Below are 72089 nucleotides of genomic sequence, written 5' to 3'. Positions count from 1 at the left end.
CCAACATAGAAATATAAAAACTAGAACCTAAGAACTTGGCTCTGTCATATCCTCACATGGTCTCTCCTATCATTGCTACGCAGACGACACACAATTCATCTTCTCCTTTCCCCCTTCTGATAACCAGGTGGCGAATCGCATCTATGCATGTCTGGCAGACATATCAGTGTGGATGACGGATCACCACCTCAAGCTGAACCTCGGCAAGATGGAGCTGCTCTTCCTCCCGGGGAAGGACTGCCCATTCCATGATCTCGCCATCACGGTGGACAACTCCATTGTGTCCTCCTCCCAGAGTGCTAAGAGCCTCGGCGTGACCCTGGACAACACCCTGTCGTTTTCCGCTAACATCAAGGCATGACCCAATCCTGTAGGTTCATGCTATACAACATTCGCAGAGTACGACCCTGCCTTACACAGGAAGCGGCGCAGGTCCTAATCCAGGCACTTGTCATCTCCCGTCTGGATTACTGCAACTCCCTGTTGGCGGGGCTCCCTGCCTGTGCCATTAAACCCCTACAACTCATCCAGAATGCCGCAGCCCGTCTGGTGTTCAACCTTCCGAAGTTCTCTCACGTCACCCCGCTCCTCCGCACACTCCACTGGCTTCCAGTTGAAGCTCGCATCTGCTACAAGACCATGGTGATTGCCTACAGAGCTGTGAGGGGAACGGCACCTCCGTACCTTCAGGCTCTGATCAGGCCCTACACCCAAACAAGGGCACTGCGTTCATCCACCTCTGGCCTGCTGGCCCCCCTACCTCTGCGGAAGCACAGTTCCCACTCAGCCCAGTCAAAACTGTTCGCTGCTCTGGCACCCCAATGGTGGAACAAGCTCCCTCACGACGCCAGGACAGCGGAGTCAATCACCACCTTCCGTAGACACCTGAAACCCCACCTCTTTAAGGAATACCTGGGATAGGATAAAGTAATCCTTCTAACCCCCCCCAAAAAAAAAGATATAAATGTACTATTGTAAAGTGGTTGTTCCACTGGATATCTTAAGGTGAATGCACCACTTTGTAAGTCGCTCTGGATAAGAGCGTCTGCTAAATGACGTAAATGTAAGTGTAAACATAGAAATAGAACACATAGAATAACCCCCGTCCCGTCCCGTCCCGTCACGCCCTGACCTACTCTACCATAGAAAATAACAGCTTACCATTGTCAGGACGTGACAGTGTATGTGTATGTGTGTGTGTGTGTATGCGAATGTCTGACCTCATTACTGTAGCGCGTTCCACTGTGACGGTTTGTTTTGACCACTAGATGGTAATCTAGTTTCACTGGCAAAAGTCCACCCTGCGCTGTTGCTCTGTCTCTCACTTGACAGGGAAATAAAGCTTGTCTGACACACACACTATTGTCTAAGGGATGAGAGAGCAAACAGACGAAGGAGAGATGGGGGAGGCAAGAATAAGATGTGGTAGAGAAAAGGAGAGAACAAGCAGAGGGCCTGAGTCCAGTGAGGGAGAAAAAGAGAGATGGAGGGAGAGAGATTGAAGTGTTGGGTAACAGCAGGGAGCAGAAGACGTTCTCAGCAAAAACACACAAACAAACACACACACACACACACACACACACACACACACACACACACACACACACACACACACACACACACACACACACACACACACACACACACACACACACACACACACACACACAGTGAAAGATGGGTCCTCCAGGACTTAGTCATCATGTCAGTTCCTCTGTGGAGACTCAATGATTGACCCCAAAATGGGACATAACCCTCAATTATGCATTTTCTCACTCCTGCTCATGGATTTGTGTAAGGAACGGAATTGTGTAAGGAATATTGTCCAGCTCACGCTTAAGGTTTCCACACAGTTAGTGTACAGTACGTCAATGTGTGCTTGAGAAGAGTCAGATTTTTTTGGAGCAGCGCGTACTTTTCGGTGACATGATACCCTCACCGTTGCATGTGCTCCAAGACCCCTGAATAGCAACATTCACAAGGGGTGATAGCAGAGATGTTCTTGTTTTTGGCTTCCCATTGGTGGTAAAAGTAAAGAAGAACAAGAACAGCCCTTAGCCGTGGTATATTGGCCATATACCACAAACCCCGAGGTGCCTTATTGCTATTATAAACTGGGTGGGTCGAGCCCTGAATGCTGATTGGCTGACAGCCGTGGTATATCAGACCGTATACCACGGGTATAACAAAACATGTATTTTTACTGCTCTAATTACGTTTGTACCCAGTTTCTAATAGCAATAAGGCACCGCGGGGGTTTGTGAAATATGGCCAACATACCATGGCTAAGGCCTGTGTCCAGGCACTCCGCGTTGTGTCGTGCGTAAGAACAGCCCTTAGCCGTGGTACATTGGCCCTATACTACACCTCCTTGGACCTTATAGCTTAAATATACCACGGTTGTCAACCAATCAGTATTCAGGGATCGAACCACCCAGTTTATAATTAAATAATATACCTTGGCAAATATATTCTAATACTTGTCGTTGTAACATTTTTGACGTGCTGCTTGAATGTATTTGCTCACGGAGAAAAAGACCACATAAGATAGGTAGTAGCTGTTTTCAAAAATCAGCCTAGAATCACATAGTTGTCACTTAATAGCATAGCTTTTGGGGGGATTCTAGTAAGGCTACAATACTGTTTGGTTTATTGTTTGAACAGTCGCTAAGATTACATTTGGTTATCAATGCAAAATAGAATTTTGATACATAGCCTAAAGATCAGATCAAGGAACCAAGCATGTTTTAATTCGTCTTCATTGCCTACACACAACAACACTGCCCCCATGGCAGCACAAGGAATTCTCTGTCAGGGGATATGGTGCCCTGGTCAGAAGTAGTGCAGTATATAGGGGAAATGGTGCCCTGGTCAGAAGTAGTGCAGTATATAGGGGATATGGTGCCATTGTACACAGGAAGAAGGGGAGAGTTAATTGTACCGTAGTCAGACCAGGCTGGGAGGGGAAAGGTGAGGAGTATGTAGCTCACAGCAGGTTGGTGGAGGACGGGCTCGTGGTAATGGCTGGAGCGGAACTGGTGGAATGGTATCAAACACATGGTTTTTATGTGTTTGGTGCCATTCCATTTGCGCTGTTCCAGCCATTATTATGAGCCGTTCTCCCCTCAGCAACCACTGATGTAGCTAGATGTACCCAGGCTGGGAGGAGAAAGGTGAGGTGAATTTATTGAACTGCGTTGTTGGTTAAGGGCTTGTAAGTAAGCATTTCACAGTAAAGTCTACAGAGATTTTGATTTCGGCACACGTGATAAATAACATTTTATTTTATTTTATTGATCGTGCACCCGCCACTTACTCAATCCTGCTCGAGCCAGGCTTATAATTGCATGTTTATGTCGCACATAGTCAAACGCCAGACTCTTCATTGAGACAATGCTTAGTAGAACAGGGCTTAGTAGAACAGGACTTAGTAGAACAGGACTTAGTAGAACAGGACTTAGAACAGGGCTTAGTAGAACAGGGCTTAGTAGAACAGGGCTTAGTAGAACAGGGCTTAGTAGAACAGGACTTAGTAGAACAGGACTTAGTAGAACAGGACTTAGTAGAACAAGACTTAGAACAGGGCTTAGTAGAACAGGGCTTAGTAGAACAGGGCTTAGAACAGGGCTTAGAACAGGGCTTAGAACAGGGCTTAGTAGAACAGGACTTAGAACAGGGCTTAGTAGAACAGGGCTTAGTGGAACAGGACTTAGTAGAACAGGGCTTAGTAGAACAGGGCTTAGTAGAACAGGGCTTAGTAGAACAGGACTTAGAACAGGGCTTAGTAGAACAGGGCTTAGTAGAACAGGACTTAGTAGAACAGGGCTTAGTAGAACAGGACTTAGTAGAACAGGACTTAGTAGAACAGGGCTTAGTAGAACAGGACTTAGTAGAACAGGACTTAGTAGAACAGGGCTTAGAACAGGACTTAGTAGAACAGGACTTAGTAGAACAGGACTTAGAACAGGGCTTAGTAGAACAGGGCTTAGTAGAACAGGGCTTAGTAGAACAAGACTTAGTAGAACAGGACTTAGTAGAACAGGACTTAGTAGAACAGGGCTTAGTAGAACAAGACTTAGTAGAACAGGGCTTAGTAGAACAGGAGTTAGTAGAACAGGGCTTAGTAGAACAGGACTTAGTAGAACAGGGCTTAGTAGAACAGGACTTAGTAGAACAGGAGTTAGTAGAACAGGGCTTAGTAGAACAGGACTTAGTAGAACAGGGCTTAGTAGAACAGGAGTCAGTAGAACAGGACTTAGGAGAACAGAACATAGACTGTTATTGGTTAATGCCGTCTTTGGTGTGATTATCAACGCACATACACCATTTATCCCCACTTCTATTGATCCATCAAATAATTGTATTAAGTCATACAGAAGTGTCTAAATGTGTAATGTGATAGGTATTTTAACATTACTATGTTTTTACACCAAAAACACACATATGATTAATAAAATATTTAATCAGTCGTCTTCCTCAACTGAAGGGGATGATGATGCAATCTAATTTCATTGGTCCTCAACTCGTGGCTCAGACTCTTCATTCAGGATAAATGGAGTTAGCCCTGAATTAGCCAGAAATTGACCTGGCTAAAAGGTGAGCCACTTTCGTGTCACTGGTTGTCCCGAGTTGAACTCAGAGTTGACCAAAGTAACCTCACTAACTCCTCAATCCAGATTGGTAGTACAGGGCTCTGATCTCATCAATTACTTTGATGATAACTGGTATTTCTACTGCTCCCTCGTGTGTGTGTACGTGTGTGTGTGTACGTGTGTGTGTGTGTGTGTACGTGTGTGTGTACGTGTGTGTACGTGTGTGTGTGTGTACGTGTGTGTATGTATGCATACGTGTGTGTATGTGTGCATACGTGTGTGTGTGTGTGTGTACGTGTGTGTGTGTGTGTACGTGTGTGTGTGTTACGTGTGTGTATGTGTGTACGTGTGTGTATGTGTGTACGTGTGTATGTGTGTACGTGTGTGTATGTGTGTACGTGTGTATGTGTGTACGTGTGTGTATGTGTGTATGTGTGTGTATGTGTGTACGTGTGTCTGCTGGGAAGGTTTCTTCACAGGATTGAACAGGTTCATTTTGTTCACCTGTATAATATTCAACCTCCTGTTCCTTCTGTTTGAGGTACAGCCGCCCACTGGAGGTGATACAGTCCAGAGGTATGGTTGTTGTGATGGAGGCCTATGAGTTGGAGGAGCATGGGGGAGAGAAGATGGATGCCTGCTTCCTGGGCTGCACCACCTCCTTTTGTTTTGGTTAGATTTTAATAAGCATGGTTTATTGGTTGGGTTTGATGTGTGAAAACTAAAGATTACAAAGCACATTCTGAGACTGAGAACAACAGTTATCTTATGTTTATTTTAACTTTATTTAACGAGGCAAGTCAGTTAAGAACAAATTGTTATTTACAATGACTGCCTACCCCGGCCAAACCCAGACGACGCTGGGCCAATTGTGCGCCGCCCTATGGGACAAATGAATAAATGTCCTTGTTGTCTGGCTCTTCGCTCTGCTTGCTCAATCCAGATCCCCAAAAACGCTCACTTTCCCACCTTGTGACACACACACACACACACACACACACACACACACACACACACACACACACACACACACACACACACACACACACACACACACACACACACACACACACGGATCACTGGATGGGCTGAGCTAAACCAACTCAGCCATTCAGTGGAATTCCATTCACAGAGAGAACATCGCCACATAACTGAAGCTTAACTCTTCTCTATCTCTCACAGCTCTTTCTCCCCATCTCTCTCTCACAGCTCTTTCTCCCCTATCTTTCTCTCACAGCTCTTTCTCCCCTATCTCTCTCTCACTGCTCTTTCTCCCCTCTCTCTCTCACAGCTCTTTCTCCCCTCTCTCTCTCACAGCTCTTTCTCCCCTATCTCTCTCTCACTGCTCTTTCTCCCCTATCTCTCTCTTACCGCCCTTTCTCCCCTATCTCTCTCCCACAGCTCTTTCTCCCCTATCTCTCTCTCACAGCTCTTTCTCCCCTATCTCTCTCTCACCACCCTTTCTCCTCTATCTCTCTCTCACAGCTCATTTTCCCCTATCTCTCTCTCACTGCTCTTTCTCCCCTATCTCTCTTTCACAGCTCATTTTCCCCATCTCTTTCTTACTGCTCTCTCTCCCCATCTCTCTCTCACTGCTCTTTCTCCCTCTCTCTGACTCTCTCCCCCATTCTCCCTTCGCCGCTCTCCTCTCCATTCCCTCTCCTCTGTTTTGCCCCCAACATCGCTTTCCATCAATTTGTATAGTAGACCATCATGCCAAGTTGAGTCAAAAGTTTTTATGAAATCAACAAAGCATGAGAAGACTTTGCCTTTGTTTTGGTTTGTTTGTTTGTCAATTAGAGTGTGCAGGGTGAATATGTGGTCTGTCGTATGGTAATTTGACATTTGCTCAGTACATTGTTTTCACTGAGGAAATGTACTAGTCTGCTGTTAATGATAATGCAGAGGATCTTCTCAAGGTTGCTGTTGATGTATATCCCACGGTAGTTATTGGGGTCAAATTTGTCTCCACTTTTGTAGATTGGGGTGATCAGTCCTTGGTTCCAAATATTGGAGAAGATGCCAGAGCTGAGGATGATTTTAAAGCGTTTAAGTATCGCCAATTAGAATTTGTGGTCTGTATATTTTACCATTTCATTAGGATACCATCAAACCACAGGCCTTTTTGGGTTGGAGGGTTTGTATTTTGTCCTGTAGTTCATTCAATGTGGGTTCTGGTAGTGTTGAGGGTAGTGTTGAGGGCACGGAGCTGCAACTTGTGTTAGAGGGAAATGTTATGCAGCAGAAAAATATTGTTGTAGAAGGTAAGGATGGATCTGAAGAGCCAGTTCCTCAGATTGGTGAGGAGGTGCCCAGTACGAGTGCTGGGATACAGGAGGGGGTTCATGTGGAGCTAATCTTCCAGGTAGTGGAGGAGATGCCCACTATGAGTAATAGGGTTCAGGTGGGGCTAGTCTCCCAGGTAGTGGAGGAAATGTCCACTATGAGTAATGGGGTTCAGGTGGGGCTAGTCTCCCAGGTAGTGGAGGAGATGTCCACTACGAGTAATGGGGTTCAGGTGGGGCTAGTCTCCCAGGTAGTGGAGGAGATGTCCACTACGAGTAATAGGGTTCAGGTGGGGCTAGTCTCCCAGGTAGTGGAGGAGATGTCCACTATGAGTAATGGGGTTCAGGTGGGGCTAGTCTCCCAGTTAGTGGAGGAGATGCCCACTACGAGTAATGGGGTTCAGGTGGGGCTAGTCTCCCAGGTAGTGGAGGAGATGCCCACTACGAGTAATGGGGTTCGGGTGGGGCTAGTCTCCCAGGTAGTGGAGGAGATGCCCACAATGAGTAATGGGGTTCAGGTGGGGCTAGTCTCCCAGGTAGTGGAGGAGATGTCCACTACTAGTAATGGGGTTCAGGTGGGGCTAGTCTCCCAGGTAGTGGAGGAGATGTCCACTACTAGTAATGGGGTTAAGGTGTGGCTAGTCTCCCAGGTAGTGGAGGAGATGTCCACTACTAGTAATGGGGTTCAGGTGTGGCTAGTCTCCCAGGTAGTGGAGGAGATGTCCACTATGAGTAATGGGGTTCAGGTGGGGCTAGTCTCCCAGGTAGTGGAGGAGATGTCCACTATGAGTAATGGGGTTCAGGTGGGGCTAGTCTCCCAGGTAGTGGAGGAGATGTCCATTACTAGTAATGGGGTTCAGGTGGGGCTAGTCTCCCAGGTAGTGGAGGAGATGTCCACTACTAGTAATGGGGTTCAGGTGTGGCTAGTCTCCCAGGTAGTGGAGGAGATGTCCACTACTAGTAATGGGGTTCAGGTGGGGCTAGTCTCCCAGGTAGTGGAGGAGATGTTCACTACTAGTAATGGGGTTCAGGTGGGGCTAGTCTCCCAGGTAGTGGAGGAGATGTCCACTATGAGTAATGGGGTTCAGGTGGGGCTAGTCTCCCAGGTAGTGGAGGAGAAGCCCTCTGTGAGTAATGGGGTTCAGGTGGGGCTAGTCTCCCAGGTTGTGGAGGAGATGTCCACTATGAGTAATGGGGTTCAGGTGGGGCTAGTCTCCCAGGTAGTGGAGGAGATGTCCACTACTAGTAATGGGGTTCAGGTGTGGCTAGTCTCCCAGGTAGTGGAGGAGATGTCCACTACTAGTAATGGGGTTCAGGTGGGGCTAGTCTCCCAGGTAGTGGAGGAGATGTCCACTACTAGTAATGGGGTTCAGGTGGGGCTAGTCTACCAGGTGGTGGAGGAGATGTCCACTACTAGTAATGAGGTTCAGGTGGGGCTAGTCTCCCAGGTAGTGGAGGAGATGTCCACTAATAGTAATGGGGTTCAGGTGGGGCTAGTCTACCAGGTGGTGGAGGAGATGTCCACTACTAGTAATGAGGTTCAGGTGGGGCTAGTCTCCCAGGTAGTGGAGGAGATGTCCACTAATAGTAATGTGGTTCAGGTGGGGCTAGTCTCCCGGGTAGTGGAGGAGATGTCCACTACTCGTAATGGGGTTCATGTGGAGCTAGTCTCCCAGGTAGTGGAGGAGATGTCCACTACTAGTAATGGAGTTCAGGTGGGGCTAGTCTACCAGTTGGTGGAGGAGATGTCCACTACTAGTAATGGGGTTCAGGTGGGGCTAGTCTACCAGGTAGTGGAGGAGATGTCCACTACTAGTAATGAGGTTCAGGTGGGGCTAGTCTACCAGGTAGTGGAGGAGATGTCCACTACTAGTAATGGGGTTCAGGTGGGGCTAGTCTCCCAGGTAGTGGAGGAGATGCCTGGTACGAGTGATGGGCTGCAACTGGGGAGTGATGAAAGGGATGTTAGAAGCGAGTCAGGGGTCTGTGGCCTCAGTTGAGGAGGAGCAGGATATGGATATCTCTTTTGATATGATAGCAGCTGGTGACGACTCAATTTATGATCTAGAGGAGGTAAATAGGTTTCTGGATCAGACTTTTGGGAAATCTGTCAAATTGGCAGATTATTTTGATGTTGATAAGTTTGTGAGGTCAGCTGTGATGTTACAGAAGACGGTGGGGTTAGACCAGATAAGTGAGAAGAAGCGGTTTCGCTTGAGGAAATTTGTTACTGCTGTTGCAGCAGCAAAAGGTGGTGGGAAACGTGGTCAGTGTAAGAGAAAATGTAAACAATGATGATGATCATGCTTCATACATACGGTGTCTTCTTTTTTCTCTTTGGTTTCTCTGTGGTTTCTTCTGCTTTTCATTTCTCTTTTCTATATGGAGGTACTAAGGGTAGGTTCTCTCAATATTAATGGTGGAAGGGACAGGAATAAGAGGGCTTGGGTATTAGAAGTAATAAAACAGAAAAGGCTTAATGTAGTTTTTCTACAGGAGACACATAGTGATGAGGAAAATGAGGTTGACTGGGGTATGTGGTGGGAGGGTGTAACGGCTGTCTGTGGAAAGAGTAGACCAAGGTGCAGCGGAGTTAGTGTTCATCTTGAGTTTTAATAAACGTAAGAACACTATACAACAAAACAAGAAAACCGACAGCCAAACAGTACTGTCAGGTGCAAGACACTAAACAGAAACAATCCCCCACAAAACCCAAAGGAAAAACAGGCTCCTTATGTGTGACTCCCAATCAGCAAGAACGAACTACAGGGAGCCACACACGGCCCAAAACAAAGAAATACAAAAACAAAGAAAAATGAACATAGAACGCCCACCCAATGTAACACCCTGGCCTAACCAAAATGAAGAACAAAAACCCCTCTCTATGGCTAGGGCGTTACAGAGGGGCAGCATATACTCAGTCATGGTACTAATTTCAGTGCTGGGTGGCAATCTTGTTTTCTTCAGGCTTAGGGGTGACTGTGGTATCTACAACAGAGATTGTCAAGGGTCGGGTTTTATTGGTCAAGGCGGATGTTATGTTTTTTTGTTTTTTTTAATGTTTATGCTCCTAATGAGGGTACAGAGCGGTTTGCTGTATTTGATAAAATAAAGGAAACCTTAAGACAGTGTGACCAAGAGGGGTGTATGGTTTTAGGGGGGGACTGGAACTGTACAGTGGATTTTACTGTTGATCACACCGCTGAAGAACCTCACCTGCGGTCAGCCACTTGCCTGTCTGGTCTACTAACTGAGTTTGAGCTTTCTGATGTGTGGAGAGTAAGGAATGCAAAAGTTAGGCAGTACACATGGTTAAAAGTTAATGAAGGTGGTGTCAGTGCAGCAACGTTAGACAGGTTGTATGTATCTGATCACTACTGTAGTAGGGTTGGAAGGTTAGACAGGTTGTATGTATCTGATCACTACTGTAGTAGGGTTGGAAGGTTAGACAGGTTGTATGCATCTGATCACTACTGTAGTAGGGTTGGAAGGTTAGACAGGTTGTATGTATCTGATCTCTACTGTAGTAGGGTTGGAAGGTTAGACAGGTTGTATGTATCTGATCAGTACTGTAGTAGGGTTAGAAGGTTAGACAGGTTGTATGTATCTGAGCACTACTGTAGTAGGGTTGGAAGGTGTGATATTACTCCTGTGGGTTTCTCTGATCACCATATTGTTACTGTTGATATTCACTTGTCCTGTCCACGAAGGTCATCATCTTACTGGTATTTTCAATTGTTTAAATGTTACATGATGTCATGTTTTGTGAAAGGTTTTTGTTGTTTTGGGAAAAATGGAGGGTTACAAAAGGAAATGTTGAGTCCTTGAGACAATGGTGGGAGGTTGGGAAGGCCCAAATACGATTATTTTGTCAACAGACATTTAGAACAGTATACTGCTCTGTCTCGAATTGAAGTCAAAGAGACTATCAAGGCCCTTGAACAGGACATCAAATCTATTGAATTGAAGCTGCTCACTCAGAACGACCCTGGAATAGTCATGAACTTACAGGACAAGAGAAATGAACTGAGATTGTTTCTGCATGAAAGAGTGAAGGGTGCCTTGATTAGGTCTCGTTTCGCTTCCCTCAAGGATATGGATGCTCCCAGCGGTTTCTTTTTTAACCTAGGACAGTCGACACTGCAACGTAAACAGATGGTCTGCCTTCGTCTCCCTGATGGGAAGGTGACCACGGATGACAGTGAAATGCGTCAACATGCCGTGGATTTCGACTCTGCCCTCTATAAGGCAGAGAATTGTGACTCTCTGTGTACTGAACAGTTGCTACACGGCTACCTGAATTGGGACCTGAGCAGAGAGTCGCATTGGACTCTGACATTACACTGCAAGAGCTGTCCACAGCAGTTATGCAGCTCTCAACAGGCCGAGCCCCTGGCATTGATGGTTTACCATCTGAGTTTTATAAGCACTTTTGGGGGTCTATTGGGGAGGATTTTTATGAAGTGGTGTGTGAATGTTTTCATGAGGGTTCTCTTCCTGTATCCTGTCAACGTGTGGTGCTTTCACTGTTGCCAAAAAAGGGGAATTTGGCACTCATAAAAAATTGGAGACCTGTTGCTTTGCTGTGCGCAGAATATAAAATTGTTTCTAAATGTCTCTCAAACAGGTTGAAAGAGTATCTGGGATTGTTGGTCCACAAGGACCAGTCCTACTGTGTACCTGACCGCTCTATTGTTGACAACTTGTTTCTAATAAGAGATGTTTTAGACATTTGTAAACTGTCTGATGTAAGTGTGGGTTTACTTTCTTTGGATCAGGAGAAGGCTTTTGATCGTGTGGACCACCAGTACTTGTTTAAAACAATGAAAGCCTTTGGGTTTGGGGATGTTTTTTTGTTTTGGATGAATTTACTGTATGCTGGGGCCTCGTGTATGGTGAAGGTGGGGGGTGGTTTGAGTCGCCCCATCCCTGTCCAAAGGGGCATCAGGCAGGGATGCCCAATTTCAGGGCAGTTATATAGTCTGGCGATTGAACTAATGCTTTGTTTTTTTAAGAGCAAAGCTTACTGGTTTCTCTGTGCCAGGTGTAATGAAGGGTCCCACGATAGCACTGTCTGCGTATGCAGATGACGTGACAGTTTTAATTACAGGGAGTGAGGATGTTAAGGTTCTCTCAAATGCTCTAAAGGTGTATGAGGGGGCCTCCTCAGCTAGAGTCAATTGGGGAAAGAGTGAAGCGCTGTGGGCAGGTCAGCTTCAGACGTGGTCCGCTCCACAGTTACCAGGGGGGCTTCAGTGGGGCAGAGATGGAATGAAGACTTTGGGTTTTTTTCTAGGCTCTGTGCTCTGGGTTCAGCTAGCCTACGTTCATGCCTGTTAGGCATGGGGTGTACTAAACTGGGTCATCTGATGCGGAACAGGAATGGATCGTTGGAGGAGCGGGGAGAAAGAGCGGGGATCCGATCATCTCGCCTACTGAGGAAGGTCGTCGCTGAGGTCTGTGACTCCTTGCCAGTGCTTCATTTGCAGTATGTGACTGACATTTCCAATTCTGATTGGTGGAAGGAGGGTCTGGATTATGTGTTCCCTGCATTGATTGTTAGTGCTGCAGCGGGGGCATTCGAGGAGGATGTGGGGATGCTGCTTTCCTTCCATACCCTGGAGCTGGGGGAGTTCAAGGAGGTGGGAAAGAAAGCCATGTACAGAATATGTGTAAAGGTGTCCCATGCCTCTTCACTGGAAGGGGTCAAATAGACGAGGTGGGCAGGTGTGCTTGGTCCAGGTGCCTCTTCAAAAGGCTGTTGGCGATCATTATACAAACTGCCTATTGATAAGAGGACAGCTGACCTCCAATGGAGGATAATACATGGAGCCATAGCCACCAACATGCATCTGGTACACCTGGATCCTACTGTTGGGGAAGGGTGTCCATTCTGTGCGGAGTCTGAAACTCTGGCACATCTGTTTTTACAGTGTCCCAGGTTGGTCGGGATGATTGGTTCTCAACGTTGGGAGAGGTTTTCTCTTCCCAACTGTATATATTTGGGCCCAAGTACAGGTTCAGTCAAAAGGGTGTAGTTGAGTTGCTTAATTTTGTGTTAGGGGCAGCAAAATTAGTGATATGGAAGACCCGAAAGTACAGTATTCGGGGACAGGGTCTGTGGATGTGGTTGGAATGCTGGAGGGAATGTTGGTAGCGAGACTGAGGGTTGAGTTTGCCTATTATAAACTGGTCAACAATATTGATCTGTTTATGAGTATATGAGGTATTCAGAGTCTGTTGTGTTTAGTTACTGTGGAGGAGGATTTGGAGTTGTGTTTTTAATTGATGTGTAACTGTGGTTTTGTATGAGTATTTATTGTGTGGTGGGCTCCCAGACCCAATAAAGATTATTTAAAAGTCTCTGTCTCTGTCTCTGTCTCTCTCTCTCTCTCTCTCTCTCTCTCTCTCTCTCTCTCTCTCTCTCTCTCTCTCTCTCTCTCTCTCTCTCTCTCTCAGCCCATCAATCTTTGTTCTATTAATAGATCAAGATGTTAACAGAATTGTGAAACACTGAACTAATCTAGAAACCCAGAAACGCACACACACACACACACACACACACACACACACACACACACACACACACACACACACACACACACACACACACACACACACACACACACACACACACACACACACACACAGACATGCGCACACTGTACACCCCCTCTGCGTGACTCCAGGTCTATTTCACAGATCCTTGGAGAACAAACAATGTTATCCTTTAGCTCATTTACAGGAAAGGACATCCCACTGTAATTGTTAACATCAGTGTCTGGCTATAGTGTGTGTCTGTGCGTGCATGGCAAGGAGTTGTCTGTCATCAAGAGGGTGCTGCAGCACAGAGAGCAGACTGTAGAGACTCCTAGAGAGAAGCTGCAGCCCCTCACCCCCCACACACACACACACACACACACACATACTAACCCTCCCTCACCCACACCCCCAGTGAACAAGGAGGCTCACATGGGGACACCTACTACAGAGAGAAGCACTCTGGCCCCCCCTGACACACACCCCTCAATGTACACAGGCTCTGTGTACCCCAGCCCCACACAGTAAACCCACTACTCTGGTAAAACCCATTGAGGTAGCCATCCTAATTAACTCAAATGGGAAATTCATCCAAGAGGATAGAATTCTTCCCCCACCACAAGGTGGATGCACTCCCTGTCCTGTCCCAGCCTGACTTTGGCACACCAGGCCACATTATTATTCACACCAGCACCAACAACCTGAGAGAGGAGCAGGAGAGAGTAGGCAGCCTGGTCTGAATCAGAGAGGTGCGGAGGGCTGCCATAATCGACATGAACATCTTAGTAGTTAGTAGATAGTGTATTTCTGACTGCTATTCTTTCTTTTTGCAACATGAAATCACTATCAGTTAGCATGTGGAACATTCAGGGCCTAAACTCATCAACCTATCAGTTAGCATGTGGAACATTCAGGGCCTAAACTAATCAACTTATCAGTTAGCATGTTGAACATTCAGGGCCTAAACTCATCAACTTATCAGTTAGCATGTGGAACATTCAGGGCCTAAACTCATCAACTTATCAGTTAGCATGTGGAACATTCAGGGCCTAAACTCATCAACCTATCAGTTAGCATGTGGAACATTCAGGGCCTAAACTCATCAACTTATCAGTTAGCATGTGGAACATTCAGGGCCTAAACTCATCAACCGATCAGTTAGCATGTGGAACATTTAGGGCCTAAACTCATCAACCTATCAGTTAGCATGTGGAACATTCAGGGCCTAAACTCATCAACCTATCAGTTAGCATGTGGAACATTCAGGGCTTAAACTCATCAACCTATCAGTTAGCATGTGGAACATTCAGGGCCTAAACTCATCAACCTATCAGTTAGCATGTGGAACATTCAGGGCCTAAACTCATCAACTTATCAGTTAGCATGTGGAACATTCAGGGCCTAAACTCATCAACCTATCAGTTAGCATGTGGAACATTCAGGGCCTAAGCTCATTAACTTATCAGTTAGCATGTGGAACATTCAGGGCCTAAACTCATCAACTTATCAGTTAGCATGTGGAACATTCAGGGCCTAAACTCATCAACTTATCAGTTAGCATGTGGAACATTCAGGGCCTAAACTCATCAACCTATCAGTTAGCATGTGGAACATTCAGGGCCTAAACTCATCAACTTATCAGTTAGCATGTGGAACATTCAGGGCCTAAACTCATCAACCTATCAGTTAGCATGTGGAACATTCAGGGCCTAAACTCATCAACTTATCAGTTAGCATGTGGAACATTCAGGGTCTAAACTCATCAACCTATCAGTTAGCATGTGGAACATTCAGGGCCTAAGCTCATCAACTTATCAGTTAGCATGTGGAACATTCAGGGCCTAAACTCATCAACTTATCAGTTAGCATGTTGAACATTCAGGGCCTAAACTCATCAACCTTTGGATTGAAATGTTTACCACTGGAGTTTAAACAAAAATCTGAAAGATGTTGACGTCATCATTCTGCAGGAGACATGGTACAAGGCAGACATTGTGTCCCACAGCCCACAGAGAGGTAATTGTGCCGTCGCAGAAACACAGCTCTGTCAAATGAGGCAGAGACTCTGGAGGATTGATAATTTGGTACATATCCGAACTACAAAATCTAATTGATCACTTCAAAATTGGTAAATATCAAATCTGGTTAAAACTGAAAAAAATAACTTGTACTGACAGAAAAAGATGTGTTCCTTTGCGCAGTATATATCCCCCCCTCAGAATCCCCATATTACTCAGAGGAGATCTTCCCCAGCCCTGAGGAAGAGACGTGCCATTTCCAGGCCCAGGGAAATGTGCTCATCTGTGGGGACACAAATGCGCGCACAGGAACACTACCTGATCTAACGACCACACGAGGGGACAGCTTTATTACAGGCCATACTGTTTCTGTCTTCATCTTGACACTAATTGAGGAGTCCATAAACACAAACAACTTCTGGCAAAATTGGACTAGAGGAATTAGCGATACAAAATGGTGACATGTGGACAACCCATTTTAAAACCCTATACAACACTGTTCAAATTGATGCAAACACAGAGCAACGCTAAATTCATGACAAATTGATGCAAACACAGAGCAATGCTAAATTCATGACAAATTGATGCAAACACAGAGCAATGCTAAATTCATGACAAATTGATGCAAACACAGAGCAATGCTAAATTCATGACAAATTGATGCAAACACAGAGCAACGCTAAATTCATGACAACTTGTTGCAAACTGTCACGTCCTGGCCAGTATATAAGGTTAATTGTTTTGTAGTTTGGTCAGGGCGTGGCAGGGGGTATTTGTTTTATGTGGTTCGGGGTGGTGTGTTTGTGTAAAGGGTGTTTGATTTAGTAATTCCGGGTTTTGGTTTATGTTTAGTTAATTCTATGGTTAGTCTAGGTTGTGTGTTTCTATGTTTGGTTGATTGGGGTTGGGACTCTCAGTTGAAGGCAGGTGTTGTCTATCTGCCTTTGATTGAGAGTTCCATATATTAGGGTGTTTTTGCACTGCGTGTTGTGTGCCTGCAAAACTGTTCCTGTCGTGTATATTGTTTTCCAGTGGATGCGTTACTCCTTTTTTTGAATTAAAACATGAGCATCCATATTCCCGCTGCAGTTTGGTCTATTCAACACGGCTCTTTTTGTGACAGAACTACCCACCACCAAAGGACCAAGCAGCAGAGGAAGGAGCAGACGGAGTTCGAGTTGGACTGGCGGGAGAAGTGGACTTGGGAGGAAGTTCTGGACGGGGCCGGACCCTGGCATCAGGCTGGGGATTATCGACGCCCGCAGGGGGAAATTGAGGCAGCCAAGGCAGAGAGGCGGTGGTACGAGGCCAAGTACGCGCTGAAGGAGAAGCACGAGAGGCACCCCCAAGAAAATTTTGGGGGGGGGCACACGGGTAGTTTGGCTAGGCGTAAGAAGAGCCGGAAGCCAGCTACTCGTGGTTATATGGAGGAGCGTATGGGGTGGAGAGCGCTATGTTTCGCTGAGGAGCGCACTATCTCACCCATACGCACGCACAGTCCGGTGCGCGTTATTCCAGCCCCTCGCAGGTGCCGTGCTAGAGCGGGCATCCAGCCTGGTAGGAGGATGCCTGCGCAGCGCATCTGGTCGCCGGTACGCCTCCGAGGACCAGGCTACCCAACTCCCGCTCTACGCACGGCTACCATCAGGCCCCTGCACAGCCCAGTCTGCCCTGTACGAGCACCCCGCTCGTACAGGGCTACTAGTTCCATCCAGCCAAGGCGGGTTGTGCAGGAGGTAAGATCTAGACCGGCTGTGCGCCTCCATAGCCCTGGGTTTCCAGCTCCTGTCTCTCGTGCGGACCCGGAAGTGCGTCAACCCAGTCCGACTCGTCCTGTTCCCGCTCCCCGCACTAGCCTGGAGGTGCGTGTACATAATCTGGTAAGCCCAGTACCAGCACCACGCACCAGGCTACAAGTGCGTCAACCCAGCCTCGCCAGTCAACAGTCATCATCAGAGCTGCCCGCCAGTCAACAGTCATCGTCAGAGCTGCCCGCCAGTCAACAGTCATCGTCAGAGCTGCCCGCCAGTCAACAGTCATCGTCAGAGCTGCCCGCCAGTCAACAGTCATCGTCAGAGCTGCCCGCCAGTCAACAGTCATCGTCAGAGCTGCCCGCCAGTCAACAGTCATCGTCAGAGCTGCCCGCCAGTCAACAGTCATCGTCAGAGCTGCCCGCCAGTCAACAGTCATCGTCAGAGCTGCCCGCCAGTCAACAGTCATCGTCAGAGCTGCCCGCCAGTCAACAGTCATCGTCAGAGCTGCCCGCCAGTCAACAGTCATCGTCAGAGCTGCCCGCCAGTCAACAGTCATCGTCAGAGCTGCCCGCCAGTCAACAGTCGTCAGAGCTGCCCGCCAGTCAACAGTCGCCAGAGAGGTCAGACTGCGCTGAACTGCCGGAGTGGCCAGACTGCGCTGAACTGCCGGAGTGGCCAGACTGCGCTGAACTGCCGGAGTGGCCAGACTGCGCTGAACTGCCGGAGTGGCCAGACTGCGCTGAACTGCCGGAGTGGCCAGACTGCCCTGAACTGCCGGAGTGGCCAGACTGCCCTGAACTGCCGGAGTGGCCAGACTGCCCTGAACTGCCGGAGTGGCCAGACTGCCCTGAACTGCCGGAGTGGCCAGACTGCCCTGAACTGCCGGAGTGGCCAGACTGCCCTGAACTGCCGGAGTGGCCAGACTGCCCTGAACTGCCGGAGTGGCCAGACTGCCCTGAACTGCCGGAGTGGCCAGACTGCCCTGAACTGCCGGAGTGGCCAGACTGCCCTGAACTGCCGGAGTGGCCAGACTGCCCTGAACTGCCCCGAATGCCAGACTGCCCAGACTGTCCCGAATTGCCAGACTGCCCAGACTGTCCCGAATTGCCAGACTGCCCAGACTGTCCCGAATTGCCAGACTGCCCAGACTGTCCCGAATTGCCAGACTGCCCAGACTGTCCCGAATTGCCAGACTGCCCAGACTGTCCCGAATTGCCAGACTGCCCAGACTGTCCCGAATTGCCAGACTGCCCAGACTGTCCCGAATTGCCAGACTGCCCAGACTGTCCCGAATTGCCAGACTGCCCAGACTGTCCCGAATTGCCAGACTGCCCAGACTGTCCCGAATTGCCAGACTGCCCAGACTGTCCCGAATTGCCAGACTGCCCAGACTGTCCCGAATTGCCAGACTGCCCCGACTCTCCCGAATTGCCAGACTGGTCCGACTGCCCCCCGGCGATGCCAGACTGGTCCGACTGCCCCCCGGCGATGCCAGACTGGTCCGACTGCCCCCCGGCGATGCCAGAGTGGCCCGACAGCCTGGAACGGCCGGAGCCAGAGCCACCTCCAGAAATAGGTGGGTTGGGGAGGGGGTGTAGCACAGTGCCGTCGTTGACGGCAGCCACCCTCCCTTCCCTCCCTTTAGAAAAGGGGACTTTTTGTTGGTGTTGCTTGGGGTTATTTTTTGTTAAGGTGCTTCTGGGGTAGCACCTTTAAGGGGGGGGTACTGTCACGTCCTGGCCAGTATATAAGGTTAATTGTTTTGTAGTTTGGTCAGGGCGTGGCAGGGGGTATTTGTTTTATGTGGTTCGGGGTGGTGTGTTTGTGTAAAGGGTGTTTGATTTAGTAATTCCGGGTTTTGGTTTATGTTTAGTTAATTCTATGGTTAGTCTAGGTTGTGTGTTTCTATGTTTGGTTGATTGGGGTTGGGACTCTCAGTTGAAGGCAGGTGTTGTCTATCTGCCTTTGATTGAGAGTTCCATATATTAGGGTGTGTTTGTATGTGTGATTTGTGGGTGATTATTCTGTGTATAGCCTTGTGCCTTACCAGACTGTTTATTTGTCGAGTGTTCGTTTTTTGTGTTTTGTATGTTCATTGTTGAGATTAATTAAAAATCAAGATGAGCATTCACGTACCTGCTGCGTATTGGTCCATTTCCACAGACAACAACTGTGACACAAACACAGAGCAACGCTAAATTCATGACAAATTGATGCAAACAAAGAGCAACACTAAATTCATGAGAAATTGGATGGATTAGAAAAAGCTATAAATGACAATCAAAATCAATTGGACCACCCAATTACTGGCCAGCTCTATAAGAAACTTCAGGCCCTCAAATTTAAAAAAAGCATGCGGACCTGATGGCATCCTAAATGAGGTGCTCAAATTCACTAGCGCAAAATTTCAATTGGCTAAATTAAAACTGTTTAATTTGATCCTGAGTGTAGGTTATTTCCTTGACATCTGGAATCAAGGACTCATAACCCCTATCCTTAAAAACGGAGACAAATTTGACCGTAACAATTACAGAGGCATTTGTGTGAACAGTAACCTGGGGAAGGTTTTCTGAAGTCAGTGCTTAATTTGAGCCGGATCTTACCGGAACAGGATCCGGCACCTCTCCGTTTTGGATGATCTCTCTCCCTCTCTCTGCTCTGATAGACATGAGCCTGCAACTCTCATCTCTCCAGCATTGCACTTAATCATTTATTTCGTTATAGAGCCGCGCGCGAGGGGGTTCTGGAGGAGCTGCAGCACGCCTGATAAATGGAAATAATTTGCCAAAGTTGTAGACTTTCTGCTGTCTGTTCAGAAAGAAATTAAATAATGCGGAATAGTCTACTACACCATGAGAAAGCCTAAAATTCAGCCAAAGAGGATACATATCTTCTTTTTAAAATAGCCTAGCTGTGGAGTGTAGCCCAATAACGAGGCATAGCCTACAGTCGGGAATGCACGGCAAATCTGCCAGTCAACAAACAGCATGCAGACAAAACTGTCCTTTCTCAATATTTCAAATACAATGGCGGGAAAACACAGGTTGGAAAGCAAATGGCTCCTGCTGAAAAGAGAAGACTAATCTCTGCTGTAGGCTACCAACATATTAGATCAACTTCCAAATATTGTTTTACAAAGTAAAACAAGAGAGAGAGATGGGTTTTTGGCACGAGCGCATCGCCAACACCAGCGATGCGGGTGAGTCAGTGAAGCTGGAAAGCATTTTTAGGACTATAATTTCCTCTTCATATTGTAGCCTACAGTGTGTCTCCACACACCTGGGCCTAGACTATTGATGGATTTAAGACAAGGTCGTTTTTATTGATATCAGATTCTCAGTATGTCAGTGTCAAAGTAGCCTGCCGTTTCGATCATTTGTGGGGTATTATGGTGCTTTCAAGACAAATGGGAACTCACAAAAAACAAGGTGAAATCATGACGTCAGTGATCTTCAGGTCAGAAATTCGGAGCTCTAGAAAGAGGCCAGAGTTCCCCACTTGAAATTCCAAGTTGAATTACCTTTCTAAACAAATGTATAGAGTACTGCACACACTACAATTACTTAGGTTTTAAAATAAGAGCAAATGGACACCTAAATGATGCAGTGAATGAACTGAGAGAGAAAGCACGCAGGGCATTCTACACCATTAAAAAACAAATTAAAATTAAAATACCTATTCAAATTTGGCTAAAACTATTTGAATGTGTCATTGAACCAATTGTACTTAATGGCAGCGAGGTGTGGGATCCACTTTCAAAACAAGATTTTACTCAATGGGACAAACACCCCATTGAAACCCTGCATGCAGAGTTCTGTAAGATTCTCCTACATGTCCAGAGGAAAACTACAAACAATGCATGCAGGGCAGAATTAGGCCAATATCCACTAATAATACAAACTAAAAAAAGGCCAATTAAGTTTTGGAAACATCTAAAATACAGTGACCCCCTCTCATATCATTACCAAGCCCTGCAATGCCAAGAGCTGAGCAAAGAAAAGAGTCCCCTCATCCAGCTGGTCCTGGTGCTGAGTTCACAAACCTGTTCTACTAACACACTGAAGCCTCAGGACCAGAACATCCAATCAATCAGAATAAACCCAATTACAACACAATCAAAACAAAACTACATTACCTATTGGGAAACACAAACACAAAGCAAAATGCAGTGCAACCTGCCCCTAAATCGACAGTACATCATGGCAAACTGTTTGACCACGGTTACTGATCAAAACCTTAGAAAAACCTTGACAAAAAAAACCTAGCTCCTTAGAGGAAAGGCTGTGCAACCACTGCACCACAGCAGAACCCGAGACAGAGCTGCATTTCCTGACAAAATATAAAAATATAAAACAATTAGAGAATGTCCTTTCCCCAAATGTCAAATACCTTTCTGAAGAGAATAGGCTACATGTCCTGTTGGGGGAGGATGTAGAGAGCTGTGGGTTGGCAGCGCACTACATTGCTGCCTGCCATAAAACAAGAGACAGTGTCTGACAGATCAACCAACCTGCACATGGCCTCTATACCATTGTTATTATCCATTGTATGATTATTTTTACTCTTGATTATTGTTGCTAATCATCATCCCGATGACAATCTTGATTATTATTATTTTAATTATGTTCATTTTGAAAATTAATCACTTAATCTCCAAAGTACTCTTTGGCAATATGTACATTGTTACGTGATGCCAATAAAGCAAATTGAATTTAATTGAATTGAAATTAATTGAGAGAGAGAGAGGGAAAGATAGACAGAGACAGAGGGAGAGAGAGACAAATCAAATCAAAATCAAATGTATTTATAAAGCCCTTTTTACATCAGCAGATGTCATAAAGTGCTTATACAGAAACCCAGCCTAAAACCCCAAACATCAAGCAATGCAGATGTAGAAGCATGGTGGCTAGGAAAAACTCCCTAGAAAGGCAGGAACCTAGGAAGAAACCTAGAAAGGAACCAGGCTCTGAGGGATGACCAGTCCTCTTCTAGCTGTGCCGGGTGGAGATTATAAGAGTAGATCGTCTTCAAGATGTTCAAAAGTTCATGATTGACCAGCAGGGTCAAATAAGAGAGAGTTGGAGAGAGAGAGAGAGAGAGAGAGAGAGAGCGAGAGAGAGTCAAAAACAGCCAATCCAGGACAAGGTAGCACGTCCGGTGAACAGGTCAGGGTTCCATAGTGACAGGCAGAACAGTTGAAACTGGAGCAGCAGCACGACCAGGTGGACTGGGGACAGCAAGGAGTCATCAGGCCAGGTAGTCCTGAGGCATGGTCCTAGGGCTCAGGTCCCCCGGAGAGGAGAGAGAGAGATAGAGAAACAGAGGGAGCATTCTTAAATTCACACAGGACACCAGGTAAGACAGGAGAATTACACCAGATATAACAGATGACCCTAGCCCCCCGGCACAGACTATGCAGCATAGAGGCTGGAGGCTGAGACAGGGGAGGTCGGGGACACTGTGGCCCTGTCCGACGATACCCCTATATAATGGTAGTGGTAGTAATGATGATGGTAGTGGTAGTAATGATGATGGTAGTGGTAGTACTGATGATGGTATTGGTAGTAATGATGATGGTAGTGGTAGTAATGATGATGGTAGTGGTAGTAGTAGTAGTAATGATGATGGTAGGGGTAGTAATGATGATGGTAGTGGTAGTAATGATGATGGTAGTAGTAGTAATGATGATGGTAGTAGTAGTAATGAGGATGGTAGTGGTAGTAATGATGATGGTAGTAGTAGTAATGATGATGGTATTGGTAGTACTGATGATGGTAGTGGTAGTAATGATGATGGTAGTGGTAGTAATGATGATGGTAGTAGTAGTAATGATGATGGTAGTAGTAGTAATGAGGATGGTAGTGGTAGTAATGATGATGGTAGTGGTAGTAATGATGATGGTAGTGGTAGTAATGATGATGGTAGTGGTAGTAATGATGATGATAGTGGTAGTACTGATGATGGTAGTAGTACTGATGATGATGGTAGTAGTAGTAATGAGGATGGTAGTGGTAGTAATGATGATGGTAGTGGTAGTAATGATGATGGTAGTGGTAGTAATGATGATGGTAGTGGTAGTACTGATGATGGTAGTGGTAGTAATGATGATGGTAGTGGTAGTAATGATGATGGTAGTAGTAGTAATGATGATGGTAGTAGTAGTAATGAGGATGGTAGTGGTAGTAATGATGATGGTAGTGGTAGTAATGATGATGGTAGTGGTAGTAATGAGGATGGTAGTGGTAGTAATGATGATGGTAGTGGTAGTAATGATGATGGTAGTAGTAGTAATGATGATGGTAGTGGAAGTAATGATGATGGTAGTGGTAGTAATGATGATGGTAGTGGTAGTAATGATGATGGTAGTGGTAGTAATGATGATGGTAGTGGTAGTAATGATGATGGTAGTGGTAGTAATGATGATGGTAGTGGTAGTAATGATGATGGTATTGGTAGTAATGATGATGGTAGTGGTAGTAATGATGATGGTAGTGGTAGTAATGATGATGGTAGTGGTAGTAATGAGGATGGTAGTGGTAGTAATGATGTAATGGTGAGGATGACAGTTAGTTAGTTATAAGTTAGTTATCGTTTCATTTTCCATGTTTAGTCTTTTATATTTATTATATTTTTACTATTGACTGTTACCATTTTATTGTTGTTGTTATTTTTATTTTTTTATTATGTATTTGTATTATTATTTACTACAGTTTTATATTATCATTATTCATTATTTTATTACAATGTTTTTCATGCCAATAAAGCAGCTTGGATTTGAATTTGAATTTGAGAGAGAGAGATCGAGAGAAAGAGGGGGGAGAGAGAGAGAAAGAGAGAAAGAGGGCGAGAAAGAGAGAGATCGAGAGAAAGAGGGGGAGAGAGAGAGAGAGAGAGAAAGAGAGAAAGAGGGAGAGAGAGAGAGAAAGAGGGGGAGAGAGAGAGAAAGAGAGAAAAAGAGAGGGGGAGAGAGAGAGATCGAGAGAAAGAGAGGGAGAGAGAGAGAGATCGAGAGAAAGAGAGGGAGAGAGAGAGAGATTGAGAGAAAGAGGGGGAGAGAGAGAGAGAAAGAGAGAAAGAGAGAGGGAGAGAGAGAGAGAGAGAGAGAGAGAGAGAGAGAGAGAGAGAGAGAGAGAGAGAGGGGGGGAGAGAGAGAAAAAGAGAGAAAGAGGGGGAGAGAGATCGAGAGAAAGAGAGAGAGAGCAAGAAAGAAAGAAAGAAAGAAAGAAAGAAAGAAAGAAAGAAAGAAAGAAAGAAAGAAAGAAAGAGGGGGATGGAGAGAGATCAAGGTGTATTACAGTATACTTCATGACTGGAACTCCCTGGATCTTTCATTAATGTACCTGCCTGGGAAAACCATGATGAGCTTCTCTTCCCTGTGTCTCTGCATGCATGTGTTTCTGTGTGTTTGTGTCTCTGCATGCATGTGTTTCTGTGTGTGTGTGTGTGTGTTTCTGTGTGTGTGTGTGTGTGTGTGTGTGTGTGTGTGTGTGTGTGTGTGTGTGTGTGTGTGTGTGTGTGTGTGTGTGTGTGTGTGTGTGTGTGACTATGTGTTTGTGCATGCATGCTTATGTGTGTGTGTGCCTGTGTGCATGCTTGTCTGTGTGTGTGTATGTGTATGTATCTCTTTGTCGTGATGTGTGTTTCATCATATATTTATGTTATGTTATGATATGTTATTTATAAAAATTCAAAAAACATTAGTCTCAGCCCCCCAGGAGGTCTTTTGCCTTTTGGTAGGGCGTCATTGTAAATAAGAATTTGTTCTTAACTGACTTGCCTAGATAAATAAAGGTTAAATATATATATATTTTTTAAATAACAAAAATATGTGTTCATGTGAGTGTGCATGTATGTGTATGTGTGTTATCACTCTCCTTGTCTGTTGGGGTGTTTAATAAGTAATTTAATAAGGGATGTTTAATAAGTAATTTAATAAGGGATGTTTAATAAGTAATTTAACAAGGGATGTTTAATAAGTAATTTAATAAGGGATGTTTAATAAGTAATTTAACAAGGGATGTTTAATAAGTAATTTAATAAGTAATTTAATAAGGGATGTTTAATAAGTAATTTAACAAGGGATGTTTAATAAGTAATTTAATAAGGGATGTTTAATAAGTAATTTAATAAGGGATGTTTAATAAGTAATTTAATAAGGGATGTTTAATAAGTAATTTAATAAGGGATGTTTAATAAGGCCTTCTCAGAGAGAGATTGATTACTTGGTTCTGAAGATAAAAAATCTGCTTATCACACTCAACTTCTCTGCTCTCTTTTTCTCCCTCTCTCTCTCTCTCTCTCTCTCTCTCTCTCTCTCTCTCTCTGTGTGTCTCTCTCTCTCTCTGTCTCTCTCTCTCCTCTCTCTCTCTAGCTCTCTCTCTCTCAATTCAATTTATTTCAAAGGGCTTTATTGGCATGGGAAACATATGTTTACATTGCCAAAGCAAGTGAACTGGATGATAAACAAAAGTGAAATGAACAATAAAAAATGTACAGTAAACATTACACTCTCAAAAATTCCAAAAGAATAGGGACATTTCAAATGTCATATTATGGCTATATACGGTGTTGTAATAATGTGCAAATAGTTAAAGTACAAACAGGAAAATAAATAAACATAAATATGGGTTGTATTTACGATGGTGTTTGTTCTTCACTGGTTGCCCTTTTCTTGTGGCAACAGGTCACAAATCTTGCTGTTGTGATGGCACACTGTGGTATTTCACCAGTAGATATGGGAGTTTATCAAAATTGGATTTGTTTTCAAATTCTTTGTGGGTCTGTGTAATCTGAGGGAAATATGTGTCTCTAATATGGTCATACATTTGGCAGGAGGTTAGGAAGTAAAGCTCAGTTTCCACCTCATTTTGTGGGCAGTGTGCATATAGCCTGTCTTTTCTTAAGAGCCATGTCTGCCTACGGCGGCCTCTCTCAATAGCAAGGCTATGCTCACTGAGTCTGTACATAGTCAAAGCTTTCCTTAATTTTGGGTCAGTCACAGTGGTCAGATATTCTGCCACAGTGTACTCTCCTTATCTCTCTCTCTCTCTCTCTCTCTCTCTCTCTCTCTCTCTCTCTCTCTCTCCCCCCCTCTGTCATGCCTACTCCCGTTCCCTCTCTCCGGTGCTCGACGTCACTGGTCTACTAACCACCAGTCCTGGCAACCCATCGTTATGCACACCTGGACTTCATCAATACCTTGATTACTTCCCCTTTATTTAGCCCTCAGTAGACTCAGTCTTCAGGCAGTATTGGTTTTGTTCACGGTCTGAACGCTTCTCCTATTTTGTTTATCTGCTTATTCTCACTATTAAACTCACCTTCTGCACCTGCTTCCTGTCTCCTACTGTAAACATTACACTGTCTCTCTGCCTCTTAGATGAAACACTTAGGTCTCAGTTTGTTTTACAGAATGGATGACTGTTCTATAGTTAGCTGTCTCCTGTCTATTTCTATCCTCATTTGTGGCACCTGCAGATGGCAGCTCTGTGTTTTCTCTCATTTACCCATCTCATTTACCCATCTCATGCTCTCCACCTCTCCTGTCCTCTGCTCTGTCACCCCGGGCAGCAGCAGCATCTCAGGGGAATAGGAACAGGGGTTTCCTAAATGGGGTGAGATCAGATTCCCCATCTGTGTGTGCCTGTGTGTGCCTGTGTGTGCGTGTGTGCGTGTGTGTGTGTGTGTGTGTGTGTGTGTGTGTGTGTGTGTGTGTGTGTGTGTGTGTGTGTGTGTGTGTGTGTGTGTGTGTGTGTGTGTGTGTGTGTGTGTGTGTGTGTGTGTGTGTTATCACTCTCCTTGTCTGTTGGGATGTTTAATAAGTACACACAGATTCCCCATGTTTCGGGGGCGCTCCAGAATTAGAAGCATGACATAATTCGCTTGAGTTCACCAGAGCGAGCATCTGAGGAGAGAGGGTGAAGAGTATGAAGGGGTAGAGAGGATGACAAATAAATGGGGATGAAGGGAGAGATTTCTTCATTCCATTATTTTATTTTAGGTTGTGTGTATTGTTGTGAATTGTTAAACACTACTGCACTGTTGGAGCTAGGAACACAAGCACTTCACTACACCCACAATAACATCTACTAAATATGTGTATGTGAACAATAAAATGTGATTTGATGTTATATATGTATGTTATATAAGGTTTTGAAGTTATTGACACACTGATGGTTCAGTTGGGGAAACTGAAGTTTTCCAACATGGCATCAGACTACATTTAGATTGACATTAAACTGGTATAAAACTGGAATGATAATAACGATATGACCATACACACTGAGTGTAGAAAACATCAGGAACACCTTCCTAATATTGAGTTGCACCCCCTTTTGCCCTCAGAACAGCCTCAATTCATCAGGACATGGACTCTACAAAGTGTTGAAAGCGTTCCACAGGGATGCTGGCCCATGTTGACTCCAATGCTTCCCACAGTTGTGTCAAGTTGGCTGAATGTCCTTTGGGTGGTGGACCATTCTTGATACACACGGGAAACTGTTGAGTGTGAAAAACCCAGCAGCGTTGCAGTTCTTGACACACTCAAACCAGTGCGCCTGACACCTACTACCATACCCCGTTCAAAGGCACTTAAATATTTTGTGAATGGCACACACACAATCCATGTCTCAATTGTCTCAAGGCTTAAAAATCCTTCTTTAACCTGTCTCCTCCCCTTCATCTACACTGATTGATGTGGACTTAACAAGTGACATCAATAAGTGATCATAGCTTTCACCTGGATTCACCTGGTCAGTCTATGTCATGGAAAGAGCAGGTGTTCCTAATGTTTTGTAACCTAGTGTAGTTTATTTCTACCTGGAAACTCAACTTAATGGAAACACCAATTTTTTTCTTAGTATGGACAGCGAGAGAGAGAGAGAGAGAGAGCGAGAGGGTGATAGAGAGAGAAAGATAGACTGATAGAGAGAGGGATAGCAAGAGAGAAGGATTGCAAGAGAGGGATCGCGAGAGAGAGAGAGGGTGATAGAGAAAGACAGGCTGATAGAGAGAGGGATGGAGAGAGGGATAGCGAGAGAGAGAGAAAGAGATAGCAAGAGAGAGGGAGAGGGAGAGAGAGAGAGAGAGAGAGAGAGAGAGAGAGAGAGCAAGAACAATAGAGCAATGGAGGAGAGTAACCGTTACATGCGTGCTAACTATGTTCTGTTGGTTGTTCCCATCATCCAGCCAGGCTGGTCTGCTCAGGTTCTAGTCACGCAACACAGCGACTATGTTTGTCCAAGGCATAGCATAAGTGCATTCACGTTCACGGCCCACAGAGTCAGGACACACACAGACAGAGCACCCCACCGCCCCATTAGTTATGTAACAGAAGGGCAGAGGGATTACCTCTTCGCCTATCTCTGACCCCCTTGTGAAAACCACCTGGTCTATTTATAGTCCAGGCGTAATAATCGTGATTGTTGGACTGACTGATGGATGTGATGGGAGCCTCCTGAGCTAACAATGACATTCAGAGACCTGTTAGCCGCTCACCCCTGACCTATGACCTCTAAGCGAACAAACAAAGAGGACGGAGAGGATAGCACCGCAGCAGTGTCATGTACAGAACATGTTTCTTTCTTCAATAGTACCAAACAACCAATAATCACTCAACGTTACCGAATCCTAAAGCACTATTATACAAGGGTGTGTGATAAATTGTGGTTTTATCACTGGTGTCCTATGGTCATAGGTACAGGACGTTAAAATAATCACTAAACATGATCAGATAACTAGTAATCACTCAGCACGATCAGCTACCCACCAATCAGCATGATCAGATAACTAGTAACCACTCAGCACGATCAGCTACCCACCAATCAGCATGATCAGATAACTAGTAATCACTCAGCACGATCAGCTACCCACCAATCAGCATGATCAGGGACATGTGTCAGGTATTTCTGTGGCACAGGTGTCTTAACTACATGCATGTTCAGGAACTCTGAGCTAATTCTCCACAGGCACCTGGCAGGGCACCTCCTGTTAGCTCTAATAGGGGGGGAGCGCTAACCCTCAGTAAGTAAAAATAAGTAAGTAGCCAGGGTCCCCCCACCTACCTCTAACCCAAACATTACTGTATTTTTGCTTTTTTTTTAACAGATCATTTCCTGCAATTCAACACATTTTGCCATGGGGCAGAGAGAAAAGTGCAGTTTAATCATGCTATTCTACATATTCTGTCATGAAGCTGAGAGAAAAATGTGCTGTTTTATAGCTCACCTCATGCTATTCTTCAGATTTTGCCTTTGGTTGTTTAGCAATAAAACCGAGGTGTGAAAAACTCTGAGGCAGAACAGACAGGGTTGGCTTAGACTGTTGACAACGTGTAAACTAGATTTAGTCTCCAATGTTTATTGAAAACATAAATACATTTGCACAATGAGCACTTGTTGTGTCTTAAATACATTGTTACAGTTGTTGGTTGGCTAGCTAGTGAATTTTTGCCATAATAGCGTAGACATGACATCAGTCAAAACACCTCAAAACAAGACATGGTATCAATAACAATATACAATGAGCTGAAAGGAGCCACCTACGATTTCCCACAAGGCAGCTTCTTGTCATTGTTGCTAGCTACAGTAGCTGACCTCCGGCCACATTGATTCGCATGTGTAATTTTCGAAACCTTGAGGCTGAGAGAAAATGTTGCTGTTACAAGCTAATTTCCTGCAATTCTACATATTTTGCCATGGCTTATGACATATTCATATGCTATCTGGGTTGATCGGGGGCCCCGGGGCAATCATAAATCTCACCCCGTAAGTAGCCTTGCACGAGCCTTGGTTTGTGAGAGCCGGAACAGAGAGCCTGTTTCTGTAACATGAGACTTGATGTACAAGTACACCCTCTGGACAGGAAGCTAGTCTGTCACAGGGACAGGAAGCTAGTCTATCACAGGGACAGGACATTAGTCTATCACAGAGACAGGAAGCTAGTCTATCACAGGGACAGGAAGCTAGTCTATCACAGGGACAGGACATTTAGTCTATCACAGAGACAGGAAGCTAGTCTATCACAGGGACAGGAAGCTAGTTTATCACAGGGACAGGAAGCTAGTCTATCACAGGGACAGGAAGCTAGTTTATCCTGCCCCAGCCCTAACCTTGACCATTAGGTGACCCTGGTACAGCGATTAGCAGCAGTTTCTACAAACTCCCTAAATAAGGTTTTCCAGGCCGTTGTGGAAATGCCAGGTTTTCTGCACTGAAGAGGTCAGAGAGAGAGGACTCTGAGGTGGAACCTTACTGGGCATGTACAGTTGAGAGACTGACTCTGAGGTGGAACCTTACTGTGCATGTACAGTTGAGAGATTGACTCTGAGGTGGAACCTTACTGGGCATGTACAGTTGAGAAACTGACTCTGAGGTGGAACCTTACTGGGCATGTACAGTTGAGAGACTGACTCTGAGGTGGAACCTTACTGGGCATGTGCAGGATATTGACCCTGACTCTGAGGTGGAACCTTACTGGGCACGTGCAGAATATTGACCCTGACTCTGAGGTGGAACCTTACTGGGCACGTGCAGAATATTGACCCTGACTCTGAGGTGGAACCTTACTGGGCACGTGCAAATGAGTGGCCCTTGAGTGGTAACGTCCACAACCGAGAGAGACACCCATCAGATCCACTGGGTGAAACTCACACTGGACTTTTATTTCAGCCAGATATTGGTTATGGTCTGATTTCCAACCCTTCTACCCACTAGTCCATGCTTACACCAATAAAATGCGTTTGATTCTTTGAGGAAGTGAATGATTACACAGTTCGGGGAGAAGGGAGAGAATCAGAAATGGCCTTTAGTTTCACCGTTTTTATTCTTTATTTAAGCATGGCCATCAAGTGACTACCACTAAATTCCCCTTTGGCACAATGCAGATAGACTTGACTTGATCATGGAGCAACAAAGATGACCCATACAAACTTTAATAACATTACTGATTCTCTGGACCAAAGCATTTCCAAATCTGTGAGTAATGCATTGACAAGCTATTGCTGAATGTTCCTACCACACATGCCCATAGGACCAAAATAACAGACATAATTTACAGACTTTAGGCTATTTTGACACAATTAACTGAATGATTGGGGCTATTTTTAAAACCCATGCACTGTCCATGCCAACAGACTGGAGACTAATGAGAGAAAACACACATACATCTAAATTAACTGTTCTCTTCCTGCGCTGCTGTAAATTGACCATGTCCAGACTTTGTCCTTTTCAGCCCAATCCTCTCTCACATCTAGCCCAAACCAATTAGTGAAGGTCTAAAACTGAGATTCCTGTCCCAACCCAAACACACTGCTCTGTTGCCAGAGGAAACACAAATCCTCAGACTCATTTAGCTAATCACCAGCAACCCACCTCTGAGACCACCCTGAAACACAGTAGGACCAAGTCTCTTAAAACTGATCTCAGGTTTTGTACCCCCCACCCCCTACTGATTAAGGTTAGCATCCAGAGAGGGTAAGGTAAATAATGGTAATGTTTATACCCTGAAACCCACAGTTAGCAGCAGGTGCTAGCTTAACATAGCCAGGGAAATGTTTCATTATGCAAACCCTGCACGATCAAACCATAGCTCCTGATTAGCAATGCTGGCTATCTTTAGCCTCGCTAAACATGCATGTGTCTGGTATTTTTGCAATGAGTCATCAGGTGGAAATATCAAGTGTTGTTCTATTGTCTGGTATTTATGACATCACTCACACCACAGGACTGACAGAACTGGAAGGGTTGACTGTGGGCCAACTTATAGCTCCTGTAGAGAACGTGGTTCTCTGAACTACATCTGTAAGATGAGTAGGCTATAGGCCCTCACTAAAGACAAAGACTTGAAGAGTTGTGTTAGATCTCAGACTAATGACCAGGCTTTAGTGATGAGCCTAATAATGATAGTGAGTTGAAATTCAATTTATTTATTTGATTTAACCTTTATTTTGACACTTAGGTCTCTTTTACAAATACGCTCATATATGGGAACTCCTTCAAGACTGTTTGGAAAGCATTCCTCATGAAGCTGGTTGACAGAATGCCAAGAGCATGCAAATGTAAAAAAATATATATATATAACCTTTGTTTAACTAGGCAAGTCAGTTAAGAACAAATTCTTATTTACAATGACGGCCTAGGAACAGTGGGTTAACTGCCTTGTTCAGGGGCAGAACGACAGATTTATAGCATGTCAGCTCAGGGATTCGATCTAGCATTCTTTCGGTTACTGGCCCAATGCTCTAACCACTAGGCTACCTGCTGCCCCAAAAGGGTGGCTACTTCAAAGAATCTCAAATATAAAACATATTTTGATTTGTTTAACACTTTTTTGGTTACAGCATGATTCCATTATTTCCATATTTCATAGTTTCATAGTCACAAATCACACAGAAAAACTGTTACATTCCTCCACAAATAAGTCCCCAATCAATACCTTAAATTACCAGAATGTCACCAGAACATCAAGATGAAATCTATTTAGAATTCTGTTCCAGCAATGTGGTGCATTAAAACTAATAGCAGATTTACCTAGATTGGTGGAGACCCTAGGAAACTCAAGAGTTAACCAGTCCTGTGAACGGATTAGGAAACTCAGGTGTCTATACTTCATCAGCAAAATTAGATAAGATGGAAGGTTTTAAAGTAGGGAGGGCCTTGTAAACAAAAAGGGAGTAATGTATAGATCTACGGTCTTTAGCGAAGTCCAGCCAACCTTTTGATACAGGATGCAGTGATGAGTATCAACACTGTCACCCTGTAACGGATTGGCAGTCGTGGTGAAGGAATGAGGCACAGGAAGCAGCGAGCACAGGGTAGTGGCGTATTTGATGTACACTCACTCATCAAACAAAATACTCCCAAACACAGGGGAGAAAATACACACGGCGTAAAATAGCGCCGACACGAACATGAGCTGTCACAATAGAAATAATCCCGCACAACACGGAAGCGGACCAGCTAACATAAATAGCCCCGCTAATTAACCAAACTAAACACAGGTGCACAAAACCAAAAAGAAGGGAAAACCAAAAAGGGAATCAGTGGTAGCTATAGGCCGGTGACGACGACCGCCGAGCGCCACCCGAGCAGGAGGGGGCGCCACCGTCGGTGGGAATCGTGACAGTACCCCCCTCCTGACGCGCGGCTCCCGCAGCGCGCCGACACCGGCCTCGAGGACGACCCGGAGGGCGTGGCGCAGGGCGATCCGGACGGAGGCGATGGAAATCCTTCAACATGGATGGGTCCAAGACGTCCTCCGCCGGCACCCAGCACCTCTCCTCCGGGCCGTACCCCTCCCAGTCCACGAGGTACTGCATGCCCCTCGCCCGGCGTCTCGAGTCCAGAATGGCCCGTCTGCTGTACGCCGGGGACCCCCCGATGTCCAGAGTGGGTGGAGGGACCTCCGGCACCTCACCTTCCTGCAGGGGACCAGCTACCACCGGCCTGAGGAGAGACACATGAAACCAGGGGTTAATACGGTAATAGGAAGGGAGTTGTAACCGATAACACACCTCGTTTATCCTCCTCAGGACTTTAAAGGGCCCCACACACTGCGGCCCCAGCTTCCGGCAGGGCACGCGGAGGGGCAGGTTCCGGGTCGAGAGCCAGACCCTGTCTCCCGGTATGAACACGGGTGCCTCACTGCGGTGGCGGTCAGCACTCCTCTTCTGCCGTCCACTGGCCTCCTTCAGGGAGTCCTGGACGGCTCTCCAGGTCTCCTTGGAGTGCTGTACCCAGTTCTACACCGCAGGAGCCTCGGTCTGGCTCCGGTGCCATGGTGCCAGGACCGGCTGGTAACCCAAAACACACTGAAAGGGTGACATGTTAGTAGAGGAGTGGCGAAGTGAGTTCTGGGCTAACTCAGCCCAGGGAATGTACCTCGCCCACTCCCCTGGCCGGTCCTGGCAATACAATCTCAGAAACCTGCCCACCTCCTGGTTCACCCTCTCCGCCTGCCCATTGCTCTCGGGGTGAAAACCGGAGGTCAAACTGACCGAGACCCCCAGCCGCTCCATAAACGCCCTCCAGACCCTGGATGTGAACTGGGAACCTCGATCAGAGACAATGTCCTCCGGCACCCCGTAGTGCCAGAGGACACCCGCGGAATGCCCAGCTTAATGGCAAGTCCACAATACATAAAGTTCCCAGCTGCGCCTGAATCGACTAGCGCCCTATGCTGGGAAGAGGGAAAAAATTTAGAAAACAAAACAGGTAAGAACACGTGGCCAACAGGGGGTTCTGGGTGAATCTGGTGCTGACTCACCTGGGGTGACCGAGAAGTGTTCTGCCTGCCCTCTCGACTCCCAGACTGGCTCCTCCAGCACCGGTCGGCCGTGTGTCCTCTCCGACCACAGCTGGTGCAGGAGGAGCCAGCTCCTCCGGTGCCCCTTGGCACGGTCCCCCTACCTCCATAGGGGTAGGGGCGGGGGTGCATGGAGGTGGAACGGGCAGGACCCTCTCCGAACGCCCGCGGGCAGCCAGCAGATTGTCCAAACAAATGGACATGTCGATGAGCTCGTACAGGGATAGAGCGGCATCTCGACAGGCCAGCTCCCTGCGGACGTCCGCCCGGAGACTGCATCTATAGTGGTCTATGAGGGCCCTGTCGTTCCACCCCGCCCCAGCAGCCAAGGTCCTGAACTCCAACGCGAAGTCCTGAGCGCTCCTCGTCTCCTGTCTGAGGTGGAACAGCCGTTCACCCACCGCTCTTCCTTCCGGAGGGTGGTCGAACACGGCCCGAAAGCGGCGGGTGAACTCTGGATAATGGTCCCTCGCCGAGTCTGGGCCATTCCAGACCGCATTAGCCCACTCCAGAGCTCGGCCCGTCAGGCAGGAAACGAGGGCACTCACGCTCTCCTCTCCTGAGGGAGCAGGTCTGACGGTGGCCAGGTACAGCTCGAGCTGGAGCAGAAATCCCTGGCACCCAGCTGCCGCCCCATCATACTCCCTCGGGAGCGCCAGACGAAGCGCGCCTGAGCCAGACGTAGTGGGAGGAGGAGGTGGCTGCATTGGAGGAGCCGGAGGTGGAGAGAGGAGACCACTTCTCTCCCATTGGTCCATCCTCTCCATCATCTGGTCCATCGCGGATCCTATGCGGTGGAGGACCGTAGTGTGGTGGAGGACGCGTTCCTCCATCGAGGGGACAGGGGTGGCCGCTGCTCCTGCTGATTCCATGCCTTTTCGTGGTGCGGGATTCTGTAACGGATTGGCAGTCGTGGTGAAGGAATGAGGCACAGGAAGCAGCGAGCACAGGGTAGTGGCGTATTTAATGTACACTCACTCATCAAACAAAATACTCCCAAACACAGGGGAGAAAATACACACGGCGTAAAATAGCGCCGACACGAACATGAGCCGTCACAATAGAAATAATCCCGCACAAAAAATAAATAGCCCCGCTAATATAACCAAACTAAACACAGGTGCACAAAACCAAAAAGAAGGGAAAACCAAAAAGGGAATCAGTGGTAGCTATAGGCCGGTGACGACGACCGCCGAGCGCCACCCGAGCAGGAGGGGGCGCCACCGTCGGTGGGAATCGTGACACACCCATAACAAAAGGAAGGGCACCGTGGTAGATGGCATCCAAAGGGTTAAGAGTAGTAGCAGCTGCACTTTGATAAATAATATCACCATAATTAAGAACAGATACAAAGGTTGACTGAATAATCTGCTTCCTACTGCTTAGAGAAAGACACCATCTCTTTCTGTAAAAAAAGCTAACTTTTAATCTTAGCTTCTTAACCAGCTGCGCTTTGGCAAGGTGGATGGGGTTATATCCTGCCTGGTTGGCCCTGTCCGGGGGTATCGTCGGACGAGGCCACAGTGGCCACAGTGTCCCCCGAACCCTCAGCCTCCAGTATCGCAACTGGCTCAAATAGCCGACCAATCAACCTGTTACCAACCCTTAGTAAAGTGGTGTTTGAGCAGATACAATGCTATTTTACAGTAAACAAATTGACAACAGACTTTCAGCACGCTTATAGGGAAGGGCATTCAACAAGCATAGCACTTACTTATCGATCATTATCATGATCTGCTGCTGGAAAAGCGTATGTGTTGTGGCTTTACATCCCCTGCTATATTGTGGATAAAGAGTTACTTGTCTAATAGAACACAGAGGGTGTTCTTTAACGGAAGCCTCTCCAATATAATCCTGGTAGAATCAAGAATTCCCCAGGGCAGCTGTCTAGGCCCCTTACTTTTTTTCAGTCTTGTCTAACGATATGGCACTGGCTTTGAGTAAAGCCAGTGTGTCTATGTATGCGGATGACTCAACACTAAACACGTCAGCTACTACAGCGACTGAATGACTGCAACATTTAACAAAGAGCTGCAGTTAGTTTCAGAATGGGTGGCAAGGAAAAAGTTAGTCCTAAATATTTCAAAAACTAAAAGCATTGTATTTGGGAGAAATCATTCACTAAACCCTAAAACTCAACTAAATTTTTGAATAAATAATGTGTAAATTGAGCAAGTTCAGGTAACTAAACTGCTTGGAGTAACCCTGGATTGTAAACTGTCATGGTCAAAACATATTGATACAACAGTAGCTAAGATGGGGAGAACAGAGAAGTCCGTCCATAATAAAGCGCAGCTCTACCTTCTTAACAACACTATCAACAAGGCAGGTCCTACAGGCCCTAGTTTTGTCACACCTAGACTCTTGTTCAGTCGTGTAGTCAGGTGCCACAAAGAGGGACTTAGGAAAATTGCAATTGGCTCAGAACAGGGCAGCACGGCTGGCCCTTGGATGCACACAGAGAGCTAACATTAATAACATGCATGTCAATCTCTCCTGGCTCAAAGTGGAGGAGAGATTGACTTCATCACTAGTTGTATTTATGAGAGGTATTGACATGTTGAAAGCACCGAGCTGTCTCTTTGAACTACTAGCACACAGCTCAGACACCCATGCATACCCCACAAGACATTCCACCAGAGGTCTCTTCACAGTCCCCATGTCCAGAACAAACTATCGATCAAATGTATTTATAAAGCCCTTTTTACATCAGAGGCACACAGTATTACATAGCGCCATGACTACGTGGAACTCTATTCCACATCAGGTAACTGATGCAACCAGTAGAATCAGATTTTAAAAAACAGATTAAAAAAAAACACCTGCTGGAAGAGCGGAGACTGTGAAGCAACGCAAACATAAGCACAGACACATGCATACACACACATGAAAACATATGCACTACACACATGGATTTTGTGTTGTAGATATGTGGTAGTGGAGTAGGGGCCTGAGGACACATTTAGCGTGTTGTGAAACTGTTATGAATGTATTGTAATGTTTTTAAAATGGTATAACTGCCTTAATTTTGCCGGACCCCAGGAAGAGTAGCTGCTAATGGTGATCCATAATAAATACAAATAGTCTATGTGCCGGGGGGCTACGGTCAGTCTGTTATATCTGGTGTAATTCTCCTGTCTTATCTGGTGTCTTGTGTGAATTTAAGCATGCTCCCTTTAATTCTCTCTCTCTCTCCCTCTCTCCCTCCTCTCCCGGAGGACCTGAGCACTATGACCATGCCTCAGGACTACCTGGCCTGATGACTCCTGGCTGTCCCCAGTCCACCATGTCGTGCTGCTGCTCCAGTTTCAACTGTTCTGCCTGCGGCTATGGTACCCTGACCTGTTCACCGGACATGCTACCTTGTCCTGGACCTGCTGTTTTCGACTCTCTCTCTCCCTCATTCTCTCTCTCTCTCTCTGTACCACACCTGCTGTCTCGACCTCTGAATGCTCGCCTATGAAAAGGCAACTGACATTTACTCCTGAGGTACTGACCTGTTACACCCTCTACAACCACTGTGATTATTATTTGATCTTGCTAGTCATCTATGAACGTTTGAACATCTTGAAGAACAATCTGGCCTTAATGGCCATGTACTCTTATAATTTCCACCCGGCATAGCTAGAAGAGAACTGGCCACCCCTCAGAGCCTGGTACCTCTCTAGGTTTCTTCCTATGTTCCTGCCTTTCTAGGGAGTTTTTCCTAGCCACCATGCTTCTACAGCTGCATTGCTTGCTGTTTGGGGTTTTAGGCTGGTTCTGTATAGCACTTTGTGACATCTGCTGATGTAAAAAGGGCTTTATAAATGCATTTGATTTGATTTGAATTTGATTTGATCTATATGTTTTTTAAACATCAAATCCATACCAATCCAAATGCCTAAGTATTTATGTGCGGGAACACGTTTGATTTGAGAACTTATGAGTGAACATGTAATTCATCTGAAACATTCTTAAGAGTTTAAAAACAACAGGTATTTTGTTTTTCCCATATTAAAGCACACGTTTTATGTCAACAAAGGATTCCTGCATAGCTATAAAATCTGACTGTAGTTTTGACGCAGCCAAATCAAATCAAATTGTATTTGTCACATGCGCTGAATACAACAGGTGTAGACCTTTACAGTGAAATACTTACATACAAGCCCTTAACCAACGATGCAGTTTTAACAGGAGGGGCAATAGCACACATAATAGTATCATCCAAATATACTGAACAAAAATATAACGCAACATGTAAAGTGTAAAGTCTCATGTTTCATGATCTGAAATAAAAGATCCCAGAAATGTTCCATTCGCATAAAAAGCTTATTTCTCAACAAATTTGTTTACATCCTTGTTAGTGAGCATTTCTCCTTTGCCAAAATAATCCATCCATCTGATAGGAGTGGCATATCAAGAAGCTGATTAAACAGCATGATCATTACACAGGTGCACCTTGTGCTGGGGACAATAAAAGGCCACTCTAAAATGTGCAGTTTTGTAACACAACACAATGCCACAGATGTCTCGGTTTTGAGGGAGCGTGCAGTTGGCATGCTGACAGCAGGATTGTCTACCAGAACTGTTGCCAAATAATTGTATGTTCATTTCTCTACCATAAGCCACCTCCAATGTCGTTTTAGAGAATTTGTCAGTACGTCCAACCGGCCTCACAACCGCAGACCATGTGTAACCACGCCAGACCAGGGCCTCCACATCTGGGTTCTTCACTTGCGGGATGGTCTGAGACGAGCCACCTGGACAGCTGATTAAACTGTGGGTTTGCACAACCAAAGAATTTCTGCACAAACTGTGGCTCAGGGAAGCTCATCTGCGTGCTCGTCGTCCTCATAAGGGTCTTTACCTGACTGCAGTTCGGCGTCGTAACCGACTTCAGCGGGCAAATACTAATCTTCAACGGCCACTGGCACACTGGAGAAGTGTGCTCTTTACGGGTGAATCCCAGTTTCACCTGTACCTGGCAGAGGGCAGACAGCATGTATGGCGTCGTGTGGGCGATCGGTTGGCTGATGCCAATGTTGTGAACAGAGTGCCCCATGGTGGCGGGGTGATTATGGTATGGGCAGTCATAAGCTACAGACAACGAACACAACTGCATTTTATCGATGGCAATTTGAATGCCATGATGAGATCCTGAGGCCCGTTGTCGTGCCATTCATCTGCCGACATCACCTCATGTTCCAGCATGATAATGAACGGCCCCATGTCGCAAGGATCTGTACACAATTCCTGGAAGCAGAAAATGGCCCATTTCTTCCATGGCCTGCATACTCACCAGACATGTCACCCATTGATCATATTTGGGATGCTCTGGATCGACGTGTACAACAGCGTTTTCCAGTTCCCGCCAATGTCCATCAACTTTCACAGCCATTGAAGATTAGTGGGACAACATTCCACAGGCCACAAACAACAGTCTGATCAACTCTACATTAAGGAGATGTATCGTGCTGCATGAGGCAAATGGTGGTCACACCAGATACTGACTGGTTTTCTGATCCACGCCCCTACCAGATGCATATCTGTATTCCCAGTCATTTGAAATCCATAGATTAGGGCTTAATGAATTCATTTCAATTGACTGATTTTCCTCTATACTACCATGCTGTTGGTGTACAACAGAACTTTTCTGAATTTTCTGGAAGCTATTTGCTCCCACTATCAACCCAGAGAGCCCCTGCCCTCCTCCCTCCCATCTACGCCTCTCTTTATCTCTCCTCCTCTCCCCTCTCTTCTCCTACCTCTCCCCATCTCTCCTCCTCTCCATCCCCCCTCCTCCCATATTTCTCCCCCTTTCTCGTCTCATCCCTTTACCTCTCCCCCTCTCCTCTCCTCCCTTACTTCTCCCAATTTCTCCTCTCCTCCCCTACCTCTCTACCCCTCTCCACTCCTACCTCTCCCCTCTCCTCTCCTCCCCTACCTCTCCCCCTTTCTCCTCTCCTCCCCTACCTCTCCCCTCTCCTCACCTCCCCTACCTCTCCCCCTTTCTCCTCTCCTCCCCACCTCTCCTCTCCTCCCTTACCTCTCCCCCTTTCTCCTCTCCTCCCCTACCTCTCCCCTCTCCTCTCCTCCCCTACCTCTCCCCCTTTCTCCTCTCCTCCCCACCTCTCCCCTCTCCTCTCCTCCCCTACCTCTCCTCCTTTCTCCTCTCCTCCCCTACCTCTCCCCTCCTCTCCTCCCCTACCTCTCCCCCTTTCTCCTCTCCTCTCCCACCTCTCTCCTCTCCTCTCCTCTCCTCTACTCCCCTACCTCTCCCCCTTTCTCCTCTCCTCTCCCACCTCTCTCCTCTCCTCCCCTCTCCTCTCCTCTACTCCCCTACCTCTCCTCCTTTCTCCTCTCCTCCCCACCTCTCCCCTGCTCTCCTCCCCTACCTCTCCCCCTTTCTCCTCTCCTCTCCCACCTCTCTCCTCTCCTCTCCTCTCCTCTACTCCCCTACCTCTCCCCCTTTCTCCTCTCTTCCCCACCTCTCCCCCTTCTCCTCTCCTCTCCCACCTCTCCCCCTTCTCCTCTCCTCTCCTCTCCTCTCCTCTCCTCTCCTCTCCTCTCCTCTCCTCCCCACCTCTCCCCTCTCCTCTCCTCCCCTCCCTCTCCCCCTTTCTCCTCTCCTCTCCCACCTCTCTTTCCTCTCCTCTCCTCTCCTCTCCTCTCCTTTCCTTTCCTCTCCTCTCCCCCTTTCTCCTCTCCTCCCCTACCTCTCCCCCTTTCTCCTCTCCTCTCCTCTCCTCTCCTCTCCTTTCCTCTCCTCTCCTCTCCCCCTTTCTCCTCTCCTCCCCTACCTCTCCCCCTTTCTCCTCTCCTCTCCTCTCCCCCTTTCTCCTCTCCTCCCCTACCTCTTTTGATCTCTCCTCTCTCTGCTCTATTTACTCTGTCAGGGGCCTCTCAGTGAGAAAGTAAAATGGGTGAGTCAAACAGAAAGAGAGAGAAATAATTAAAGATAGATAGATAGATAGATAGATAGATAGATAGATAGATAGATAGATAGATAGATAGATAGATAGATAGATAGATAGATAGATAGATAGATAGATAGATAGATAGATAGATAGATAGATAGAAAAAGAGAGAGTGAGGGAGAGCAAGACAGAGAGAGTGAGTGAGTGAGAGCAATACAGAGAGAAAGAGCAAAAGAAAGAGAGACAGAGAGAGAGAGAGAGAGAGAGAGAGAGGTCTTGGCTCTGGTGCCATGTGGAAACGTCCGCCCTGCATGCACCTGCGTGTGAACACCAACAGAGGCAAAGGAAAGGAAGAAGAGAAAACGGGAAAAGGAGAGAAAACATTCCACTAATCACAGAGAGAACGTCTTGTGAGGAGCGGAGAGCAGAGGGCATCGGCTAGACAATAAGTAAGTGACGGTCTTTAACGTTTACTGGACCGGTGTGTGTAGGTGCGCCAATGGACCGCTATGTGCGTTTAGGTGCGCGCATGTACTGTAGGCTACGTGTGCTTACTTGTGTGAGAGGATACAGACAGGGTGATGATTCCCCTTTATTCAATATCTTATATCTCTTATAGAGGGAGGGCCGGCAGCTGCCCGGTGTAGACTGTATATAGACTATTGTATGAAAGTGCTGAACAATTTATTATACTATTGTTCATTCTGATACGGATTCCCCTTCAGAGGACAGGACTGCCTGCTGCTTCTCTGTGGTGAGACAAGGTTAGACCATGATTTCATGAAAAGTAGCCACTGCACAAAATTGCTGTTTCGTATATGTTTTGATTTTGTTATTTTTTTGGTGTGTTTTGTTAGGTTCTGTTATTGTGGTGGGTTGTGAGTTCCCTACTCTACTTAGACAGCGGGTCTACCATTTATACACACATAGGCCTACTTTAGATAGGCTAAAACTGATTCGGTACTTTTTATCTGCCCGAAAACAGCATTTTTTATCATGCAGCACAGCGCTATTGCGTGCGTATAAAGGACAGGTGAGCGTTCTGCGCGCGGGCATTACATATCCTGTCCCTCGACCAGTGCAAACACGCTTATTAAGTCGCTTTTTCTGCACATTTACAATATTATTTAAAGAATAATATGCATTTATTGTAGGCCCATGTGGTTGAGACTGAATCGCCTGGACATGTTCAGTAGCCTACCCACTGGGCACAGACTTCAGTTCAACATCTAGTTTTTGTTTATTTTTGGTTGAGTTGTCAACTGACTTGATTTCAACATGAATTCAACAAAAAGTGTCATCATGTCATTAGATTTAGGTTAAAAGTTGGGTGAAAAAATTGCCTTACCTTGATAACTTTTTGCAAATCCAATCAGTTTTCCACGTTAATTCAACGTCATCGCATTGCTTTTTTTGTCAACACGACATGGAATCAACGTTGATTCAACCAGTTCAAGCATTTCCTGTTTACAAATACATGTTTAGGCCTTGTACTTTGGGTGATGATGGAGTTGGGGCAAAACAGTTGTAAACTCATGAGTCATTTAAAAAGGCCTTTTCCTCAATACATTTTTTATTAGATTTACATTTACGTCATTTAGCAGACTCTCTTATCCAGAGCGACTTACAAATTGGTGGATTCACCTTATGATATCCAGTGGAACAACCACTCACAATAGTACATCTATATTTTTTTTGGGGGGGGGGGGGTTAGAAGGATTACTTTATCCTATCGAGGTGGGGTTTCAGGTGTCTCCGGAAGGTGGTGATTGACTCCGCTGTCCTGGCGTTGTGAGGGAGCTTGTTCCACCATTGGGGTGCCAGAGCAGCGAACAGTTTTGACTGGGCTGAGCGGGAACTGTGCTTCCGCAGAGGTAGGGGGGCCAGCAGGCCAGAGGTGGATGAACGCAGTGCCCTTGTTTGGGTGTAGGGACTGATCAGAGCCCGAAGGTACGGAGGTGCCGTTCCCCTCACAGCTCCGTATTCAAGCACCATGGTCGTACTCTGCGAATGTTGTAGAGCATGAACCTACAGGATCGGGTCACCGCCTTGATGTTAGCGGAGAATGACAGGGTGTTGTCCAGGGTCACGCCAAGGCTCTTAGCACTCTGGGAGGAGGACACAATGGAGTTGTCAACCGTGATGGCGAGATCATGGAACGGGCAGTCCTTCCCCGGGAGGAAGAGCAGCTCCGTCTTGCCGAGGTTCAGCTTGAGGGGGTGATCCGTCATCCACACTGGTATGTCTGCCAGACATGCAGAGATGCGATTCGCCACCTGGTAATTAGAAGGGGGAAAGGAGAAGATTAATTGTGTGTCGTCTGCGTAGCAATGATAGGAGAGACCATGTGAGGATATGACAGAGCCAAGTGACTTGGTGTATAGCGAGAATAGGAGAGGGCCTAGAACTGAGCCCTGGGGGACACCAGTGGTGAGAGCACGTGGTGCGGAGCAGGATTCTCGCCACGCCACCTGGTAGGAGCGACCTGTCAGGTAGGACGCAATCCAAGAGTGAGCCGCGCCGGAGATGCCCAACTCGGAGAGGGTGGAGAGGAGGATCTGATGGTTCACAGTATCAAAGGCAGCAGATAGGTCTAGAAGGATGAGAGCAGAGGAGAGAGAGTTAGCTTTAGCATTGCGGAAAGCCTCCGTGACACAGAGAAGAGCAGTCTCAGTTGAATGACCAGTCTTGAAACCTGACTGATTTGGATCAAGAAGGTCATTCTGAGAGAGATAGCAAGAGAGCTGGCCAAGGACGGCACGCTCAAGAGTTTTGGAGAGAAAAGAAAGAAGAGATACTGGTCTGTAGTTGTTGACATCGGAGGGATCGAGTGTAGGTTTTTTGAGAAGGGGTGCAACTCTCGCTCTCTTGAAGACGGAAGGGACGTAGCCAGCGGTCAAGGATGAGTTGATGAGCGAGGTGAGGTAAGGGAGAAGGTCTCCGGAAATGGTCTGGAGAAGAGAGGAGGGGATAGGGTCAAGCGGGCAGGTTGTAGGGCTGCCGGCCGTCACAAGTCGCAAGATTTCAGCTGGATTTCATCTTTATAAACTCCCATCTGGGTGAAATAGTGTTCCATCACAGCATCAAGATTTGTGACATGTTGCCAAAAAAGGGCAACCAGTGAAGAACAAACACCATTGTTAATACAACTTATATTTATGTTTATTTATTTTCCATTTTGTACTTTAACTAATTGCACATCATTACAACACTGTATATATATATATATATATATATATATATATATATATATATATATATATATATATATAATTGGTCACGGGAGGGTTGTGTGGTTTTCTATTGGTCACAGGGGAGGGTTGTGTGGTTTTCTATTGGTCACAGGGGAGGGTTGTGTGGTTTTCTATTGGTCACAGGGGAGGGTTGTGTGGTTTTCCATTGGTCACAGGGGAGGGTTGTGTGGTTTTTATTGGTCACAGGCCTGTGGTATACTATACCACAGGTCTGTATAGTCTACCAGTCTAACTAACTTTTACTATACCACAGGTCAGTATAGTCTACCAGTCTAACTAACTTTTACTATACCACAGGTCAGTATAGTCTACCAGTCTAACTAACTTTTACTATACCACAGGTCAATATAGTCTACCAGTCTAACTTTTACTATACCACAGGTCAATATAGTCTACCAATCTAACTTTTACTATACCACAGGTCTGTATAGTCTACCAGTCGAACTTTTACTATACCACAGGTCAGTATAGTCTACCAGTCTAACTTTTACTATACCACAGGTCAGTATAGTCTACCAGTCTAACTGACTTTTACTATACCACAGGTCAGTATAGTCTACCAGTCTAACTAACTTTTACTATACCACAGGCCAGTATAGTCTACCAGTCTAACCTTTACTATACCACAGGTCAGTATAGTCTACCAGTCTAACTTTTACTATACCACAGGTCAGTACAGTCTACCAGTCTAGCTAACTTTTACTATACCACAGGTCTGTATAGTCTACCAGTCTAACTAACTTTTACTATACCACAGGTCAGTATAGTCTACCAGTCTAACTAACTTTTACTATACCACAGGTCAGTATAGTCTACCAGTCTAACTTTTACTATACCACCGGTCAGTCTAGTCTACCAGTCTAACTAACTTTTACTATACCACAGGTCAGTATAGTCTACCAGTCTAACTTTTACTATACCACAGGTCAGTATAGTCTACCAGTCTAACTAACTTTTACTATACCACAGGTCAGTATAGTCTACCAGTCTAACTTTTACTATACCACAGGTCAGTATAGTCTACCAGTCTAACTAACTTTTACTATACCACAGGTCAGTATAGTCTACCAGTCTAACTAACTTTTACTATACCACAGGTCAATATAGTCTACTAGTCTAACTTTTACTATACCACAGGTCAATATAGTCTACCAGTCTAACTTTTACTATACCACAGGTCAGTATAGTCTACCAGTCTAACTTTTACTATACCACAGGTCAGTATAGTCTACCAGTCTAACTAACTTTTACTATACCACAGGTCAGTATAGTCTACCAGTCTAACTTTTACTATACCACAGGTCAGTATAGTCTACCAGTCTAACTTTTACTATACCACAGGTCAGTATAGTCTACCAGTCTAACTAACTTTTACTATACCACAGGTCAGTATAGTCTACCAGTCTAACTAACTTTTACTATACCACAGGTCAGTATAGTCTACCAGTCTAACTTTTACTATACCACAGGTCTGTATAGTCTACCAGTCTAACTTTTACTATACCACAGGTCAGTATAGTCTACCAGTCTAACTAACTTTTACTATACCACAGGTCAATATAGTCTACCAGTCTAACTTTTACTATACCTCAGGTCAATATAGTCTACCAGTCTAACTTTTACTATACCACAGGTCAGTACAGTCTACCAGTCTAACTAACTTTCACTATACCACAGGTCAGTATAGTCTACCAGTCTAACTTTTACTATGCCACAGGTCAGTATAGTCTACCAGTCTAACTTTTACTATGCCACAGGTCAGTATAGTCTAACAGTCTAACTTTTACTATATCACAGGTCAGTATAGTCTACCAGTCTAACTAACTTTTACTATATCACAGGTCAGTATAGTCTACCAGTCTAACTAACTTTTACTATACCACAGGTCAGTATAGTCTACCAGTCTAAGTAACTTTTACTATACCACAGGTCAGTACAGTCTACCAGTCTAACTAACTTTTACTATACCAGAGGTCAGTATAGTCTACCAGTCTAACTTTTACTATACCACAGGTCTGTATAGTCTACCAGTCTAACTTTTACTATACCACAGGTCAGTATAGTCTACCAGTATAACTTTTACTATACCACAGGTCAGTATAGTCTACCAGTCTAACTTTTACTATACCACAGGTCTGTATAGTCCACCAGTCTAACTTTTACTATACCACAGGTCAGTATAGTCTACCAGTCTAACTAACTTTTACTATACCACAGGTCAGTATTATCTACCAGTCTAACTAACTTTTACTATACCACAGGTCTGTACAGTCTACCAGTCTAACTAACTTTTACTATGCCACAGGTCAGTAGAGTCTACCAGTCTAACTAACTTTTACTATACCACAGGTCAGTACAGTCTACCAGTCTAACTAACTTTTACTATACCACAGGTCAGTACAGTCTACCAGTCTAACTAACTTTTACTATACCACAGGTCTGTATAGTCTACCAGTCTAACTAACTTTTACTATACCACTGGTCAGTATAGTCTACCAGTCTAACTAACTTTTACTATACCACAGGTCAGTATAGTCTACCAGTCTAACTAACTTTTACTATACCACAGGTCAATATAGTCTACCAGTCTAACTAACTTTTACTATACCACAGGTCAATATAGTCTACCAGTCTAACTTTTACTATACCACAGGTCTGTATAGTCTACCAGTCTAACTAACTTTTACTATACCACAGGTCAGTATAGTCTACCAGTCTAACTAACTTTTACTATGCCACAGATCAGTAGAGTCTGCCAGTCTAACGGTCTATCCTTCCCTCTATCCACCATTCATAGTGACAATAGTGGTAGGTGGATCGTTTGTCCAGATCTGCAAGAGGCTAACCAGCAATCATACCACATATAAACACATTCAAAGTAGCATCAATGTTCAATATGAATCGACAAGTACAAAGAGGAATAGCTGATAGGCAGCGGGTTGGCCCCTCTAGGTCCCTCTAGGCCCCCTAGGCCCCTCTTGGCCCCTCTAGGCCCCTCTAGGTCCCTCTTGGCCCCTTTAGGCCCAGCAGTTCTATTTATATTTTGTTTTACTGCATGCACACACAGGACGTCCCCCTGATTCAACGTAATTTGTGCCACTGGCCAGTGATTAACACATATAAATCATGCTTCTGATAAAAACTGTAAAATGGTGCAGTTCACAAATTTTGGGGATTTTAGAAATAAGTTTAGTAACTCTAGAAAGTTCTGCGATTCCCCCTTTTTATTAACAGCGGCCATCAAAACTGCTTTCAAATGTGTGTTTTTCTGCAGCTGCGTTAAGAATGTTGTACAATGACTGGGTATGCATGTTTCTCTCCCTGTGCAGCACTCTCAAATTGAAAGCACATAGAGAGGAATATTATTTTATCGCATAGAATGCGACAAGCTGACCAATTGAATAAGTCAACTTTTCTACTATGGGGTTGTCTGAGTTTGCTGTTGATTAGTCATGTTGTTGGCTGAGGAAATGTAAATGTGGACAACAATTTTTCATTAGCTAATTCCAAATTTGCGTAACCAAACGTACCGGTTCTCAGTTCCACTTGGGTTCTCATTTGGATCATAAGCGCCAGTACCTGGCCCAATTTAAATCAAATAAAAAATCAAATCAAATTTATTTATAAAGCCCTTCTTACATCAGCTGATATCTCAAAGTGCTGTACAGAAACCCAGCCTAAAACCCCAAACAACAAGCAATGCAGGTGTAGAAGCACGGTGGCTAGGAAAAACTCCCTAGAAAGGCCAGGACCTAGGAAGAAACCTAGAGAGGAACCAGGCTATGAGGGGTGGCCAGTCCTCTTCTGTCTGTGCCGGGTGGAGATTATAACAGAACATGGCCAAGATGTTCAAATGTTCATAGATGACCAGCAGGGTCAAATAATAATAATTAACCCCTGTGTGTAAGGTATGGATGTTTGGACAGTCAATGTAAATAATCTCTAAGGTACAGGTCTGAGCAGGTAGACAGCTAGGGTTAGCAGCTCAGCAGTCTGTTGGCCTGGTGGTAGAAGCTGTCTCAGAGCATGTTGGTCCGAGACCCGATGCTCCGGGAACCCCGTCTGCCAGATGGTAACAGAGTGAACAGTCCGTGGCTCGGGTGACTGGAGTCTTTGACGATCTTCCGGTGTAAATGACCTGGAGGGCAGGGAGCTCACCCCGAGTGATGTATTGTCCCGTCCGCACCACCCTCTGCAGAGCCTTGCAGTTGAGGGCGGTGCAGTTGCCAAACCAGGCGTTGATGCAGCCAGACAGGATTCTCTCAATGGTGCATCTATAGAAGTTCTTAATGACCGTGCCAAATTTCTTCAGTCGACTGAGTTTGAAGTGGCACTGTTGCGCCTTCTTCACCACAGTGCTGGTGTGATGGGTCCATGTCAGGTCCTCTGTGATGTGCACACCGAGGAACTTTTGACCCTCTCCACTACAGCCCAGTCGATGCAGATGGGGGCGTGCTCCGCCCCCTGTTTCCTGTGTGTGATATACGTTGCCGCAGCAGTTTAAGAGCCCGGCCATGTCTCACACAACATTATTTATTGGTACATTTCTCAAATTAAGGCTAATAGCACTCACTTACTTACTAACCACACACACACACACACACACACACACACACACACACACACACACACACACACACACACACACACACACACACACACACACACACACACACACATATACACATATGGGTGAAAGCTGCAGAATAGTAGATGTATGTGATTCACATTGCCACAACAGTTTAGGAGCCCGGCTGCTCGACGGCCGTGTCTCACACAACAGTATTTATTGGTACATTTCCTAAACAAACAGCCAATGTGTTTTCATTCTGCAGAAGAGCACGTGTCAGACCTATACAACACAGAAGCATAGAGAAAACACACACAAGAATTACTCACCAGCCACAGCACAGCATGGACACACATGGGCTCCGTCTAATTTCTACTTCCCTTTAAGGCATGGTTTTGAAGATGTCATATCAATGAAACTTCATTTAAAGTATGATCTATCTGAGTTTGTTGACAGGAAATGAAAGAAGATACTTTAAAATACACTATCAATCAACTAATAATCTCTTCTCCCCGTCCCCCAAATAGTGGCAGCACCTGACCTAGTGGACCCCAAATCCGCCACTCACAGCAGCAAGCCCCGCCGCTCCTTCTCCGCCAAGTCAATCACACTGAGCCCTACAGAGGAGTGTAAGGCCATCGCCACGGTGATGAAGTGGAAGACAGTGTCGGCCATTTTCCTCCTGGTAGTTCTCTACCTGGTTGTCGGAGCTGCCGTCTTCAAGGCCCTAGAACAACCCCATGAGAGGTATTTATCATTCTCTCTCTCTCTCTCGCTCTCTCTCTCCATCTCTCTCCCTCTTTCTCGTATATATCGCTCCTTCTCCCTGCACACAATCGCTCTCTCTCTCTCTCTCTCTCTCCATCCCTCCTTTATCTCTTTGTAACCCTGTCTTCCTCCTTTCTCTCTCTCTCTCTCTCTCTCACTCTCTCTCTCTATCCCTCCTTTATCTCTTTGTAACCCTGTCTTCCTCCTCTCTCTCTCTCCAGTGCTCAGCGCCTGGCCATCCTGACTCAGAAACTAGACTTCCTCTCTACACACTCCTGTGTAAACCACAGCCAACTGGAGGAACTGGTCAAGGTACCATTGTTACTGCTTGTGTGTGTGTCCGTGTGTGTGTCCGTGTGTGTGTGTGTGTGTGTGTGTGTGTGTGTGTGTGTGTGTGTGTGTGTGTGTGTGTGTGTGTGTGTGTGTGTGTGTGTGTTTATCATGTTAATTGCCAGAGTGACTCACTGAGAATGTCTCTCTGCTGCCGTTGGTGCTGATTTGCGTGGTGAATTCCAAAATGTTAACGTTTTAACACACACTGATGTAACAGTGTGGCTTCAGGAAATAAATAAGTTGATTAAAAAGGACTAAAAACCACTCTGGGTCTTGGAGTGACCTCACTGACCGTGGTAACAGATGTACTGTACATGGTGGCAGGCTGAATTGGTCAGGGAATGAGCCTACTCCCTGGTCATCCCATTAATGAGACTGGGGCACACAGGGTCGAACAGCTGCACTACCAATCTATTCAATGTTATAATGAGATAGGAACTACCAGTGTGCCACAAGGATGAGTCAGAGTTCCTCTTAGACAGAGGCGAGGTTGTTCTCAGCTTTAACTCTTCTCACAGTCTGACAGAGGTGACATAAAGCAACCAGCAGTCATTTGGTCCTCCCTTCTCTGCTTATGTCCAGTAGAGCCATTAGACCATCACAACACACAGGTTTTACTGTTTTCTTCTGCTGTTGAAAACCTCTTGTCTAGATATTGGTCTACTCGTTAAAGAACAGGCAAGAACCAGGACAAAATACTGAAGTCGTGTGTGTGTGTGTGTGTGTGTGTGTGTGTGTGTGTGTGTGTGTGTGTGTGTGTGTGTGTGTGTGTGTGTGTGTGTGTGTGTGTGTGTGTGTATGGCCATGTCCGAAATCTGTCTTTCCAAGTACTTATTACAAGTACATAGTGTGTACTAATCGTACTACAGATATTTAGAACATACTGTTTAATAAAAATTTATAAAGCGAAGCAAGTACCGAAGGGAAACCCGAGTATGGTGGCCTCGGCTGATCACATCAGCAGATATTGCACCATTTGGATACACACTCTACTTCCATGCGGCCTATTTAAGTTGACCGGTTCTACACATGCTTCCTCGATGCCGGATGTAATGCGCACGCATACGCTGGTGTCTCTTGCTGCCATTTCTGTTGCTGCTGTAACTAGCTGTTACTGGCTATGCTTGAGTGTTTCTGATGTCCCACCACTTCTCCAGCCCCCAGCTGTCTGGGTTCTGTTTCTGATGTGTTTGTTTCCCGCCCTTTGTTCATTTTGGTATGGTGCGTCTCTCAGGTGATTATCATACACACATGGGTCTGATAAGAGGATTCTCTTCCTCATTAGCATGTAGCAAATTCGACTGAAATGAGTATCTGGGCATTTAAAGTGTTGGCATGTGGACTAATATGTTGTTGAATTGTGTTCTTACACTGGTACAGTCATGCCCTATGAGAGATGTATGACTGCGCATGTGCGAAAATAAATAAAGTGCATTTTCCCCCGTTCTGGTTGAAACACCAATGATGAACATGTGTGTTTATTCCTCCGTTAAGTAAACCGGTATTCCTGTCCTGAAGATGTCAGCACCAACAGGTTATGGGCCCAGGAGGGAACATGGAAGCCGATGGAATAGATTATATTTCGACGGAGATGAAAAAAACTACGAGTTATGGGAGACAAAGTTTTTGGGGCACTTGCGTTTGCTTGGGCTAAAGGCCGCCATATTGAGCGTGGATGAAGATGAAGAAGACGGAGAGAAAAATGAAGAAGCCTACGCCGAATTGATACAGGTTTTGGATGATAAAAGTCTTTCCCTGATAATGAGAGAAGCAGCAGATGATGGGAGAAAAGCGTTAAAGATATTGAGGGAACATTATGCAGGTAAAGGGAAGCCACGTGTGATTAGCCTCTACACTGAACTAACTTCTCTTCAGAAAGCCGCTGACGAAAGTGTTACGGACTATATCATTCGTGCTGAGACGGCTATTACAGCACTGAGAAATGCTGAAGAGACTTTAAGTGATGGGCTGTTGATTGCAATGATTCTGAAAGGTTTGCCCGAATCATTTAAGCCGTTTGCCATCCACATTACGCAGAGTGACGAGCCGACAACTTTTGGCAAGTTCAAAACCAAGTTGAGGAGCTATGAAAGCACCGAGAAGTTTAGCGCCATTTCCACTGACGACAACGTGATGAAGGCAAGTAACATTAAAGTTAGCTGGCCAAGAGGGAGAGATAAAGGGACCGAGATAACCTGCTTCAACTGTGGCCAGAAAGGGCACAAGGCCCGGGAATGTACCGTTACTGGAGAGCGCAAAGAACGGAGACAGTGGTGTAGTTTTTGCAAGAGATCCACTCATACTGACGCAAATTGCAGACGAAAAAGAAGAGACAATGTGAAACAAGCAACAGATGCTGAAAGCCACACATTTGCATTCAGAATAAGTGACTGTCAGGTTAGTGGACTGAAACAGAAAGGGCTGATGGTTGATACGGGAGCAACGTCACATATAGTCACGGACATCGGGAAGTTTAAGGAGTTTGACGAGACTTTCAAACCGGAAAAACATTCCGTGGAGCTGGCTGACGGAACAAGAACGAATGGTGTCGCGGAGAGGAGAGGTGCAGCGGAGGTTTACCTGAGAGACAACACGGGTCGTCGGGTAAAAACAACGCTGACGAAGGCGCTGTACGTGCCGTCGTTTCCACAGGACATTTTCTCTGTTAAAGCAGCGACAGCCAACGGAGCTTCAGTCAACTTTCGACAGGGGTGTAACAAGCTCATCCACAAGAACGGTACCACTTTTGACATCAAGGAGTACGATAGACTTTACTATCTTAACACTGTAAGTGATGAAAATGATGATGGATGTCATGGGTGCTATGATATTCACACATGGCACAAAATTCTTGGGTTACATGTTTGGAATATAAACTGACATTTGTGAGATGAATAACTGTAAGCTAAATGTGTTGATAAAGTTAGGTTGAATACGACTTGTACAGTATAAGAGCAAGTGGGGGTGTTGGCATGTGGACTAATATGTTGTTGAATTGTGTTCTTACACTGGTACAGTCATGCCCTATGAGAGATGTATGACTGCGCATGTGCGAAAATAAATAAAGTGCATTTTCCCCCGTTCTGGTTGAAACACCAATGATGAACATGTGTGTTTATTCCTCCGTTAAGTAAACCGGTATTCCTGTCCTGAAGATGTCAGCACCAACATAAAGCATATTAGAATTTTGAAATTGTACATACTACGAAACATACAGTTGACGTTTGAAGTTTACATACACCTTAGCCAAATACATTTAAACTCAGTTTTTCACAATTCCTGACATTTAATCCTAGTAAAAATCAGTTAGGATTACCAGTTTATTTTAAGAATGTGAAATGTCAGAATAATAGTAGAGAAAATGATATATTTCAGCTTTTATTTCTTTCATCACATTCCCAGTGGGTCAGAAGTTTAAATACACTCAATTAGTATTTGGTAGCATTGCCTTTAAATTGTTTAACTTGGGTCAAACATTTCAGGTAGCTTTCCACAAGCTTCCCACAATAAGTTGGGTGAATTTTGGCCCATTCCTCCTGACAGAGCTGGTGTAATTGAGTATGGTTTGTAGGCCTCCTTGCTCACACACGCTTTTTCAGTTTTGCCCACAAGTTTTCTATAGGATTGAGGTCAGGACTTTGTGATGGCCACTCCAATACCTTGTCTTTAATGTCCTTAAGCCATTTTGCCACAACTTTGGAAGTATGCTTGGGGTCATTGTCCATTTGGAAGATCCATTTGTGACCAAGCTTTAACTTCCTGACTGATGTCTTGAGATGTTGCTTCAATATATCCACATAATTTTCCGTCCCTATGATGCCATCTATTTTATGAAGTGCACCAGTCTCTCCTGCAGCAAAGCACCCCCACAACATGATGCTGCCACCCCCGTGCTTCATGGTTGGGATGGTGTTCTTCGGCTTGCAAGCCTCCCCCTTTTTCCTCCAAACATAACGATGGTCATTATGGCCAAACAGTTCTATTTTTGTTTCATTAGACCAGAGGACATTTTCTCCAAAAAGTACAATCTTTGTCCCCATGTGCAGTTGAAAACCGTAGTCTGGCTTTTTTATGGTGGTTATGGAGCAGTGGCTTCTTCCTTGCTGAGCGGCCTTTCAGGTTATGCCAATATAGAACTCATTTTACTCTGGATATAGATACTTTTGTAACTGTTTTGTCCAGCATCTTCACAAGGTCCTTTGCTGTTGTTCTGGGATTGATTTGCAGTTTTTGCAGTTTTTGCACCAAAGTAAGTTCATCTCTAGGAGACAGAACACGTCTCCTTCCTGAGCGGTTTGACGGCTGGGTGGTCCCATGTTGTTTATACTTGCATACTATTGTTTGTACAGATGAACGTGGTACCTTCAGGCATTTGGACATTACTCCCAAGGATGAGCCAGACTTGTGGAGGTCTACCATTTTTTTCTGAGGTCTTGTCTGATTTCTTTTGATTTTCCCATGATGTCAAGCAAAGAGGCACTGAGTTTGAAGGTAGGCCTTGAAATACATCCACGGGTACACCTCCAATTGACTCAAATGATGTCAATTTTCCAATCAGAAGCTTCTAAAGCCCTTTTCCAAGCTCTGTATAGTGTATGTAAACTTCTGACCCACTGGAATTGTGATACAGTGAATTATAAGTGAAATAATCTGTCTGTAAACAATTGTTGGAAAAATTACTTGTGCCATGCACAAAGTAGATGTCCTAACCAACTTGCCAAAACTATAGTTTGTTAACAAGAAATTTGTGGAGTGGATGAAAAACGAGTTTTAATGACTCCAACCTAAGTGTATGTAAACTTCTGACTTCAACTGTATTTCTGTGTACCCAGTCAACCTACTATTTAGAACTAAGTACAGGTATTCAGACATGGTCTATGTGTGTGTTTCATCCACAGCAAGTGGTGTCAGCGATCCGTTCAGGGGTGAACCCAGCCGGGACTCTGACCAATCACAGCAGCCTCTGGGACCTAAGCTCCTCCTTCTTCTTCGCTGGAACCGTCATCACTACCATCGGTAAGGGTGTGTGTGTGTGTGTGTGTGTGTGTGTGTGTGTGTGTGTGTGTGTGTGTGTGTGTGTGTGTGTGTGTTGTGCGTGTGCTCGTGTGCGTGTGTCCAACATCTCATTTACCCTCTCAGTGCAGTCGTCATTACAACGTTCTTCTGTAAATCAATCTTCATGATTCTATCCTTCCTATTATCTCTCTGTTCTCCCTTCACTCCCCAAGGACCTGGGATTTAGTTGCACTTCAAAAGCCTGGGTGGGGCCTCTAACAAGAGGTGGAGGGATGGAGGGAGAGAGAGGTAGGGAGAGGTGGAGAGCTGCTTAAAGTTTAGGACTAATTGGTTGGTGACCCACCCTAAGGACACAGGGAAGAAAGCAAAGGAAAGAGATAGACAAAAGAGAAAGCGGGTGAATAGTGTAAACCTAGCACATAGACCGCTGTAGCTAATGAATATTATTATTGCCTTGTCTTCCTCCTAATAAAGGGAAATTACATTCACTTGTTCCCAAAGGAAGCAATGCTGCAATAGAATGAGTGATTTCATTTCCAGACAGAATTACTGCATTAGGGTTGAAGAAAACATTTAAGTGACAAAGAACTAAACAATCAAATAACTAGTAGAATAACAAGGAAGTAGAACATAGATACAATATTTCAGCTGCACAGTCTTTTAAAGATGCCTCATTTCTTCTGTCTCTCCAGGATTTGGGAACATTTCCCCCCATACGGAGGGAGGGCGTATCTTCTGTATCATCTATGCCATTTTGGGGATCCCTCTGTTTGGCTTCCTGCTGGCTGGAGTAGGAGACCAACTGGGAACCATCTTTGGGAAGGCCACCGCCAGGGTTGAGAAGATGTTTGTGGTGAGTCCATGTAGAGGATGTGTATGTGTGTGTGTGTGTGTGTGTGTGTGTGTGTGTGTGTGTGTGTGTGTATGGCCAATCTTAATTACTTCTCTATCCCAGGAGAGTAGAGGCCTGTCTATCAGTCGTATCCCAGATGGAGGTTTTGAAAGGACTATCCATTACTTCATTACAGTTAGCAACAGCAGTGTCAAACATATGGCCCACCAGGCTTCCAATCCAGTCTGCGGGTGGTTTGAGCAAAAAAATATATATCACAACAACAACAAAAAATGTATCATAATTCTTATTATTATATATATACAGTACCAGTCAAACGTTTGGACACACCTATTCATTCAAGGGTTTTTCTTTATTTTTACTATTTTCTACATTGTAGAATAATATTGAAGACATCAAAAGTATGAAATAACACATCTGGAATCATGTAGTAACCAAACTAGTGTTAAACAAATCAAAATATATTGTATATTTTAAAATTCTTCAAAGTAGCCACCCTTTGCCTTGATGACAGCTTTGCACACTCTTGGCATTCTCTCAACCGGCTTCATGAGGTAGTCACCTGGAATGCATTTCAATTTGTGGAATTTCTTTCCTTCTTAATGCGTTAGAGCCAATCAGTTGTGTTGTGACAAGATAGGGGTGGTATACAGGAGATAGCCCTATTTGGTAAAAGACCAAGTCAATATTATGACAACAACAGCTCAAATAAGCAAAGAGAAACGACAGTCTATCATTACGTTAAGACATGAATGTCAGTCAATCCGGAGAATTTCAAGAACTTTGAAAGTTTCTTCAAGTGCAGTCGCAAAAACTATCAAGCGCTATGATGAAACTGGCTCTCATGAGGACCGCCACAGGAAAGGAAGACCCAGAGTTACCTCTGCTGCAGAGGATAAGTTTATTAGAGTTACCAGCCTCTGAAATTGCAGCCCAAATAAATGCTTCACAGAGATCAAGTAACAGACACATCTCAACATCAATTGTTCAGAGGAGATTGTGTGAATTAGGCCTGCATGGTCGAATTGCTGCAAAGAAACCACTACTAAAGTACACCAATAAGAAGAAGAGACTTGCTTGGGCCAAGAAACACGAACAATGGACATTAGACCAGTGGAAATCTGGCCTTTGGTCTGATGAGTCCAAATTTGAGATTTTTGGTTGCAACCGACGTGTCTTTGTGAGACGCTGAGTAGGTGAGACGCTGTGTGGTTCCCACCATGAAGCATGGAGGAGGTGGTGTGATGGTGTGGGGGTGCTTTACTGGTGACACTGTCAGTGATTTATTTAGAATTCAAGGCACACTTAACCAGCATGGCTTCCACAGCATTCTGCAGCGATACGTCATCCCATCTGGTTGGCGCTTAGTAGGACTATCATTTGTTTTTCAACAGGACAATGACCCAACACACCTCCAGACTGTGTAAGTACTATTTGACCAAGAAGGAGAGTGATGGAGTGCTGCATCAGATGACCTGGCCTCCACAATCACCCGACCTCAATCCAATTGAGATGGTTTGGGATGAGCTGGATAGCAGAGTTAAGGAAAAGCAGCCAACAAGTGCTCAGCATATTTAGGAACTCCTTCAAGACTATTAGAAAAACATTCCAGGTGAAGCTGGTTGAGAGAATGCCAAGGGTGTGCAAAGCTGTCATCAAGGCAAAATGTGGCTACTTTGAAGAAACTCAAATTTGTTTAAAAATGTGTTTATAAATTTGCTTAAAAACCAAAGCCTATGCAACATGAACCTATTAAAAACAGTACTGAAGCAATGAGGTTTGTTCAGTACGGTATAATACATTATTAGTGTATATTGAATTTGCTTGAATTGCCCTGCCAATGCATTGTTGTTTGGACCATTAAAAAAAAATTCTAATATTTTTTGGGGGAGGTATGTTATGTGATCACAACGGTTGTTGTATTACTTGTGAGGCTCAGCTGAGTGAGCATACATTTAAATCATTTACTGGGCTGATGGTGTCTGCATCTGATGGTCAGTCTCAGCTGACACTGACCAAAAAGGGACACTGTCTTCCAACTGATAGCGACACTCAAGTCGCACTGTATTAATTCATGCCTCATGCACAAATTCATGTTGTTACTCCTATGAACAGAGAAAGTCAAATATTCCTGGATATTAAAAAAGACCCAAGCAGCTAATAATAACAACACAAGCCTATAGATACACTTTCCTATCATTCATTAATGCTGCAGTGTTGGTTGTAGCGCTGAGTGGAAGTAGGGAGAATGTGCATTTTAATAGCCTATTAAAGTGTTGAATACAAAGTGTTGACAGTGCTGAGTAAGAACTTAAACTCACTCATAAAAACAGCAGCTCTTTGCTGTATTCGTTGACAGTCTCTCTCTAGTCGGGGTTTTAAACCTTTAGAAATCTCACGATTAGAAATCTCACAGCTACGATACTGCAGACACAGTCATCTGAGCCATCTGATTGGCCAGCGGCAGGCCTATAGTGCACTTGATTTGCTCTCCGGGCCCGCCGGGAAGGCACAGTTTGTACCTCCAGACTTAGCCTTTATCGTTGTTTTTTATACAGAAATGTTTGGCGATCGACTAAAAATACCTTTCACGATCAACCGACTGGTTGGTGACCACTGGTCTAAATTAATTGTTTACGAGGTTTAATGTTTGATTTGTTACATTAAATAATTCAGTAATGACTGGAAAAAATTATGTAAATCATTCATTCTTATCAGCAGTAAGAAACGACTAGCCATTGGCTGCTAACAGCGGAGCACTGCTAGCTAACTGGCAAACACAAAAACAGTCAACAACTTAGGGAGTAGAAACCCCCAGAAATTGTCTGATCGCCATCTAGTGGCGAAAGTAAGAATTGACGAAAATGTATAGTCAAGGAGGAGAATAATTATTCTTTCAAGGATTTTTTTTATTTTATGGAGGCAGCATACTAAAACAAAGGGAACATGACACAGTGTGTAAATGATAACACATTAGTACAGGAAATGAAAGCTAGAAAGAAAATTCCAAAATGACAGACAATTTTCAAATGCGGCCCGTGGGGCAAAATGAGTTTGACACCACAGCACTTTAGTATTGCCAGGAATAACTGGAAGAGGGGTGTTTCCAGCCAGAATATTGTAGCCCCTATCTGCCAATCATACCATCCCTCGTGGCCACCTCCTAATCATCCCCAGACTCCAGTTGGCTAACTCTGCAACTCTTCCTAAGGTCATTGCTGTACATGAGAAATGTGGTGTCAACTTAGCTGGAATAATGGTTAGATAAGATTAATAATCTATCTCCCTCCCTCCCCCCTCTCTCTGTAGCAGTGGGATGTTAGTCAGACCAAGATTCGTGTCATCTCCACCGTTCTCTTCATCCTGTTCGGCTGTCTGCTCTTCGTGGCGCTGCCGGCGGCCATCTTTAAACACATTGAGGGCTGGAGTGCCCTGGAGTCCCTCTACTTTGTAGTCATCACCTTGACAACCATTGGTTTCGGGGACTTTGTCGCAGGTAAATGTTTACGAAGGTAATAATTCGATACAGGCCAAGTCCTAACTTTAAATGCGTATGCTTAAGTACACGTTCGTACGCTCACACGAACACACTTTTTCATTTAACCTTTATTTATACAGGTTTGTCTCATTAAGAGGAAAATCTCTTTTAAAGACTAGTTAAAGGTCGCAGCAGTCGCATGAAGTGAGTTAGAGTATAGAAGAGATGATTGAATCCTAGAGTGAGGTGCAGCTATCAGTCTCGGTCACACGTTAACCAATCACTCAGGGAAAGTGAACAGAACATACAGATCTGCTATTTTCATTTGATCACAACAGCAGGAATGCAAATTGTAGTGTACTCAAAGCTGTGACGAAAAATGTATCAACCCCTACAAAAAATGTCCATGAAATATAATCCACATAATAATTCACATTTCCTGTTGCTGCAGGATTATTTTCCTGCTGTGAGAAGCAGGGTCAAATTAAGATAGGGCACTATCATATAGAATGTACTGCTCAGAACTAGAACAAGGAGCTGGTCATCCGGAGAGATAGAGAGAGAAAATAAGGGGTCAGGTTACAATACCTAATGTGTGTGTGTGTTTCTGTGTGTGTTTCTGTGTGTGCGTATATGTGTGTGTGTACGTGTTTGTGTGTGCGTGCATGTGTGTGTGTGTGTGTGTGTGTGTGTGTGTGTGTGTGTGTGTGTGTGTGTGTGTGTGTGTGTGTGTGTGTGTGTGTGCGTTCGTGTGTGTGTGTGCGTTCGTGTGTGTGTGTGTCCTCTCCAGGTGGTTCAGAGATAGAGTATCTGGACTACTACAAGCCTGTGGTGTGGTTCTGGATCCTGGTGGGACTGGCGTACTTCGCTGCTGTTCTCAGCATGATAGGAGACTGGCTCAGAGTCATCTCTAAGAAGACCAAAGAAGAGGTACGTATCTCACTCTCTTTCTTTCTCTCTCTCTCTCTGACACACACACACACACACACACACACACACACACACACACACACACACACACACACACACACACACACACACACAGACACACACACAGACACACACACACACACACAGAGAATAGCATAGAATTCACATTACATACATACTACAAACTTCTGCCCCCTGGGTAACCATTATTCCTTCTAATCAACTATCTATAGTATATCTTCTGATTGCTGTGAGCCTTTCCAGGGACACTCTCCACACAACAACCCAACATATGGGGAGGAGGAAGAGAGAGAGAGAGAAAGAAGAGAGAGACCGATATATATATAGAGAGAGGGGAAGAGAGAGAGAGAGAGAGGGGAGGAGGAAGAGAGAGAGAGAGAAAGAAGAGATATATAGAGAGAGGAAGAGAGAGAGGGGAGGAGGAAGAGAGAGACAGATATATAGAGAGAGGGAAGAAGAGAGAGGGAGAGAGAGGAAGAGAGAGGGGAGGAGGAATAGAGAGAGAGAGAGAGACAGGGGGAAGAGAGAGGGGGGGAGGAGGAGGAAGAGAGAGAAAGAGAGAAAGACAGAGTGAGAGACAGAAGAGAGAGAGACAAAGAGAGAGAGAGGGGGTAGAGAAAAGGGGAGGAGGGCGAGAGAGAGCGACAGAGAGAGACAGAAGAGAGAGAGAGAGAAAGACAGAGAGCGAGAGAGAAACACAGAGAGAGAGAGACAGAGTGAGAGAGAATGTAAGTGTATCAAGTTAATAAGTGTCACTTTCTCCTCTCTTGTCTCACTCTACAATCTAATGGGCTCTGGTCTTATTATCTCATTAAGAACCAGAGAGGCACCAGTAATGCAACACAACAGTGATAGAGTAGACCATACAGTATACTGTGATAGTTACCACCCAAACTCAAACAGTGACTGTACAATAGATTAGAATAACAGACCTTCTACACTTAAACAGCTCTCTGAGTGAACACCACCCAAACCACCGCTCCCACACCTCCTCTCCTGTTTTTATCTCTTTCCCCCATTCCTCCTATTCCTCTCCTGTTTATATCTCTTTCCCCCCAGTCCTCCTATTCCTCTCCTGTTTATATCTCTTTCCCCCCAGTCCTCCTATTCCTCTCCTGTTTATATCTCTTTCCCCCCAGTCCTCCTATTCCTCTCCTGTTTATATCTCTTTCCCCCATTCCTCCTATTCCTCTCCTGTTTATATCTCTTTCCCCCAGTCCTCCTATTCCTCTCCTGTTTATATCTGTGTCTTCCAGTCCTCCTATTCCTCTCCTGTTTATATCTCTTTCCCCCATTCATCTCCTGTTTATATCTCTTCCCCCCATTCCTCCTACTCCTCTCCTGTTTATATCTCTTTCCCCCAGTCCTCCTATTCCTCTCCTGTTTATATCTCTTTCCCCCAGTCCTCCTATTCCTCTCCTGTTTATATCTCTTTCCCCCAGTCCTCCTATTCCTCTCCTGTTTATATCTCTTTCCCCCATTCCTCCTCATCTCCTTTATCTCTTCCCCCCATTCCTCCTACTCCTCTCCTGTTTATATCTCTTTCCCCCAGTCCTCCTATTCCTCTCCTGTTTATATCTCTTTCCCCCAGTCCTCCTATTCCTCTCCTGTTTATATCTGTGTCTTCCATTCCTCCTACTCCTCTCCTGTTTATATCTCTTTCCCCCTATTCCTCCCATCCCCCTCTCTTCCTTACATGTGAAGAACTGTATTTAAACTGCAAGGCAGAGCAAGCCCCTGCGCCAGCTCAGCAAAGAGGAACTACACTAGAGATCTGATTAGGCCAATCACATTTACATCTTATCCTGAAACGTTCTTTGAGCCTTGCAGCCCTGTCTGCAGCTTGCTAGTCCAGCGATCCCTCATCTCTCTTTTTCAAGTCTTGTTCGCCCTGAGTATATTATACAATATACGGTATATACTGTATATCAATATATCAATCAATCAATACTTTATCAATAACTCTCCTCTATGTTTGACAACAACTAAACCAAAGAAGATATTACACGTTTTGATAATGGTGTGTGTGTGTGTGTGTGTGTGTGTGTGTGTGTGTGTGCAGCGTGACATGTCCAACATGCAGTCAACATTTACCCCATGCAGTCAGTACAGTTGTGTGTGATTCCAGCGCAGCTTTAATAGAACATGCATGTACAGTAATTGAGGTCAAATCAAATTTAAATAAGATTTTTATTTGTCACATGCTAACAGTGAAATGCTTACTTGTGGGCCTTCCCAACAATGCAGAGAGAAAACTTGAGAAATAATAGAGGACCTCACAAGTGGTTCAGTGGTCTAAGGCACTGTATTGCAGTGCTAGAGGCGTCACTACAGACCCGGGTTCAATCCCGAGCTGTATCACGATAGGCCGTGATCGGGAGTCCCATAGGGTGGCGCACAATTGGCCCAGTGTTAGGGGAGGGTTTGGCCGGGGGGGCTTTACTTTGCTCATAGTGCTCTAGCAACTCCTTGTGGTGGGCAGGGCGGCTGCAGGCTGACCTCGACTCCTTGTGGCGGGCCGGGCGCCTGCAGGCTGACCTCGACTCCTTGTGGCGGGCCGGGCGCCTGCAGGCTGATCTCGACTCCTTGTGGCGGGCGCCTGCAGGCTGACCTCGACTCCTTGTGGCGGGTCGGGCGCCTGCAGGCTGACCTCGACTCCTTGTGGCGGGCTGGGCGCCTGCAGGCTGATCTCGACTCCTTGTGGCGGGCGCCTGCAGGCTGACCTCGACTCCTTGTGGTGGGCCGGGCGCCTGCAGGCTGACCTCGACTCCTTGTGGCGGGCGCCTGCAGGCTGACCTCGACTCCTTGTGGCGGGCTGGGCGCCTGCAGGCTGATCTCGACTCCTTGTGGCGGGCTGGGCGCCTGCAGGCTGATCTCGACTCCTTGTGGCGGGCGCCTGCAGGCTGACCTCGACTCCTTGTGGTGGGCCGGGCGCCTGCAGGCTGACCTCGACTCCTTGTGGTGGGCCGGGCGGCTGCAGGCTGATCTCGACTCCTTGTGGCTGACCTCAACTCCTTCTGGCGGGCGCCTGCAGGCTGATCTCGACTCCTTGTGGCTGACCTCGACTCCTTCTGGCGGGCGCCTGCAGGCTGACCTCGACTCCTTGTGATGGGCCGGGCGCCTGCAGGCTGACCTTGACTCCTTGTGATGGGCCGGGCGCCTGCAGGCTGACCTCGACTCCTTGTGATGGGCCGGGCGCCTGCAGGCTGACCTCGGTCGTCAGGTGAATGGTGTTTTCCTCCGACACATTGGTGCGGCTGGCTTCTGGGTTAAGCGGGCGGGTGTTAAGAAGTGCGGTTTGGCGGGGCATGTTTCGGATGGACGCATGACTCGACCTTTGCCTCCTGAGCCTGTTGGGGAGTTGCAGCGATGAGACAAAATTTAAACTGGGGAGAAAAAGAGGGGTAAAATACAAAAAAAATATGTAAAAAAATTATAACACAAGGAATAAATACACAATGAGTAATGATAACTAGGCTATATACACAGGGTACCTGTACCGAGTCTATGTGCAGGGGTACGAGGTCATTTAGGTAGATACTGTATGTATATATAGGTAGTGATAAAGTGACTAGGCAACAGGATAGATAGTAAACAGTAGGCTGAGTCTCCTCCTCCACAACCGCACAGCCAATGCATCCCTGTTGCTAGACAAAACCTTAGTGATATCTGTTCTTCCTCACTTCATCTGACCTGACCTCTACCCCAAAGTGCTCACTCCTCCCCAACTCAAGGCTGTTATGGTTATTGATAACAGACTGTGTCTCTTCTCCTCCCATAAGATCCCTGATGGCTAACAATAACCTATCCTGACATAATGTAAACGTTATACATGACCCTCTCTCCCTCAGTGACATTGTTAGTTTGTAAGATCTCCACCCGTCTCCCCTTATCAATGCCTGCCACATGTAATCGCTTCCCTGCACTCAACACATTCCAAGCTTAGTTGCACCCACCATCTACCTTCCTCCTACAACCCTTAACTACTGGTGTAGATCCTCAAACTTAGCCCTCCATCAGTGACATGAATAAGTAACATTTCATATTCTCAGAACCCAACACTATTTAGCAGTCTTATAGCTTGGAGATAGAAGCTGTTCAGGGTCCTGCTGGTTCCAGACTTGGTGCATCGGTAGTCTTTGACAATTTCTGGGGTCTTCCTCTGACACTGCCTGGTATAGAGGTCCTGGATGGCAGGGAGCACAGCCCCAGTGATGTACTGGGCCATACGCATTACCCTCTGTAGTGCCTTGCGGACGTATGCCAAGCTGTTGCCATACCCAGCAGGGATGTAGCTAGTCAAGATGCTCTCAATGGTGCAGCTGTAGAACTTTTTGAGGATCTGAGGGCCCATGACAAATCTTTTCAGCCTCCTGAAAATAAGGCATTGTGTTGGTGTTTGTGGACCATGTGGACACCGAGGAACTTGAAGCTCTCAATACCCTCCACTATAGCCCTGTGGATGGGGGTGTGCTCGGCCCTCCGTTTCCTGTAGTCCACGATCAGCTCCTTTGTCTTGCTGACGCTGAAGGAAAGGTTGTTGTCCAGCCAGGTCTCTGACCTTCTCCCTATAGGCTGTCTCATCGTCGTTGGTGATCAGGCCTACCACCGTCATGAAGTCAACAAACTTAATGATGGTGTTGAAGTTGTGCGCAGCCACACACAGTCGTTTGTGAACAGGAAGTACAGGAGGGGACTAAGCACGCACCCCTTAGGGGCCCCCCTTGTTGTAGGTCAGCGAGGCGGATGTGTTGTTGCCTACCCTCACCATCTGGGGGTGACCGTCAGGAAGTTCCGGATCCAGTTGCAGAGGGGAGTGTTCAGTTCCAGGGTTCTGAGCTTGGAGGGGACTATGGTGTTGAACGCTGATCTGTAGCCAATTAAAAACCTTCTCACATAGGTGTTTCTCTTATCCAGGTCAGAGAGGGCAGTGTGGAGTGCAATATAGATTTTGTCATCTGTTGGGGCAGTATGCGAATTGAAGTGGGTCCAGGGTGTCTGGGATGATGGTATTGATGTGAGCCATGACTTTCAAAGCATTTCATGGCTACAGACGTGAGTGCTACAGGGCGATAGTCATTTAGCCAGGTCACCTTGGCGTTCTTGGGCACATGGACTAGGGTGGTCTGCTTGAAACATGTAGGGATTACAGACATGGTCAGGGAGTGGTTGAAAATGACAGTGAAGACACTTGCCAACTGTTCAGTGCGTGCTCTGAGTAAGCATCTGGTAATCCATTCCATTGTGAATGTTAACCTGTTTAAAGGTCTTACTCACATCGGCTATGGAGTGCGAGATCACACGGTCGTCCAGAACAGCTGGCGCTCTCATGCATGGTTAAGTGTTGCCTGCCTTGAAGTGAGCATAGAAGGCATTTAGCTCGTCTGGTAGGCTCACATCACTGGGTAGCTTGCAGTTGGGTTTCCCTTTGTAATCCGTGATAGTTTGCAGGTCCTGGCACATCCGACGTGCATCAGAGCTGGCATAGTAGGATTCGATCTTAATCCTGGATTGACAGTTTGCCTGTTTGATGGCTCGTCATAGGCCATAGCGGGATTTCTTATAGGCCTCCGGATTAGTGTCCCACTCCCTGAAAACGGCAGCTCTTGTCTTTAGCTCAGGGCAGAAGTTGCCTGTAATCCATGGCTTCTGATTGGGTTATGTATGTGCGGTCACTGTGGGGGGGGGGACATTGTCAATGCACTTATTAATGAAGTTGGTGACTAATGTGGTAAACTCCTCAATGTTATTGAATGAATCCCGGATCATATCCCAGTCTGTGCTAGTAAGATGGTGCTGACAGACATGGCAGCTCTGCTTCTAGCTCCTAAGCAACTTTGCAGTATTTAGAATTTTTTGTGTGTTATTTCTTACATTATTAGCCCAGAACATTTTTTGTGTTATTACATACAGCAGGGAATAACTTTTGGAAATCAGAGCAGCGGTAACTAACCAGCATTACGACCAGGAATACGACTTTCCCGAATTGGATCCTTTGTTCGTACCCCCCAGGGCAATTGAACTTAGCCCAGAGGCTGCTCCAAGACACCGCCAGCGGAGAAGAGGTATTCGTTGTGGACTTCTAGTTCGACTGAGGAGGTGTGCACACCATCCACCGCTTCCAAGTAAATGTTCAGTCTCTTAACAATAACGTAGATGAGTTCAGGGCGAGGATCTCCTTCCAGAGAGACATCAGGGACTGTAACATACTCTGTCTTACGGAATCATGGAAATGTGGAAAAAGGGAAGGGGTCTGAATATTTTACGAATGCACCGTATATTCTCCATACATATTAACCATGTCCTTGTTCAGCCAAGACTCCAAGAAAGATAGAATACAGTTCTTCAGGTTGATAGGAAAGTCTCGAACTGAGTTCATCCAGTTTGTTCTCCAGTGACTGCACATTCGCCAACAGAACAGAGGGCAATGGCAGTATATTTGTTCGCCAACACAATCTCGTTAGGAGGTCGCCTCACCTGCCTTTTTTTTTACCGACGCTTCCTCTTTAGAGTCCCGATAATTAGGGCCTAGTCAGGAGTAAGCAGAACGTCCAGAGCTGCCGACTCGTTGAAGTAGACATTTGAATCCAAATCAAGGTTAGTGGTCGCTGTTCTGATGTCCAGAAGCCATTTTCGGTCATAGGAAATGATGCCGGAGACATTATGTTAAAAAAAAGTAGCAGAACAGGAGCCCTTAAAACGTCTGTTATCAACTACAGCTTCATCTTTTTCACATGTCTTCCTGGATATGATGAGAACAGCACAGTCTCACACAGCATTTCTCTCTCTCGCCCGCCTCTCTCTCTCTCTGTCCCCCCTCCTCTCCCCCTCATCTCATTTTACATGTACATTTTTAGTCATTTAGCAGACGCTCTTATCCAGAGTGACTTACAGTAGTGAATGCATACATTTAATTTCATAATTTTTCCTGTGCTGGCCCCCCGTGGGAATCGAACCCACAACCCTGGGTTCGATTCTCTCTCTCTCTCTCTCTCTCTCCCCCTCCTCTCCCCCTCATCTCTCCCCCTCCTCTCCCCCATCATCTCTTCCCTTCCTCTCCCTCTCCTTTCCCCTTCATCTCTCCCCCCTCTCCCTCTCCTTTCCCCCTCATCTCTCCCCCCTCCTTTTCCCCTTATCTCTCCCCCTCCTCTCCACCCTCTCCCTTATGTCTCTCCCTCTAGGTAGGGGAGATCAGGGCTCACGCAGCAGAGTGGACGGCTAACGTCTCGGCAGAGTTCAAGGAGACTAGGCGTCGCCTCAGCGTCGAGGTCTACGACAAGTTCCAGCGAGCCGCATCAATCAAAAGCAAAATGTCATCTGAGCTGGGCCTAAACTCTGACCCCGAGCTCACCCCACCAAAAAGGAAGATGTCCGTCAACTTCACCAATGAATTGGATTGGGAGGAGACGGTATCCCCGCCTGTTACCAAAAATGGAAGTCTGTTCCTAAATGGGAAGGAGGTGGACCCTAAGAGAGGTGACATTGCTATTACACCTCAAGTAGAGTTCACAACCTTTCACCTCTGACTCTGCTTCAGCACAAGCCACGCCCACCTGGTTACAACAACCAATGGCAGCCATCTTTCAGCACAAACTGGATGATGTCGTTGATAAACACCTGCCCTTATGACGGACTATATAACAATATAACACTATGAATAAATTATGAAGTATTTTGATTTTGAACTACAACCGAATAACAACATGAATTGTGAACTGTGAACAGATCTTAATGTATCTGAATAGAAGAGTCACGTTTGGGGAGTAAGGTCAGGGCAAATCTGAATTGTCATCCTATTCCCTGTATAGTGTTCTACTTAATGGCCATAACCTCATAGGGTTATGGTCAAAAGCAGTCCACTATATAGAAAATTGGGTATCAAATAGGACATAGCCTTAGTTTATGTATACAATTTATTATGTTGCCGATGTACAGTGAGGGAAAAAAGTATTTGATCCCCTGCTGATTTTGTACGTTTGCCCACTGACAAAGAAATGATCAGTCTATAATTTTAATGGTAGGTTTATTTGAACAGTGAGAGACAGAATAACAAAAAATAAATCCAGAAAAACACATGTCAAAAATGTTATAAAATGATTTGCATTTTAATGAGGGAAATAAGTATTTGACCCCTCTGCAAAACATGACTTAGTACTTGGTGGCAAAACCCTTGTTGGCAATCACAGAGGTCAGACGTTTCTTGTAGTTGGCCACCAGGTTTGCACACATCTCAGGAGGGATTTTGTCCCACTCTTCTTTGCAGATCTTCTCCAAGTCATTAAGGTTTCGAGGCTGATGTTTGGCAACTCGAACCTTCAGCTCCCTCCACAGATTTTCTCTGGGATTAAGGTTTGGAGACTGGCTAGGCCACTCCAGGATCTTAATGTGCATCTTCTTGAGCCACTCCTTTGTTGCCTTGGCCGCGTGTTTTGGGTCATTGTCATGCTGGAATACCCATCCACGACCCATTTTCAATGCTCTGGCTGAGGGAAGGAGGTTCTCACCCAAGATTTGACGGTACATGGCCCCGTCCATCGTCCCTTTGATGCGGTGAAGTTGTCCTGTCCCCTTAGCAGAAAACCACCCCCAAAGCATAATGTTTCCACCTCCATGTTTGACGGTGGGGATGGTGTTCTTGGGGTCATAGGCAGCATTCCTCCTCCTCCAAACACGGCGAGTTGAGTTGATGCCAAAGAGCTCCATTTTGGTCTCATCTGACCACAACACTTTCACCCAGTTGTCCTCTGAATCATTCAGATGTTCATTGGCAAACTTCAGACGGGCATGTATATGTGCTTTCTTGAGCAGGGGGACCTTGCGGGCACTGCAGGATTTCAGTCCTTCACGGCATAGTGTGTTACCAATTGTTTTCTTGGTGACTATGGTCCCAGCTGCCATGTAGTTCTAGGCTGATTCCTCACTGTTCTCATTATCATTGCAACTCCATGAGGTGAGATCTTGCATGGAGCCCCAGGCCGAGGGATATTGACAGTTCTTTTGTGTTTCTTCCATTTGCGAATAATCGCACCAACTGTTGTCACCTTCTCACCAAGCTGCTTGGCGATGGTCTTGTAGCCCATTCCAGCCTTGTGTAGGTCTACAATCTTGTCCCTGACATCCTTGGAGAGCTCCTTGGTCTTGGCCATGGTGGAGAGTTTGGAATCTGATTGATTGATTGCTTCTGTGGACAGGTGTCTTTTATACAGGTAACAAACTGAGATTAGGAGCACTCCCTTTAAGAGTGTGCTCCTAATCTCAGCTCGTTACCTGTATAAAAGACACCTGGGAGCCAGAAATCTTTCTGATTGAGAGGGGGTCAAATACTTATTTCCCTCATTAAAATGCAAATCAATTTATAACATTTTTTTATAACATTTTTGACGTGCGTTTTTCTTGATTTTTTTGTTGTTATTCTGTCTCTCACTGTTCAAATAAATCTACCATTAAAATTATAGACTGATCATTTCTTTGTCAGTGGGCAAATGTACAAAATCAGCAGGGGATCAAATACTTTTTTCCCTCACTGTATGAGGAATATTAGTGAGTATTAGTGAGTTTGTCTCTATGCCTTGAGTCAGAGTATGGTTAGGTTCTATAGAGTTCTAAAGGGTTCCAAGAGGGAACCTTTCCCTGACTGTTAACCAGAACCGGACCGCTCAGGTTTTTTTCTACTGAAGGAGCCTTAGTCCTTTTCTACCACGTGAATGAACAGACAATACTTTCTCTTTTCGATCATAACGCTCACTCTTGTCATTTAAAACAACGAGACAGTTTGTCTGTATAACTAAGTGGCTGTAATCCTTCGAGCTCCTCTAGGGATGCTGGGAGTTTGGAGCAGCAAATGTATTCCTCCGAGCTGTTTTAGGGATGCTGGGAGTTTGGAGTAGCAAATGTATTCCTCCGAGCTGTTTTAGGGATGCTGGGAGTTTGGAGCAGCAAATGTAGTCCTCTGGGCTGCTCTAGGGATGCTGGGAGTTTGGAGCAGCAAATGTAGTCCTCTGGGCTGCTCTAGGGATGCTGGGACTTTGGAGCAGCAAATGTAGTCCTCTGGGCTGCTCTAGGAATGCTGGGAGTTTGGAGCAGCAAATGTAGTCCTCTGGGCTGCTCTCGGGATGCTGGGAGTTTGGAGTAGCAAATATATTCCTCCGAGCTGTTTTAGGGATGCTGGGAGTTTGGAGCAGCAAATGTAGTCCTCTGGGCTGCTCTAGGGATGCTGGGAGTTTGTAGCAGCAAATGTAGTCCTCTGGGCTGCTCTAGGAATGCTGGGAGTTTGGAGCAACAAATGTAGTCCTCTGGGCTGCTCTAGGGATGCTTGGAGTTTGGAGCAATAATTGTAGTCCTCTGGGCTGCTCTAGGGATGCTGGGAGTTTGGAGCAGCAAATGTAGTCCTCTGGGCTGTTCTAGGGATGCTGGGAGTTTGGAGCAACAAATGGATGCTCCACTCCACTAGGACTGTTTCAGGACAGACATTTTAATATTGAAAAAAACGAGGCTTATGTCTTTTGACATATGTGCCGATTATTTGCGTTGTTAAAATGTCCTACTACAGTATATACAACATCAATGTGACCAAAACTCACCCTCGCCATGATGACAAAAAATGGCTGCCTTGCTTCAACACATTTCCTAAATCGACAGTTCAGTTCAACATTATGTTGTCGTATTCAGAGCTAATGCCAAATCTGAAGGAGATAAAAATTATTTGAATTTGGTGGGTGCTTATATTTGTCCTATTTCACACATGTACAAGTGTATATTAATTGGAAATGTGTTTTTTGCATATCCCAAATTTTCCTGAGACACCCTCAGACAGTGGGCTAACAGCCAGGGTCTGCCATAATCAACATAAACCCTTGAGCAAGTGCCTTGCGTTTTCACAGCTAACTCTTTCACGATGAAGGCTTTCGTATCATCGTTATGCGGAGATAAACTGTAACTGTTCTCTTACTAGCGATGTTGCTGCCTGTCTGGCGCAGTCCACAGAGCTGTGTTGCAACCGTTCAGTTACTGGCTCAACGCTCTAACCGCAAGGCTACCTGCCGCCCTAAGATGAGCATGTGGCGGTTGACTGTTAAGATACCTGCTGTGTTCAGACTGTAAAATCAGATCTCTATATCAAGTCTTCCTCCGTAAGGAGGTGGAGGAAGTAGATCCACATGGTTCATCAATCTATTCAATGTCTCAGCTAGCTCTCAGCCACCGCTCGTCTCAGCATATCCAATTATGATTTATTTGTCATCACATTACTATCTGTCTTTTCATATGATATATTATCTTATAGCAGACCTTTTTATGTTCAGTCTATGGTATGTTTGATTGAAACCATAGTGGGGTATTTGAGGAGGAGGAGGAGGAGGAGGAGGGGTTTGACCTAGCCGATGTGAACTAGCTAGTGAGAGCTAGCCATCGCGCAGTGACGTCACCCGCCAGGGGGATCTAGTCAACTGTCGCTCGCAGAGTGACAAGCTAGTGAGCTT

At 45.6% G+C, this 72089-nt stretch overlaps 1 protein-coding gene across 1 annotated transcript; it reads left to right on the top strand.

Annotated features, from left to right (window-relative positions):
- Window positions 1–49742: 49742 nt before the first annotated feature.
- On the top strand, window positions 49743–68588 carry LOC106611358 (potassium channel subfamily K member 2). Its single transcript, XM_014211513.2, has 7 exons — window positions 49743–49960; window positions 50203–50293; window positions 55213–55330; window positions 56023–56183; window positions 59493–59679; window positions 60452–60591; window positions 67794–68588. Exons 1-7 carry the CDS (start codon window positions 49863–49865, stop codon window positions 68136–68138), a joined length of 1140 nt encoding a protein of 379 aa, XP_014066988.1. The 5' UTR covers window positions 49743–49862; the 3' UTR covers window positions 68139–68588.
- Window positions 68589–72089: the final 3501 nt, after the last annotated feature.

Source organism: Salmo salar, chromosome ssa09, assembly GCF_905237065.1.
Source record: "Salmo salar chromosome ssa09, Ssal_v3.1, whole genome shotgun sequence".
In the NCBI taxonomy this organism is placed as follows: Eukaryota; Metazoa; Chordata; class Actinopteri; order Salmoniformes; family Salmonidae; genus Salmo; species Salmo salar.
The sequence above is the reverse complement of the archived record's forward strand: the minus strand, read 5'-3'. Positions and strand labels throughout refer to the sequence as shown.

Coding starts and splice junctions, on each gene's coding strand:
- LOC106611358 (XM_014211513.2), top strand. CDS start 49,863: ATGAAGTGGAAGACAGTGTCGGCCATTTTCCTCCTGGTAGTTCTCTAC. Junction 50,294..55,212: donor AACTGGAGGAACTGGTCAAG/GTACCATTGTTA, acceptor TTTCATCCACAG/CAAGTGGTGTCAGCGATCCG. Junction 56,184..59,492: donor GGGTTGAGAAGATGTTTGTG/GTGAGTCCATGT, acceptor CTCTCTCTGTAG/CAGTGGGATGTTAGTCAGAC.